This window comes from Aythya fuligula, chromosome 13 (assembly GCF_009819795.1).
Source record: "Aythya fuligula isolate bAytFul2 chromosome 13, bAytFul2.pri, whole genome shotgun sequence".
In the NCBI taxonomy this organism is placed as follows: domain Eukaryota; kingdom Metazoa; phylum Chordata; class Aves; order Anseriformes; family Anatidae; genus Aythya; species Aythya fuligula.
In genome coordinates, this window is record NC_045571.1 from 19671434 (window position 1) to 19732381 (window position 60948).

Genomic DNA, 60948 nt, shown 5'->3' on the forward strand with positions numbered 1-60948 from the left:
TCTGGGTCTAGCAGATGCCCAGGGAGGGCACTGTGCATCCCTGACAGACTAAAACCTCTCCCTTTTACCTCCTGGAGCACGGTTTTTGGGATGAATTTCTGTTGGAACAAAGAGCACCATATGGGCGCTGTTTTGTCTTCAAAGGGGCCTAAAGCATGTTTTTATTTGTGCTCATTTTCAGAGAGGGTCCAAAGCAGCCACCTGCTGCCAGAAACTAACCACAGACTAGATTTCTGTTTGCAAAAACAACGTGATCTTTCTGTTTCTAAGAAAGCACTACAAATCTGTTTCCAGTAAATCCTGGCCTTGATGGCTCCGTCCTCCTCCTCGCCTCCGCTACCTCCAAGCTGCTGTGAGAGCTGTGGGGTGCCACCTGTGACATAAGTCCAAGAAGATGGATTCATATTTCTAATACTTGGTGGCACTTCTATCTTGTTTACAGGCCTTCTGAGGTCTTTTATTCCTCTCATTCCATAAGTATATTTCCTTATCTAACCCTACAGCAAGTTGGCATTTGGATGTTTTAACTCCATCCTATTTTTGCTTGCTATAGGGCCAAATTCCAGTGCCACACACTGGGATATCCAGAAACTCCACACAGGATGCAATCACCCTTACTCTGTCGTCATGGAGTGCCTTCAAATAAAACACTCACAGGATGCGAGAGGCAAGTAAGCCCTCAGTTTAACAAGCAATAAGCTCCAAGCCCTTGCAATAAGGAGACGTTTCCTGCTCTGCAGGACACACTTGTGCCCGGGGGCTGCACAGTGAGGGGCTGCAGGCACAGGTCCACATGCAGGAGCTAATGCTTGTGCTGGATCCCAATGTAACGTTTCCGCTGGATCCACTGCAGCCTGACATTAGCAGAGGGACTTCTTCCATGTGGCTGGAGGGAGAACACTGGGCTCTTTATCCTCCACTCGTGGCAACGGAGGGTATGATCTGATTGCTAGGAAAAAAACGAGCAGGAAAAATGAAGGAAAGTACATCAGGCTTTAAAATGCCGTCAGAGTAAGCGATTTTGCTAGGAGTGCACTTGGAATAAAGTGATCACACCATTTTCTTACACATTTCTTAAAAACGGTGCAGAAAGCAAACCTAGGGGATGGGCAGCTCAGTGTGCCGCGCCCTGGCACACGGACCAGAAACTTTGGGAACTGAGCTTCAGTTCGCTGAAACCATTAATTTCGGCCCTGCGAGTGGCCACATGCACAAACAAATATTCCGAGTATTTGCAAACATTACTGGAGGGGGAAATGTGCCTGTTTCTTTCCTGTCAATGCAGCTTCTTACGCTTCAGAGGAAGCAAGGCTGCTCTTGGAGCAGAGCGAGGACCCGGTGTTAGTTTAATAAATATATTCCAGATGGATATTCACCAGATATGGGGGGGAGGGGGAGGGAAGGAGGTAGCAAAAATACCCTCTTTTGATCATTAATGAAAACTCTCCTTCCAGGAATGCTGTTGCATGTCCCTGCGAGGGATGCTGAAGACTAAACAGAGCTTGTTTTTGGTTTAGCCTGCTGGAATCTCTTTCATTTGTGCAGAGCACATCTCTGTGATGCTCCGCATGGGTTTTTGGCCTAAACACCTTTAACCTCAAGACGGCTCCACACAGCCGTCCAGATAAAGCCTTGTGAGATCAAGAGCAAAGGGCACTGAGTTTCGGGTTGGCTTTTGGTGCAAGGCAGCATATTTTGTCTAGCAGTGCTGTGTGTGCCACAAGCAGCTCGTTCTGCTTGCACTAACCAGCAGTTAGTGCAAAATGTGAGCACAGGACCTGGGTCTGCATGCCTGGCTCTGCCTGCACGGGGAGGAAGACCCCGCAGATCCACTTGGCATCTCCTGGCCAGGGCCAGATCCTGCCGTCATGCATGGAAATGTGCTGAAAGCCATCTTACGCTCTTGTCCCTGGGTTCAGGATAGGGAGTACAGGTGGTACGGCACGCAGACATGCTTGGGTTTCAGCAGATCACACCAGATGTGGCAGCAGCCCCTTGGAAATCCCAAAAAGTGTCTCCTCGGTTGGCAGGGGTCTCCTGAGGGGGTGGGCTGGGCCTGGCACCGTGCCTGGAGAGGGACCAGGATCAAATCTTGCTCCCTGCTCTCGTATTTAAGTCTCAACCAGTTTAATAGCATGCCTCATGCACGAATTGCACATATCCCAGGAGTCAACCTGGGTTCTATTTCCTTTCTGAGTAACTCTGAAATGAAACAGCCCTCGTTTTCTGACCTTTTCTCTCTCCACGTTACTCACAACAGGAAGCCTCTGGAATGGTGAGCATGTACTGCTTACGTGAGTGAGGGCTGAGAAATGTTACCATCATTCTTCAAGAAAAATGGAAATTGAAAGCTCCCCATAATCGGCCTTGAGTCTCTGCCTGCTGTCAGCAGCACCTCCTCCCACCACCTCCATGTCCTTCACCACCCCGACTTACTATGTCAGGGGTTCCCAGGCCTCCTGAGTAGGTTCACGTTCCTCCTCTCCCTTTGCTGTGTGCTCAGGTGGGACAGGCATCCCTGCAGCTCCTGGCTGTGTCAGCAGCATCCTTGCCTCTGTGGGACAGCTCGTGGTCCCCAGCTGCCTGGGCCAAGGAGAGCCACAAGCCTCTGAGCATCCCAGAGGGGTTGGCAGGGCAGAGCTGGTGCTGACAGGAGGACAGTGGGTCGCTTTTTAGAGCTGGCCCCGACCTGCCATGAAGAAGTGCTGCAATCCATGCATGGAGTCTGCCTGCACTCACCTGTGCTGTGCAGGATTGGAGGGGGCAGCAGCCCTGCGTTGAATTCAGGTGGTTTTCTGCTTCGGGTGCAGCATGATGACTCCTCTCAGGGTTAATCATATCCTGTGGTAGGAAAAACAGACCTCAGGGATGTGAACTAATAAAGCAGAGGCACTGCAGGATGGCTGCCAAGGCCCTGGGGGACTTCTGCACGTCCTGACGTCCTGGGGACTTTCATCTCCTAGCCTACCCGGAACCTCTTCAGGTCTGAATTGCACTGCTAATACCAAGCTGATCTAGCTGAGCTAGGGTTTGATGTCATTGCAATTAAAGCTAAAATGAAACTCTATGAGCTGGGAGTTTTCCAAGGTCCAGCAAATGCCCCAGGGTTTTTGGGGCATCTCTGTCCGTGGCAGAGGAGATTGTAGTGGGTCAGCGTTGGGCAGGGGAAGGAGCAGCAACAGAAATTGGCACTGATGGCTCAGCGATTGCACCCTTCCAAATCAAATTTCTAAGTACAGTAACTCTCCTGTGGTGGGAAGTCCTTCTGATGAAATAACCCCTGCTCCTTGCACGCTTTCAGTGTTACACTGAGCTGGCATGAATGTAAAGGCACAGAACCTCACCGCCTTCTGCAGCTCCCAGCAAGAGGTGCCTGGTCTTGTGGCCCCTGCCACAGCCAGACCTGCAGCATGTTATGTATTTTGGTTTTCTGCTGTGTATTGCTACTGGATGTTCCTCTAAAACAACGAGTGGTGCTGTAGAGACACATGCCGGTAACACTTCATGCTTGTGCAGGGCACATTTTGTTGGTGAAGTGACTCTTAGAGTGAGTTTTGAGAGTTAATGTCGTTGCAAGGGAAAAATCATAGAAATATAAGATATTAGGCATCAAGGCTGGGACAAGTTTCTCTATAATAGTGCTCCTGCACCAAAGCAGATGTCATGGAGCAAAATGTCGTAACTGTGACCACACCATGTGCGAGGAGCCACCTGGGTCTGGTGCACGTATCTCTCTTGCTTTGTCTAACTGCAGTACTCCTTGGGCTGCAAGCAGGAGAAGCTGCTCAGCCCCTCCTCCACATCACTCCCCCCCCCCCCCCAAAAAAAAAAAAAAAAAAAAAAAAACCAAGAACTGTGATAATAAAATGTTAAAGTTGAGAATTAATCAAGCACTCAGCCCAGAGAAGCCCAACGGCTGAAGTTTCAATCCCAAATTTAATTTGATTATGCAAGAGGCATGGAAATGCTTCATCCCCTGGTTTCCCTGGATAGCTGAGATCTGTGCAGGCTCTAATCCCAATTGCAAAGCTCGTGTCAGTACAAACCTTTTGGGCCACAGCCCCTGGGCTTGCTGGGAGAGGGAGGAGATTTGGGGCTGTTTGAGAAAATTTTAAATTGGGGGATTTGCTTGTTTCTTTTTAGTTTATGTTAAACTTTGGGAGCTCTTCTTTATTTCTGCATGTAAACTCTGCAGAACAGCGCTGCCTTTACAGTCCCTGCTTGCATAAACACAGCTTAGGTTCTGCCTGGATGAAGGGATCTATATTTAAATAATTGTGGCTTTTATGATTGTTTTTGCTGCAGAACTCTCTCTATAAATACCAGCCTGCTTATCCGAGGAGGGTGCTGAAAAGGCAGCTACACGGCACGTGAACAGTGGGCAGCAATGCCGAAAAGCTCCTTTCTCCTCCCAAAGACACACAAGGTTGGCACTCATTGTCACAGCAGAGGGGCTGGCTCCTGCCCACAGACCCCGTGCAGAATGAGAGCGCCGTATTTGTCCAAAATGCGTGCCCCATGCTTTTGTTTTTAGCCAGGTGGCCGGCACAGGTGCTGAGGACATGTTCAGGCTGGGGTAGGATTCGGGATTCTGATACAGGCGGCCTTCCTTGGGTGCCTGCCATACCAGGTTAGCCACAGGTACACATATTTCATTTTCGGAGGCTTCCGCTCAGCTCCATTTGAAATTATTAGGATAAACGCAAGCAAAGATTGAACTGGCAGGAGGTGCTGTGCTGACAGGAGGTGGCTCTGGGTGGGCTCTGAGCCCCCTTCCAGCCCAAGCCATTCTGTGACCCTACACAAGAAGGCCACTGGGCACTTGCTGCTGGTGCTGCGGTGGCTCAGGCAGTGCCATGATGCTGCCCCGGGCCCTGGCTGCGCTGCTCACTCGTGGGCCCGCTCCTCTGCCACAGCGGGTCTGGCACAGCTCCTGGCAGCTTATCAGCCCCTTTCTTACCACGCTAACAGAAAACCGTCCTCTGCTGCCACTGGGGTTTATCTCGCCCCCAATATCGCAAGAAAAGAGTAACCTCTAACGGGCCTGGGCCGGTCACTTCCCTGTCACAGGGAGTGACCGCTGTTCCCAGTGTGTGAAAGAGGACATGAGGCAGTGACACGCCAGGGCACCAGGCTGCTCCCAGCCCTGTCCATCCTCAATGACACCCTCACACTGCTCCTTAATAATCCCTTTATTTTGCCAAAGCATTGTTCAGGTGGCTCGTTTCAGGCAGGACACAAAGATTGAAATGTTTCTCCTGAATCCAGGGGAGCGGACCTGGGGGCCGAGCACACGGAGCACCACAGTGACTCCGTGCATGGCCGCAGCTTCGAGCTTTGCCTTCTCTCTTCTGCTTTTCCCATAGATGATGGGAAAACTCTCAGCTGGCATCTCAGTGACAAACCCACACTGGGCTGCAGGAGATAACCTCAGTTCTCAGCTGCTCGGGGCCTTGCTCGCAGCCTGCAGAGGCACGTGGGCAGCCCTTGCCAGAGCACCAAATGTACAGGGAACTAAGCAAAGCCAGCACTTCACGTTTCTGCAGAGAAGCTTTCATAAGGGATATAACAGCCCGCACCTCCAGCAGCTTCCATTACAAGGCACTCACAATAGCTGCAACGAGAAAGGCAGCTCAGATTTTTTCATAGCAAGAGAAGATGGGAAAGGTGGGAACAAGCCAATTTTTTTTTCTTCTTTCTCATGCACAAAAGGGTCCTTATTCATTTTAATAGCAGGTTCTCTCACACAGCAATCAGCTCTGCCAGCCAGACAAGGGGAGAAGGGCTCCTTCTGCAGCCACCTCCTGCGGATGACTGCCACATAGACCTTCCCTGAGGATGGGAAAGCAGATCCATGACAATCTCAAAATGGAGAGCATTAGCCCTGAACAAATAAGTAGATTGTAATAATGGATACAATATGGAGGGTTCCTCGAGGAGCCAATATTTGTATTCTTCACAGCTGCAACTTTTTCTGTTTTTTCTTTTTTTTTTTTTCCTTTTTAGCCTGAAGTGCTCCCAAATGCTTCGTGCCATGTGGCTGCTTCTTATTTGCATCAAAGACCTGATTCATTGCTGCTCTGCACTTTGATAGATTACGTCTGCTCCTGCAAAGCAGATATACAATGCTCGTCGGAGAGCATGGCGAGCCTCTCCTGCGATGGCACACAGTGTGAGCTGACACGCTGGGGACAGTGCTCCAGCTCCGAGGTGTCGGCTGAGTGCTGAGGCTGAACGTGGAGCCCCCAGCACCGAGCTGGGGCCCCCAGGCCTCGATCAAGCGAAAGAACAAAAAAAGGGAATGGAAACAATAATGAGGAATGGGGTTATTGTAGGAGAGAGCAAGTAAAAGAGGTTGCTTGGGGACAGTGAGGAAAATGCCAGATAGGAAAGCAATAGTGCTCTGAAGAAAGACAATGGAGAAAGGAGAACTAGAGTGAAACAATTGAAAGCCCATGTTAAAACGGAGCAGAAGGAGCTCTGATCACAGGCAAGCTGTTTTCACAGAGGTGCTGCAGCTTTGTTCATTTCCAGCTTCGTGCACATTTACGGCATGCAAATAAAACTCTTTTCCCCTGCACACATAATTAAGCTGAAACTTTGGTGTTAACATTATGCCACAAGGGAGACAGGCTTTTGCTCCCTAAAAGTGAAGGGAGGGGGTGATAGAAATGGGAGGCAGCCAGAAAATTAAGGGAACCTGAGCCACCTGATGGAACATAGGAAACTTGCACCAAATACGGGGCAGGAAACAAGAAAACAAAGCAAGCAAAGCAAGAGCATCACATTACACCTGACAGTAAAATATTGTCGGATTGCATCAGTTCTTTCTTCCTGGTGTTTCACCTGCAGCTTGTCTAGCTATGACATTTAGCACGAGTTTAAAAAGAGGCCAATATTTCAACAGTGAAGCCCTCAGCCTTTTGTCTGATGGAAAAAATCGATTCCAAATGTTGAGTTTTCAATACAGACTATAATTTTGTTACATTCAGATTTATTCTGCTTGCTTGCTTTCCTTTTTGTCTTTTTCCTCCTCTCTGTTCTTCCGAAATTGGCTCTGATGCAATCTTCTTGCTCTCCAAAGCCCCTTTGCAGCTGTGGTTCATGCAGCAGGAAATGAGCCTCTGCCCTGCCCGGCCCAGGGAGCAAACCTGCCCTTCCAAAATCCCACAAAACAGGACAAAAATGCGGGACCCTTGCTGTATTCAGCATCTTGCAAATTTTATCTTTATGTAAAGCAGCAGTAAAGCATGTTCCTGAGTTGTCTTAAAACATTTTCCAGTCTAGTTTATAAAAATTGGTGCTGAACTCATTTTGGCTTGCTCCTTTTCTCGCTAGCGCATGGACAAGCATCCTCCAGCTCTAACATGTTTAAATTATGGGTGTTTTGAGCATTTCTGAGGATCCAGCTACTCGGATTTCTTAGAAATATGACCACATTCATGTCGGGCCAGGCAAGCAGACCTGATTTAGCTTCACTGGCGCTGCTACCAGGTCAGCTGCAGAACTGCCTGCGTATTTACCCCGGGAGCAATGACTCCGGTCCAGCTCCCCGGGCCTGACTCTTCCCACCCCTGCAGCACCCTCTGCGTCTCCTGTGTGCCCGGTGCCACTGGGCTGCAAGGCTGGCACTGGCTCCCTCCCACGTGGAGAAGCTGGGTTTGCTCAGCTGGGTGCTTTTGTGCTGAAGCAAAAGGTAAAAGTGCCACGTTACGTTCACTTACCCCAGTATTTGCTTGGGCCTGCCTGTTGCCAATGCTTTGTTGCAGCACGGCGCTCTTCACTGTTTTTTGTTGTTTTGTTTTTTTTTTGGTTTGGCTCTTGGCTTGGGGGAAGAGTTATAAAATTAGGGGTAAACACAGCTAGTGTTTGGAATTAGACTGAATCGGGATATTTGATTCCTATCTGGGCCCTGGCTGAACAATCAGGGGAGGAACTAAGCAGAGAGAGCCTGCAGAAGGTGGGGAAGGTGCGGGTGAGGCTGGGCAGGTGTCCCACGTCCAGCTCCTCGCCTAGCGGTGCTGTGCAGCAGCAGCATCCCCAACCCGGGGACAAAGAAACAAGCAAGAGCTGCCTGGCTTCCCGTGAGGACAACACCTGTGGCAGGGCAGTGCTTGGGGCTGGCACCCCAAAGCTCGAGGTACCCTCAGCCAGGCTGCTCCGAGGCTCTGCAGGGCCAGCGGGGCCGGCTGCTCCGAGCCCGCTCACAAATGGTGTTTTTCCCTGGGTCCTCCTGGCTCCCTGAAGCAAATAGCAGGAGCGAATGTGTTAATTACAGGGGCCGAGTTCAGTGAGGAGTCAGAGCTGCTACTAAATATACGCAGCCAGCCATTCGGCTGAACACGGCCGGGCAGCCAGACGCGCCCGACTTTCACAAACAAACACCGTGCTGCACCTTCAGCCTCCAGGGACTCGGCCGGCTTTGAAGAGGCCCTTTCAGCTGCTTTCCCCCATCATTTCAAAAGCTGCCGGGGCACAATTAGTTGGCCACAGCTGACCAGCAGCCTGTGTCGAGCTTCAGAGGAGTCGTGCTGCCTTTCTGCACTCCCGGGCATCGCTGGCATTATTCACAGCCGTCCCCGCTCCCCAGGTCCCAGCAGCTAGAGAGGGTGGCGAGGGTGAGCGTGGCTTCTCCTCCTCACACGTGGAGAGGTCAGCAGCAGGGATGCAGCAAGGAGCCAGGGTTTAACTCGCTTCTCCTAGCAGGCCCTGCTGGGTTTCCAAGGAACTCGGTCAAATCTGAAGACTGGGACGAATGAAGATGCAGGGTGTAGCCTGGGGCCAGGACACACAGTGTTTACACACAGTCTGCTCCATATAATAAGTGAGAGAAAGAATCATAAAACAGATGTTCTGTGCAAAGTGCAAATTACCCAGGCGCTGAACTTCATTCCTTTCCACTTAAAACACCCATAAATGCATGGTATGTTTATTGTGGGTTGCAACGGGGTTTGCTTTTTGTTTTGCACCTTTATCTTTGACTTTGTAACAATAGCAATGTTGATATAAAAATAATATTCCAGGACTTCATGTGTGAGTTTTCTGGAGAACTTCTTTGCAAGATGTTTCTGGTCTGCAGCGGTGGGGAAGGCACCATGGGGGAGTTTCTATGTTCTGCTTGGAGAAAGAAGCACAAACAGCAAAACACAGAGTCCATCTGCATCACCTGCCAGATTTTTCTGCCAATTCAGCCTGGCCAGTCTGTACTGATAACAAGAACTGTCTTCTTTTTCACATGCGTCCTTTTCTTTCTATAAGGAGACCGCTGGTTCCAGCTCTACCACATCACAGCGCCCGCTGAAATAGCAAGAAATACAGCAAACGTAATTGGACCGAAAAAAAAAAAAATCCAAGCTTAATTTCTTCACTTAAAATTGCATTATTTGGTAATGATAGAGTGTACGTATCTACAGAGCATGGAGTGGAGTGCTGGAATAATTCAGAGCCTCTGATGGTATCTTCTATTTGCTTAGATAGCATCAGTTAATGTTAAATCACCTCTGCTGGTGATGACTTGCTTCTGGGGTTCTATGGCAAAGAAATGGCAAATTCTCTGGACGAGAGATGCCTGCACCTGTGCATGTAGAATAGGAGGCATGTTTCATATACCTGTAAGGGAAACTCCTGCTCCCAGTGCCCTACAGACTTTTCCCATTGTGCTTTTTTTCCCAAATATACAGCATGGAGTGCTGTTTTGCTCTTGATAGACCAGATCCTCAGCTGGAGAAAACACTCCTAATTGCATTGGGGTGGATGGAGCCGTGCCAACATACACTGGCTGAAAACCTGCTCCATTATATACTGTTTACTTTTGAGGATCTAAGCACACACGCTTCCAACAAAGTTCTGTTTGATAAAAGTTTGTTTGCCAGGTTGCCTTGCCTCGGTCCCTCCTGAAAGTGTACACAACAGTATTTTGTATATAATAAGAGAAAATGAAGTGAATGTGTTCCAAGACCTTGTTTGCAGGTCCTAACGAACTCAAGAGATGGGCGGCTTTGCTAGACACTAGCTAAAATAACCACAATCATAATTATTATTACCATGCAAGTATGGAAAAAAGAAGTTTTTATTACGGGCTGGAACTAGAAACCCAGAGCAGCTGCTAATCATCATGATAAGTGAGTTGTTGGCTTGGAGTTGGTGTTTTTTTGTGTGTGTGTATCCGGGTATTTACTGTACCCGACTGCAAGCAGAGTTTTTTGTTACCCAGGCCTCTTGGTAACCTCTCAACAGGCCCCCCAAGTCCCCCTGATGTGCAGTACAGAATACACTGTAATTGTAATTTTCCTCTCACCTCACTTTTCTCCCCTTTCTTGTTGAAGGCTTCCCTTTTCCATTTCTTTACTTTCTTCCTCCACTTTTTTTTTGTTTGTTTCTCTCTTTCTTAACTCACCTACAGCAGCTGAATTAGCAAAGAAAAAATAGATTACAGTTCCAAATTTTCTAATGGAAGAATGGGCATGTTTTTGGCACTGCTTCTTGCCATTGTTTTGTTAAGACCGACTCTCCTTAACTCTCCTTTTCCATCCCAGAGACTGCCCTTCCTTTATAAGCCCAGATTTCTTCCCATTTGTACTCTCTTCCCTCCCTCCTGACTCATTTCCACTTCCCATTCTGGCTGTTTCTTTTCTCTTTCCTTTTCCTTCCTCCAAATGTTTTCAGATCTTATATTCTGCTATTTTTAATTCCTTCTTCCCAGGCCCGGATCCACCCCAGACCCAGCAGCGTTAGCGTCTGTGCCTCTCTGCCTTCTTCTCTAGACGGAAAGGAGGCCTGGGCAATCATTTCCTCAAATTCCAGCTTTTTCTAATCCCCTAGTGACTCGAGATGAGCAGTGGTTGCCTTTGTGTGTGAAAGGTGGCGTCACCACTGTCCTTGTACAGTCCTTATGGCTCTCCAGGAATTTCCAGGAAAATATAGCTCAATCTCCCTCCCCTTGACTCGATCCATTCTGTCCTGTAATTTTTGACCCGTCTAACCATGGCCTTCTTTCCAGGCAGTTTGGTCACTCTACTACCCATGCCAAATATTTCTTCTGTACAGCTTTGCCATCTGGAACAGCCTGCATGCCTTCAGCCTCGCCGACTGGCCATATAGTTTCTAGTTTCAGCTGAAAAGAATTTTCCTTTACTGTCATCCCATAGCAATCTGAATGTCGGATGTAGGCAGCAAACATTCAGTCATTTATTTTCTGCGGTGTGGGAATAGTTCTCGTACTTGAAGCAATTTCAGTTTTAAAGGAGCCCTGGAGCTTGTGGAATGTGGGCAGTTTTTAGATCTTTCATCCTAAGTCTCACTAGCAACTGGCTACGGTTTCTGTATGCTTTTCCACCAGACATCCTATTTGCTGGAATTGCCAGTGAATACCTTGCTATTACAAAAAATATATTTAGAAGGGAAAATTAAGGGGGAAAAATGATTTTAATGAAAGGCAGGCAGGAAAGGAAAAGGATTTTTCTGAGTGCTAAAATACTGCATTATTACCTACAAAGGAATTCTTGTAATAACCAAAGCAGGGAGGTCCAATAGCCTTCAGTGCAAAGAATGCTCAGCATTCACCCCCAAAGACCTTCTTTATTCTGGATATCAGACACAGTGTGCTCGTGATGGGGAATCAGACCTCCGTATATCACACAACACCAGTAGTCGTAACTTCTAAGGTTTAGCTGGCAACGAATAAATACTGAGCCTGCAAATTCAAAATAGCCCTTGAATTACTGCCTCGAATTCAAACTTCCAAACCACATCCCGATGGGTCTTTTTCAGAGATCTCCCCAAAGTACAAATATTTCACTTCAGAAATGAAATCCCCGGGGCACTAGACACGCTTCGCTGCAGATTAGCTAGAGCCTGTGGAGTTATAAGATTCCTGAGATGGAGTGCTGAAGATTCCAGGAATTCTCTCAAAGGTGAAATGATTAACCAACCTTTCTTTTGTTCCCAGAGCACAACAATGCAGAAAGCAGGTCTGCATTCACTGACTCCTGTGCTAGACTTATCTTCTACCATATCTGAAGTGTTCACAAGCCTTAAATCTGAGCTGGAATTAAAGAATCTCTTTTCAGAATTATTAGTGAAATCAGAAGCTGAATTTTAGTGATGAAAGTAAGACATGAGTTAGAGCAGCAGCTTATTTTTCTGCTGAATCTTTTTTTCTGGAGATTTCAATCTATTTTATGGGCATAAAGAATTATTAATGTATCTTTGACAATAATAATAATTGAGATGTGCTGATCCACACTACTCCACAGGGCAAAAGCCTTGCTCCTTTTCTGTACCAGAATCAGGCCAGTGGTCACAGGTGAGCATTAAATGTTTTGGAAGCCGTAGAAAGAAGAAAATTCAAGGCATAGACCATGACAGAGCTTTTGCCAATGATCTCGTCAGGAGGAAAAGGCTGCCCCTCTTCTCCACCTGGAACTGGCCATCGACCCAGCTACCAAATGTTGCTTTTCAGATCAAAAAGGATAGCGCAATGAGCTGCTCAGATAAAGAAGCTCTTGTACATCTTCTGAGCTTAAATAAACAGGGGTGAGAGCACAGACTGCAATGAAAAGGTAGCGGGCTCCTTGCAAGAGCCATCTTTTAATGTGCCCGTGGTGTTACCGCACACCGTATCTACACTTTCAGTGCTGCACAGTGACAGCATTGGCCTCTCTTCTTCCCCAAACAAGTGTAAAGGAGCTTTGTTCAAAATGTTTAGTGGAGTTTTACTGAAAATCAAATGCAACAAAAGAGAAGGAAAGGGCTAACACTGCAGCAAGGGCCCAGCACAGGACACAACCTGACGATGATTTGACCTGTTCTTTGCTTGCTTTATTTGCAGAGAACATACTCACTATTTTAAGTAGAATTAATTGTGAAGTTATGCCGATTGTTTTGTGGCATTTATTTACCAATGTAAGTTATTAGTTATCTAGAAATTGAGCAGAAGCCGCCACCTCTGGCCTTCCTTAACACTGCTTGCTTATTTACAAGATGGATGGGAGTTTATTTTGGGCCTGTTCAGCACGGGCCATCCAGTATGTCACATTAACCACTTCCACTAGTCTCGAGAGAGAAATTCTCTGGCATAAAGGAACAATTTCTTCTATTCATTACAAAACTTCCTATACTCATTAAAAACGTATCTGAGATCCACCCAGGGGTAAGTACGTGGCAGCTCATTTTGAAAGGCCAGTTTTTTTGTATGTTATACAATTTGCATCACAGCCTTGAGCCTAACTTTTCTTCAACGCTGGCGTGACCGGCGATTTACTTGGGGGTCCTGTACGAACACGGCCAACAAATTTTATTTTGCACCCACACAGAAACTGGGTCCAGGCTGCATGCAAGCGTTCCTTGACCTGCGGTTCGGCTGTAAAATGCCAACGGGGATTTAAATGTTTCATGGTGCTGCTCGTCTACATGAGGGGTGTGAGGTGTGAAGCCCCATCCGTACCCCAACCCCATCCCCATCCTCATCCCATCCCTAACTCCATCCCCATCGCAACCCCAACCCCATCCCAGTCCTAACGTGATCCCAGTCCCAAACATGATCCCTACCCCATCCCTAATTCCATCCCCTTCCCATCCCTAACTCCATCCCCATCCCAACCCTAACCCCAACCTCATCCCAGTCCCAAACATGATCCCTATCCCATCCCCATCCCATCCCAGTCCCTAACCCCATCCCTATCCTGTCTCCATCCCCAACCCCATCCCCATCTCATCCCTAACTCCATCCCCATCACAACCCCAACCCCATCCCAGTCCCAAACATGATCCCTATCCCATCCCCATCCCCATCCCATCCCAGTCCCCAACCCCATCCCTATCCCATCTCCATCCCCACCCCCACCCAGTCTCCCGGGTCCCCCCCACTCCCCTCCCGTATCCCCCCACAGCCCCCAGGCCACCTGCACTCAACCTCCGCCCTCCCGCGCCACTTTGTGCGGCAGCGAGCGGCCGCGTCCCAGCCTTGTTTGGCGGCCCGTGGGTTGCCGCGCCCGCCCGCCCCGCTCCCTCTGCCGCTGCCGCTCCCGCCCCTGCCCTGTCCGGCCGGCCGGCGGCGCAGGCGCAGTGGCCGCATTCCATCATGGCGGAGCGCTCCGTTGGCGGGCGGCAGCGCCGCGCCTGAGGCGGGGGCAGCGGCGCCGCGCACGGTCAGTGCCGCCCCGGGGCTCGGCGGCTCCGAGCTGGGTTCTCCGGGACGGGACGGGACGGGATGAGACGGGACGGGGCAGGATGTAACGGGACGGGAGGGTGCAGAGCAGAGCGGTGGCGGTAGCTCCCCGCCCGGGGTGGTGGTGGCGGCGGCGGTGCGGGGGCAGCGTGAGGCAGGGGCTGGGCTGAGGGGGGCTGCGGGCGCTGCTCGCGGTGCCCCCGGGTGCAGTGGGCTCCCGGTGGGCTCCCGGTGGGCACCCGGTGGGCTCCCGGTGGGCTCCCGGCTCCTCTTTCTCCCCCTTCCCTCCTCCCTCAGCGCCCGCAGCCCCCCGCCCGCCCTCCCCGTGCGCCCCGCTCGCTGCCGGGGGGCTGAGGGGGCCGCGAGCCGCCCCCGTTCCCATTCCCGTTCCCTTTCCCCCCCCCATTCCCCATTCCCAGCCCCGCCGCCCCCCCCCCCCCCCGCCGTTCTCCCCGCTGCCTGCGAATGCCACGTCGCCTTCTGCCTCAGCTGCCTGTTCCCCTTCAGCGAGCCGGCTCCAGACGCCTCCCCCCTTGCTCCTGCCGGGTTGGGGCTGGGATGCTGGCACGGCTTTTGGGGTCCCCCGCTGCCCCCCGACCCTCCCTGGGGCACGGCGGAGCTGGGGGGACCCCGCTGAGGCCGCTCTCTGCTCGCCCCGTTTGGTGCCTGCTGTGCTGCGGCCCTCCACGGCCGCCTTCCTGCTGAGGATTGGGGGAAGCCGTAGGGTTTCGCAGCCCCCCAGCCCCTGCAGCCCCTCTGCTGTTGTCCACGCGCTGCAAAAACCCCGTTTGCCGAGCCCTGACGCCTCGCTGGCAGGTGGATCTGCGTCCTTCCCCAGCTATTCCCTCGCTTTTGCGCCTGGTGTTTGAACCTTGCTGCTCAGCCCTCGCGTTGGAGCGATGGGAGCTTTTCCGTAGGTGCTTCTGCAGCCCCCGCTACCGTAAGTTGCAGTTTCTGTTGATTCCTGGAATAATTTCTCTCTCATCTGTCCCGTGGCGGTGAGGTCTTCGGTGTTGTCTGTCATCCCGTGCTTCACCTGGTGCCGAATTGTGAGCATGGACACGGTGCAGCCAAGTTCTTGGATGGTGGGCTGTGCCTGCTGGCGTGCTGATGGCCACGCGCCTGTCGCCTGCGATTCCTGCTGCATCTTTAATGTATTTATCGCTACAAAACCTGGTCCGATAGGGAAAGACTATCTCGGTCACGGATGGAAAGACTGAGGCACAGGAATATTTATGGCCCAAGGTCACACAGGAAGTATGTGGTGAGGCAGGGAATTGAATCTAGATTTCCTGAGACTCAGATTAGTATTTTGACCAAGGAAGCATCCTCTCTGTGCTTTAAGCCAGTAAATTGTCCTTAGAGTTAATATCCCGCATGGAAGGGAGTACTCTGTGTCTTGCGCGGTATCTTTGTGAGCAAAAAGCAAAATCCAGGTGGCTTCCCACACTTGCATTCCTTTTTCCTGTTTTATGTAACTTGTATGTGAAAAAGGCTAAGGCGGTAGAATAGGAGAGAAGTTGACCTCTCAAGACTGTGCAATCGTGCATGCTGAAAACCAGCCAGCTATTACGCCGTCCTCTCCTTTAGGTCTTGGTACCTCACCGTGTTCCAAATCCCTGAAAGTCTTGGAATGCTGTTGTTGTCTGGGAATAATTTATTGTTAGCTAGAATCAAATCTCAGTCCGTACAGCTGAGTTGAAAGCAATCTGCCGTTCGTTGGATCAGAGCTTGTGATTTTTAACGCAGCAGTCCCTGAATAAACAGAGCTTGTGTTGACTGTCTTAGACGTCTCCTGGAGCAAGCTATTACAAGTCGTTCGTTCACTTGTAGGCTCGGTGCTGCTGAAAAACTTGGCCTTAACTGTAATTATTCCATTTCGTTGTCAGAGTGCTGCTTAATTTCAGCTTCTCAGGTTCCATATCTGCACAGATACATCCTAGGAGCTGTTTTCATTCCCGTTATGTAAGGATCACTTACTTTTGTTTGTAAAGTTCCCTAATTTCACTGGAGCATTTTAGTTGCCAACAGTTTTGAAGAATTGAATGCTAGAATGGTTTAAAACCGTAATTCCTGGCGTGCTCACCTTCAGAGAGAATAAAGATAACTTTGCCTACACAAATCTGTTTCCTGCCACAGCCCTTGATCACAAACTGCATCTTTCTTTGATGTTGTACAGAAACCAAATTTGCAACAAAGCTGAATATAAATGCTCTATATAACACTTTTAACGGTCTTTTGTTTGGGTGTTTTTCGGAGGCTAGCATTTGCATCATGTTGACAGTGTGGGCTGTCGCACCCATACCAGCGCTCTTTCATCTTTTAGATTTATTTTTAGAAAAGGTCTAGTGGGTCCTTAAAAAACAGGATTTGGTGTTTGCTGTGCAGACAGTACAAATTCTAGTGCTGTGCTCGCGAGAGCGCCTGCCCTTGGCACCCCCCAGAGTCTGGTACGCTGGGGCTGCGTGGGTATTTGCAGACCCATTTGTACACCCGCTGTTAAAAATGTTTTGGAATCCCTTTGGATGAACTTCATGCAAATTTAAATACGCGTTCAAGGTTGGAAGACTGAAGCCAGTGCTTTTATTTGATGACCTGCCATTTCGCCAGCTTTGAAGACTTCTTGTCAAACCATAGAAGTACACTTGTGGCTTTTAAGAAAACATACAGCTGGGAAGGCATTCCTGCGATATTTCACGACTTTGATGCGGAGAGTTGTAAGAATGCCTTCCCCAGTTATATATTGTCTTCTTTGCCTGTCATCATTTTATACGGACGGAGAAGAATTTTAAATTTACCTCTGAAAGCAGATGAGAAAACCCCACCGTTAGCCGTGCTGCAACGGTCAGGAGGCTGGAGGTAAAAAATAGTATTTCTCGCTTCTAACTTTGGTACGTCTCAAAATGATCCAGCCTGAACTATTGGTATTCAAAATTGTGGTTGCTCGCTGCTCCAGTTTCAAGGCTGGTGAATATCAGAGAAGTAACCTTTTCATTTTTTCACCTGTTTTTAGCAAGTTGTCATGAAGCTTACCAAGGTCAAGATGGTTAGTTTTCAGCTGTTATCTTTGCTGCAAGCCAGACCTTAACTGAAAAGTTTTGGATTCCTGAGTGAGGAGCACACACTGAACCCTTTATTGCATTCTTGAAGAGCTTATTGTAAAAGCAGCGATAATTTATTCTTTCAGTGGTGCTAACACAATCCTTTCTGTGTATTGACCAGCAAAGACAGACCACTGGCTCAGCGCCCTTAGCCCGTTTCAATCTTAATGTAAATCTGCTATTGTTCCGAGTATCCTGATTGATGTGCAAAAATGCCTCCGTTTGCACAGGATTCACTTTCCAGCACCGGGGCCTGATGCTTTCTATCTTTTTGTCCATGTCTCGTTAAAAGTAGTTCAGGAGGACATGCTGAGGCTGCGACTTGGGCAACATCTGTGGCTTCGTGACGGTATCACCTTTCTGGTGGGAGCAACAATGGATGTGCTGTGTTTGCAGGAGGGAGCTGCGGGAGCCGTGGCTGGCTCGGTGCAAAGTTAGCCAGCATAGTCTAAACTACCTCAACAAGCTCCAGGGGTGCTGATTTCTTACTGTGGTCCAGTAAAGCTGCAGGATGTACAGGCCTGTGCCATAGCTTTAGAAAAAAACATACCGTGAATCAACAAATATTTGTCAGACTTGTTAAGTCTGGAGACCCAAAGCAGTGCAATTCGTGTTCCTCAGTGTGCAAACGGTTTAGGAACTGGAGTTTGGTACTCAACCCAGCACCACAAGAGAGTTTACACCATTAAATGTAAAATCCTGAATGGCTTTGACTGCTGAAGCCATCCGTTACCTGCTCATGGTGGCACATCTGTAGTGGAACAGTTCCAGAATAAAGCCATGCTGCCCCGTAACAGTAAACTCTACCCATGTTTTCTGGATTGTACAATTAATCTGTTTTCAGTGTACCCTATCAGAGGGTAAATATGCTCCTGGTAATTTCAATTCGGACACCTTTGCATACTGTTTGGAAATTGATTCCCCACACACACACATTATTGTCATGTAGAGGAACAGAGCACTGAGCAGACAGCTCGGTAAATACACTCACTGGCCACAAAATGCACTTCATGCGGGAACCATCATCATCACGTTCAAGTTCCTTCTCACGGATTAGATCATAGCGTAAGCAGTGGAGTGTCTTTGGCCAATATGGCATTAAATGTATGTGCAATATGTTTACACAGTTGTCAGATTTTGCATTCTGTACACAGAAAGGCTGTGAAAGGTCTTTTGAGTCATTCACAGCAGAGTTTTCCTTGAGTTTTATTTGCAGAATATAGTGGAGTTGATCACTGGCTGTTCTCTGATAGCTTCTGCTCTTTTGTTCAATCTTAAGTTGTTTTCTGCATGGTTTTCTTTTCTCTCCCTAAGACTTTGTGCTTGCCAGTCACTAAAAAGAAAATTACTATTAACGTTTTTTCTTGTCTACAGAAAGAAGACTGAAGGACAGTACAGCACCTTGCTCATACTACAGCAGGCACTGACCGTGCACCATTCATCAGCAGGAGCAATTTCAAGTCAGGAGAGTGACAACGGTAATTAGACATCATTTATTATTCTCCCAGATTTTATGAGGCTTTTTTTTTTTTTTATGTAAGTCATTTTAAGGTGAAACAATGTACGAGTATTGGATGGACTTTTAGGCCTAGAGGCTTAGAACTCTTTTTTTTTTTCCTTCTTTGGTCCCCCCTCTTTTTTTTTTTTTTTTTTTTTTTTAATTACTGGCTAACATTATCAAAGAAAAAATGAGTTAGGGAAGGAAGAGCTGATAGAGTTCTTGAGGTAAGAAGAGACTCGTTATTTCCACATAAGCATTATTGATTTTATAATGTAGCAACCTTATCTTTATTTTGGCATTAATCTCACACTCCTTCCCCCAGATGGAATTTTTGTCTTAATGAGACTTGCATAATTGGCTTTTGTATAAAGAAAGTAAATTCTGTTTTTAGCAAAAGGCATTTCCTGTATAGAAAACAGTTCAGATGAATGGTTGCTTACTGATAAGTGACCAACTGGATGGCATTACTTAGATACATTGAGTTTAGTTGGAGCTCGTGAAGTTGAGCTCTTTGCTCATGGAATAGATCAAGTCCTGGAATTGATGTATTTTAAAAAAAAAAAAAAAAAAAAAAAAAGGCAGAAAACTGCCATCAGTATGATGTGCATGTTTTTTTCTTGAGACCAAGAACTCTACAACTTGCTTATTTTTTGAATGAAGGTTCCTGTGAATTATGTTGTGTCATACAAAACGGTAAGGCCCCTACTAAACCATGCCAGTTGCTGTCTTTACTTTTGGCTTTTTTTTTTTTCTTTTTTTAAAAGAAAAGTTTTAGAAACTGTTGGCTAAACAATGTATTTTACGTGGAAAGAGAATAAGCAGCTCCCGTACAAAATACTTATGGGTTGAAAAAATTCACCTTTTTAATGTAAAGACGCAAAGTAGTTTTTTAATTTTGTAAAGAATTTAAGTATGTCCTGAAGGCCATAATCCTAAAGGCCATGATCACGTTTTTCTAAAAGGAACTTCTGCTTATAATCCATGAAGTGCCTGTTGGAAGGGTGAAGGCCTGACCTTTAAGTCATGTATATGAATTCACGTATCACTATCTATTTGCAAATTAGAAGAGAGCATTTGTTACTGTTTGTCAGCATGGCTATCCATCCATACTGCACAACCATCACATAGTCATTAATTAGCCATATCCTTCAAAAAGCTTTTGATTGGGTTTGTGATGTTGGCTGCCATATAGCTTACAACAGGGTGAAATTGTATTTTTGTGTTGCATGAAATCAATGTAGAAGAGAGCGTGATAGCAAATGCATCATTAAATACAAAACACATCTTTGGCGAAAAGTTAAGTGCCTTGTGAGCAAATGGAATTTTTTCACAAGATGTGATAAAATAACATGGTTGCTTTTTTTCATATTACCTTATAGTCTTCTGGAGTTGAATGCGTATTTGGGGAGAAAACAGTCTAACCAGTGAAATACATGCTTCATCTCAATTTATAAGCGTTTTTCTCAGCTGTTTAAAATCTTCTGGTAAATATCTTCAACACTGATACATCTTCAATGGGGATCAGTTGCTCTCAGTTCTGCTTTGTGGGGTCTTAGTCTCCCAAATGAGGGGCAGTGTCCTGTGCCCTTAATATACAACTTCATTTAGGATGATCATACTACAGTTAGCTGCAGGAATAAAGGCAGCCTTTTAATACTTGCATAGATTTGCAAATATTTATATAAAAAAATCATATTTGATTGCACCTCCACACTTATTGCAGTTCAACTGATTTACCAATAAATCCAGGTACAGAAGCAGATGATTTTAATGTATTACCATGCAAGAGGTGAACTGTTAGATTATTTTATGCATGCTCCTGGCCTGTCATGAATGCTGGGTGAAGTGTTGCTTAAGACTGGTGTATGATCTCATACTCGTGTTTTGCCTTCATTTTCTCTGAGCTTAAAAAAATGCACATATTCTGTTACCATGAGACTGCTCAGATCTGGTAATTTAAGTAATTTATTGGTGTGTTTTTAGCCCTTGGTTTAAGTATAATCTGTTTTAACTAGGCTAATTCGATCTGCTGGGCAGCTAAAGCATTACATCCTGAACCTCTTCTCATGTTGTGCAAGTAGGTCTTCAGTTTGTCTATCAAAATAAGTTTTCCTTGCTTGAAGGTTGCATAATCTTAAAGCTGTAAAAATGCTTTGTTTTCACTGCATCATTGGTCTTGAAGACATATTTTGTAAGAGCTCTTACATGTAAAAAACTTGTTTGTAAGTTTGTTTGTATCAATCCATCGATAAGTTGCATCAGGAACATTTCTGATTCCCAGAAGCAGATTGAAGCAGAGCTAGTGGAAAACTACCCCGTGCTCTCCTTAGTGCCTACGGGAACCTGCTTGTGTTAGTCTCGTGAAGTCCTGATTTCAATTCTCTTGCATTAGACACCAGCTGACCGATCCGAGCAGTCTCATGGTAGAGAGCCTTTCCTGGAAATGGGGTTGTTGCTGTTGTTTTTAATAATCTGAATGATTGCTTCCTCTCAGTCGAGTTAAAAAAAGTTCAAGGTTTGGATTGTGTTTGTATCACGCCGGCCATAACAACTCTGTGTGTCTGCCATCCCATAGTGCTCTCTAGGTTAGTTCAGGAGGGGCATTACGTGGGTCAGGCACTGGAAGGGCCCGAGCTTTGGTGCTGTAACCACAGGAGGTTTCGTTGGCTCGGGACGCTGACTTCCCTGGCTGCATGCAGCACGGCGTGGCGTGTTTGATGTCTGGGAATCTGTTGTATGGGACCAAGTAGGTCAGCCGTGCTCAGGGTGCGCTTTGCTAGCTGGTCCTCCGCCAGCTCTCGTTTGCAGATTAAAGAAAAGCATTTAGATGTACCTGGGTATTTATTCCTTGCTGTGAGCTAGGGATTCCTCCCTGATCAGAGGAGGCTCAGGTGAGCAAGGTGCTGTGCGATATTTCTGTTCCTCTTGTGGCAGAGCTGTCTGTACGTACAGTAGCTATTGCTTTAGGTTTTTTCTGCTCTTTGAAACAACAGTTTTTCCCATGAAAATGAAGGAGATTGGTAAATATGTTTCTTTTGAAGGGGAGAAAGTTTCTGTAAAAAGGGATTCAACTTCATTTTCAACCTCAAGACCGAATCTGTCCCACGAGGAAGAATCGTGCCTGGTTATCCAGATACATAACCTGAATTTCAGAATCTCAGAGCATATGCAGCTCCTGTAGAAACTTGCATTTCCCATCTTGTAAATCTTGGCACCATTTTAAACATTTTGCTTCATCTGTTCAGTTCTGCAGTTACTTAAAGCTGTAAACACAGCTACCTGGGGGGGGACTGGTGGTTTCTCTGTGGCTCTTACTGCTTATCACCAAGGTGTGGAAGAGTTCCTCCTATTTTCAGGTACATAATAGGGCCTGTGCTTTTAAGAGCGTACTGTTGTCTTTCTACAGCTGTGTGTATTTTTTTTTTTTCAGAGAAGTGCCCTATTCATTTTCCAGCTGTTCTTTACCACTGGTAACATTATGACTGCACCACGAGTCCTGTAAGGATGCTGTCATTACTTCTGTTCTCTTTGTGGGGTTTTCTTTTCTCGTGTTTCTTTCTTTTTTAAATCAAATTTTCGTTTCAAAGACATGCTCTACTTCTTGTGCCTCTGATCAGAAGTTTTCCTGGCTCGTGCATCTGTTTTTCAGTGGACCATGATGTGTGCTGCTTCCCTACCTCTTCGGCCATTTAGTCAGACATTTGGGTGTAGCGTTTCAGTGGTGGGTTGCTAATGGGTAAACAAACTGGTTTGCATCAAGGCCCGAACAACCTGAACAATGTTTTGAAATTGAGGGGACACGGTGTCACATTTAGAAAATTATGTTATTACGTTGCAGCTATTCGAGGCTTTTTCACATAATCCTGCAAATGTCAGGCTTTGTTCGGCTTCAGGGCGTTAAAGCGCGCAGCTTGGCGTATGCCAGAGCATCTCATCTTCCCGGCCAGTGGAAAGAAGCAGTCAGGCTTGCTTCTGACTTGTTTGTTTCTTTAACTACACCAATACAGCTGAAAAATACCTGAATCCCGGTCCTTTCTGTAAGTTGAAATAAGAATGAAACGTTTTAAGGGCTCTGTCCTTGAGCGCTTCTGGGAGCAGGAGCGGGACCTTTCAGGAACTCCTGGCTTTCGTTTGACGGGGCTGGGCACTTCGGAAGCAGCACAAAAGTGCTTAGGATATGAGCCTGCTTTGCTGGCGATAAGATAGAAAATGTAAACTGGCTAAAACGGTAAAGGAAAAGACCTAAAAGCAGCGCAGTGTTTGCTGCATAGAAACTGTAAACACAAACTCGATAGGCCTCAAAAATCAATAATTGGGAAAATTATAGCGCGATCAATGAGCACACTGTTAAATTACAGTCAAATCAAGTCAAATCTAATGCACAGGGGGTGTTGGCAGGTACTTTCTCCTGGGGTGGCAGCTCCTAATGGTGGGGTTTGTGTGCTGGAGAGCAGCGCGGGGCTCTGCCCACGGACGGGGCTGAGGCCCTGTAGGGTGAGCGCTGCCCTTCAGGTGCTTTTGCCTCTTTTCCTTCGTGGAACAGAGAGCTCTGAAATCTTCAGGCATGACTACAAAGCAGTCTGTAAGTGCTAAGGGCAGCTGGTTGTATAGTTTTTATTAGAGGGTGGAGGGAAGCAATTTTTTTTATTGCTTTCCTGGCACTGTTGCATCAGGAACCTGATCCGGATTGTTAAGGGAGGATGAAAATTGATCCTGTCACTCGTGGCAGAGATCCCACGTGTCTTGGTCTGCTGTATCTGCTGGTTCTCTGGTTTTAGGGAGGGGTTTTTTTGGTGGCTGTGACACGAGGACTCCTCATCTCAATCTTAATATTCCTTCAGTGGTAATTCTGTGGGGCCTTCTTGCCAGTGGTCGCAGAAACCAGCCAGCTTTCTGCAGCTTTTAGGATGCTGCTTGCGGTCCTTCTGGCAACTGGACTTGTGTATTGATCCTCAGATGGCTTCAGAGGGCTGGAGGACTAGCCGGGCTGGTGCATGGTTTATAGTCACTTCTGTATTTTACCATGGAAACTATTAGCACTGCTTGGGAATAAGCATTTAAGGAACAGTGAAGCTTCCTGGAAAACACAGAAAACACAGGTCTCTGTAGAGTTACCTCTACATATCTGTGGCCTCTTCAGGTAGTCCCTGCCCTGCCTTTGAAAGCTTTCCAGCAGTGCAATTCTTGCAGTTGTCACTTTGGATGCGATCCTAAGCAGAAATGCTTCTTGGGTGAGGGCAGTGAAATGCTGAGGTTCGGGGATTCGCATCTCTTTCCACATGTAAAGCAAGTAGTTCCCCACCACGGCATCTGCAGCAGTTTAGGTGATGTCGCTGTCAACGTAGAAAAAGATTTGAAAAGGCTTTCTAGAAGAAAACATTCGATGCAGCGTGCTGAAACCACGTACTGTGGAGCTGGGTGGGTGTTTTGTTGGGGTTCTTACTGTTCTACAACAAAACAGCCTTACCTAGGGCGAAATTACATCGTTTTTTCCCTGCCTTGAGTATTTACAATGTTTGACTGAGCACGTCTGTAGGGTAAGTCATGAAGAGCGTTTTCAGTATCAAAGTTGTGGTGCCCTCCTGGACGGGAGCCAGACTTCACGCAGGATGGTGCAGACAAATTCACTGGGGTGTCGTTATAAATTATTTCCAACATTTTAATCAAAACGTATATTTAGTTGTGAACAGATGACTGTTCTGGAGCGATGGTGGTCTCTTCAGAGCTAAAATTGTAACTGAGCTTCTGTTAAGCCCGATTCTGTTAGGTCTCTCACTCCCTTAATCTTGCTGAAAGTAAACCGATCCACCTAGAACGTCTCATGTGTGGTCCTGTGGCAGAGGAGAACTATTTTGGGATCGGGATGATATCTTAAACACCTTGTTAGTACTGTTTATTTGAAAAACTTGGGTGGGAGAAGGTAGCTTGTATCGTTTTTTTTTTTTTTTCCTAAATGTTTCCTACCTCAAATTTGCATGGGGCATGCATTTCAGATCTGGAGGGGTGAGTTTTACAATTCATAAATCAGGTTTGATCTTTCTGACGAGGCTATTCCTTCGCCTGAGGTTGGGGACTTTGTTTGTTTGTGTATTTTGTTCTTTTTAACAACCTTTGGAGATCGTGGATGCAAACTTTTAACTGACAGGTTGGAGAGTATTTAAAACCTCCAGAACTCTCCGTTTGCAAGAATTGGCAGTGTGAGGCATGGAAGCAGCTCAGCATTTGCTTTGTATCAGAGGGCATGACCACAGATCTGGTTCTATACAATGATATTTTCCAAATGTAAAAGTAACAAAGTACGTTGCTTGGAAAGAGGATTTTTCCCCTACTTAGAGAAAATAATATACGTGATGTAACACAGTATAATAAATAGATATAAAACAATAATAATTATATTAATACAGAGAAGTATAATTAAGGGTTTGGGGTTTGATACAGTAGTGTTTTAAATAAATAGCAATATAATAGTAGTTGACTTCCTGCAGTAACACAAACTTTTGCTCAGACCAGGAGGTTGCATAAGGCAGCGAACCTAGAAATCAGGAAGTCTGAGCTAAATTTCTTGCTGACCGTCAGACTTCCTCTTTGGTCTCGGCTACATTGTTCTACTTCAGGCCTACTGTATTAAACAAAAAAAAGCTCCATTTAATTAATAAGGTCCTTGAAATAGGAAACTTTCTCATATTAAATCCACCACTTGCTATGATAAAAATTCAGTCTTTGTGATACCTTATGTGTGGGCTTAGAAGCTTTCCTACTGTTTATTAAATCTGTTCAGTTTCTTCTCTGGGAAGTGGAATGAAGCTGACCCATTTCTTCCCACAGTGTTCTCTTTCTGCATTTCGTGTACATCAGTGTATGTACGAGGCCTTTCTGGAAAGAAATTTTTAAAATACTAGGATAACATTTTAACATGAAATAATGGGATTTCTAAAACTTGATAAGCATATAACACTGCTACACATTTGCACAATAAACCTCATTCTGTGAGGGTGATTTAAGGATATAATGCCAATAAAAATATTTTTCGATATGTGAAGTTTTTCTTTTGTGCAATGTTATAAAAAACAATAAATACCCAACCTTTTCTTCGTTTTTATGAACCCTGTACATAATAACTGCAAGTTCATTGTTACTGCTTAAAAAAAAAAAGCCTGTAAAGTTGTAGATGTGCTGTTGGTGTTTCCTGGTATCTGCTCCAAAATTTGTGCTGAGATGGAAGTGGTGCCTTTGCAGAGGAAAATGTTTCCACTTGCTGTTCCAGTTGGGAAGTTTTCTGTTGCATCGTTCAGATGGAGGTGATGCTGGGAGCTGAAGGTGGCACCTCATTCCGAGCTGCGCGATGACAAATGGCTAAACGAGCTTTTGTAATTTTTGCAAAATTTCCTAATACGCAGTAAGCATTATTTCTATTGGGTTTAGTAAGCTTTTGTTAATCGCCACCCCTGTATACATAACTTTTGTTATTAGCTACCCCACTGTACTGACATTGCACGTTTCTTTCCCGTTCTGATGGCAACTATTTGAGATTTCATTTTCGAAATGTCTCGTGAAAATCCCTGATGTTTCCCAGGCTTAAGGTACGAATCTCACCTCCTAAAGCCCAGCTAGCTACCTGTGCTTTGGCTGTGTGGCGAGCACGAGTTATTTTTATGTAAATAAGGGCCCTGCTTTATCACAGAGGCGGTGACTTCAGATGGGAGTAGGCAGGAATCAATGAACGCTGAGTTCAGCGCGGATCCTCAGCAGCTGGACGGGCTCCAGGATGACTGCAGCACTGGTGGAGAAGAATTTGGGCTGGAGAAAAGGGAAGGCCGATGTTTCAGTCCTGCAGAGCCTCTGCGTTTTTACTATGTCAGGAAGTGAGGTCAGGCACAGCCGCTGTATACTGTAATTGTTTTCTGGAAGGCTAGTCATTAAGATTTTCTGTTTTTCTTAGAAGCCTTTGTAGTGCGAGGCTGTCAGTGGAAAATACTGCGTTTTTTTTTAATATGGTTAACATGATTAACCATATTACATTAACGGTGTTGGATTACTCAGAGCTTCTCAGAGTTTACTTCTAAAATACGAGCTGGTTTTATTTGGTTTAAAAAGCCTTAATATCCTACTTTGTCATACCCAGATATAGCAAAACATTACTTTTAAAGTCTGTTAGCAATAAGTAATGTGAAATGCACCTTTCAAGACTTTCATATGAGCTAATTTTCCTGGAAGTCTGATAAAATTTGTAGGTATTAGAACAAAGTAACATTTGTTTTAGGATCACAGAATGGCAGAGAGTTGGAAGGGACCTCAAAGCCCACCCAGTGCCACCCCCTGCCACAGGCAAAACACCTCCCAAGAGCCCAGAGGGCCACCACTTGTCACCAGCTTCCACCTTGACACAGAGCCATCATCTGCAACTCTGGCTGCGAGATCCAGCAAAAATCCAATTAATACGGAAACAAATGTGAGTCCTCAGTGTAACAAACTGATTACACTTAGTTAACTTTGTGTCAATGAGCACTACAGGTTATAGAAGCAAATTCAATTTATATATTGACATAATCATTTATATGACATAATCATTTTTTCACTTATTTGTATTCCAAACTGAGACATCAGAATGAATTCAGGCAAGATGCTGAATGTACACCCTGCTGTATGTTAAATTTTAATCTATATTCTATTAGCTTTGTAAAATTAAAATATTTCAGCATTTTAAATGTATTTTTCTTGAGCTACCTCTCTTGGAGGGGTGTTTCTGAGCTGGTTAGTCCTGCTGCTGCTTTTTAATGACTGTTGTGCTGTATGGGCTTTAATCCATCCTCCAGGCCAAACAAGGGTGGGGAATGACCTTTAGCTGATGCATGCTAGAAACCACTGTAAGTAAATGAAGCAGGCAAGAAGTACCCTTACAAAACATAACCTTTCTAAAAATTAATCTGTTTAGCTCCATGCTGACTCAAAAAACATCCAGGGCAGGGTGACAGAGCTCCAGAAGATACATCTCCAAATTCTGCTCTTGATTCTTACATAACCATTCCCTATCAGTGTATTCTTTGAAATGTGGAAAATGACAAAATTTGTCTAGTCCCTGATACCTCCAGAAGGGATTTTTGTTTTTTAATCCATAACTTTAGATTTTGCCTGTTAGCACTGACTGCAGTTTTAGTGCAGATGCTTCTGTGTTTTCTTCTCGCTGCCCACGTGGATAGCTGGTAGTGATGATAGACTTAAAATGTCTCAGGGCCAAGAACAGACCCTGGAAAATAGCTGTCTGAGCCTTTCTTACCAAGGTAGAAGTGACCAGCCCTGAGAGGCGGCCTGAGGTGGTTTTGGGTTCAGCTCTACCTGCAGGCGGCTCTTCCTTCTTCGGGCCACCCACAGCTCACCAGCTGCGTTTGGCTGCCCGAGCTGACTTGTCTTGGGTTCTGGGTAAAACCAAGAGTTCAGAGAATGCCTGGGGGCAGGGGCAGAGCTTGAGGGGAACTGTGAGTCTTCATTTGGTAACGCTTTGACCGGGGGAGTTGTGGCTGGAGATCAGTTCTTGGTTCTCAGCTCTGCCGTTGTGCCCACGCGCTGCTTGTCCTCCACCTGCACCGCTTGCCCTCCTGAGCATTACTGACCCTGCTGCTGCTTTTCTGTTAAGGCTCAGGGGGCTGAGCTAGTCACTGAATATCCCGAGTTGGAAGGGTCCAACGAGGACCATTGAGTCCAACTCCTGGCTCCACGCAGCACCACCCAAAAATCAGCCCCTGTGTTTGAGGGCGTTGGCCAAACACTTCTTGAGCTCCAGCAGGCTCAGCGCTGTGCCCACTGCCCTGGGCAGCCTGTCCCAGTGCCCGACCACCCTCTGGGTGCAGACCCTTTCCCTCACCCCCAGCCTGACCCTCCCCTGTCCCAGCTCCGTGCTGTCCCCTCGGGTCCTGTCACTGTCCCCAGAGCTCAGCGCCTGCCCCTCCGCTCCCTGTGAGGGAGCTGCAGGCCGCCATGAGGCCTCCCCTCGGCCTGCTCTGCTCGGGACTGAGCAAACCCAGGGATTTCAGCTGGTCCTCATACATCGTCCCCTCCAGACCCTTCACCAGCTTCACAGCCCTCCTTTGGACGCTCCCTTCCTAGACAGCAGGGCCGGATGCCTTGCTCCTAGGCTAGCAGTAGCGGAGGTGCGGGTAACGGCTTTTCAAGATACATTTCTACTTCTTTGGGTTGTTTTTCAGAAAATTGTGCTGTGTAATAACTTCTCAGGGATTCTCTTTTACCAAATACCACCTGCTTCCTTGAATGAAGTGGAGACATGGGAGGTGAACCTGTTGATACCATGCTTGGGTGTGCTTTGTTTCCATCGAAAAGTTTGGGCTGTCAAACATGCAGGGGTTGAGTCCTGTTCCTTCTAAACAGCAGAAGCGGTACCTTTGAGAGCAGCCCTGTGTTTTGCTGCTCCTTTATCAGTATTCTCAATGTAATGAAGCTGTGCTCTTAAAGAAGAAAAGAAAACGAAACAAGAAAAAAAAACGAGGTACTTTGCAAATAAAAAATGATAATAAAAAGCGGTGTGCAGCGGGCTGTGCCTCTTTGCTGTTCGGGTGCTGTCACTTGCAGCCATCTGAGCCCAGCTGTAAAGTGTTGGCTTTCTGAGTCAGCTGAAACTGCCCAGGGGTTACTGAAATGGTTTCATTTACGCTAGCACTTCCATTTTCTCTTAACATATGGAGATTACTACTTGCCGTGAAATAGCATTCAGTGTTTTTGGAGCCTGTCGGTAACCCTATGAGAACACTTGTTTGAAAGACTTCAAGAGGAAGTTCTTGGTGTGAAACATCCCAAGGTAGAGCATGAAGCAAGCAGGAGGGGTGTGTGTGTGTGTGTGGAGGTGAAATGTGCCTGCTACCTGTGCAGTCCGGGATGCTGAAAGGCACCTGGGTGTTGGACGGCGCACGCAGAGAAGTGCACCCAGCCAGGTGGGAGACACGGGCAGGAGCAGCGGGGTTATTTAGAGCTGCAGGTGGCACTGGGGCTCCTTTCAGAACACGTCTTCCTACAGCTGGTTGTTTTGGTTAGCTGAACAGCTGAATGCAGGTTTAGTTGCTTTTTGATGAAGGGTTTTCCCCTTTATATTAAGTGCTAATTTCTGTCGTCTTTGAGGTTTTTAAATGAAGGAAATGGATACTGTGCGCACACGCGCATGTATTTTATATATCTAACATAAAATAAAACAACGTATTTTCAGTCTGCTTGTGTATACTGAATTCCTATTATGGAAGCAATTTCTCTTAAGGCTTAACTATAAACCTCTAAAAATAGAAGAGCTGTAGAAGAAGAAACTACTGCCATAATTTTAGCATACTGACTGGCAGCGTTACTGTACAGATATTTTTAAGTGAAATAGTTGCATACAGTCAGATGAGCTTGTTTCCTTGGCAGTGGTAATTCAAAATCTGGCAAATAAGGCAGAAGATTATTCTGTTCAGGAAGTAAATAACACGCTAAGGTAGTTAGGTATATTTAGGACAAACCTGATACAAATTTAAACCTTGGAAGTCACGTCTAGCCCTTGCACCTGGCTCTTTGGTCCCTTGAAATTGTGTTACTGGAGCAGCCCCGAAAGCAGTTGGTATGCAGAATTCAGCTAGTTTCCTTGGCAGTGGTGGGTATTTTATTATGTGGCTGTGCGATTGTATCAGTTATTTTGAGATGCTCTTGCAAACAAGCAGCAGTGTGGTTTTGCTATTGCATGCTTCCAGCCTCTTTACCTTGCAATGCTAATGCAGGGGAAATCTTGCAGTGCCACCTTTGTCACAGATCCTTTCTGGATAACATGAGTTAACACCAGCAGAAATTATGAAAGTCCAGCTGTATTTTTCCCACTGTTGCTAGTCTGCTGAAGATACAGACCACAAATACAGAATTAATCAGCTTTGTGGCTTTTTTTTTTTTTTTCCAAATACTTTCATTTCCATACTGGCTATAGAGAACTGAACAAGGACGTAGCAGTAGTATCTAGAATGGCTTGGTTCGTGCACAGGTGGGATGGTGTTTTTCCGTTTTGTTCATATGTTTTGCTTTTTAATTCAATTGGACTATCCTAAATGCATTTTGGTCTTCTGTCTGGGTTATGGGAGGTAATGGGGAGGAAGAAAGAAATGTCAGCATTTCCTGTAGTCTGTTATCTTGTGCTTTTTATGGACGCTGAATTACCTATACACCAAAAATTCATTAACATTTGCATTATATTTTGCCTTATTGCAATTATGGTTTATTCACTAGAAGCCCAAAACTGTGCAGCACTTTTCCATTTGCATTTCTCCATGACTTAAAGACTTTTGTACAAAGTACTCTAGTCTCTCTTGTATTACCTTAAGCTTTGCTTTCACCGTGTCAGAATTCTGTATTAATGACATGTTGCAACGTTGGAGAAACTGCAGGTTTTCTCATCAGCACAGGGACTGAAACGTATGTGTAGTATGTGAATTATGTGGCCTAAACCTTGAGTTGTAACCAGTTCAGAAATTGTAACTCCAAATTTTAAGAATAATGTGCTCCGTAAGTGTAAGCTATGCTGCTGTATAGTTGTGTCACCTATGTGCTGATTTCATCGCTTGTGGCAGTGCTGAACGAGCTGTGCATGATATGTATTTAAAGAATTTGTTTTTAGAAGAAAGATACGCATTGCTTAAACACAGTATTTGAAAAGGACAATTATTCGGGAGAGGGGGAAGGTTTAAATCTAATATTGGCACTGTCTTTTGTTTCAGCAGGTGGTTAACGTGAGCGATTGTCAATGAATGGTTTTCAGACATGATGGCCGACCAGCCGCCTCCACTGGAAGCTACGCCCATACTGAACGAAGTGCCGCTTCTACCTCATATGGTTAATGGGGACAGCATACAGCAGGCAAGTAAATCTGTTGCATTTCCATACAGCTCATGTCATATTGTGCCTGCGGTGTTGGTAGGGAGGCTGACATTCAAGCACACTGTAGAAAACTGATGCTTGAAAGAAGAAGAGGCAAAATTAAGCAACTGTGGTACGAATTTACAAAGTAGCCCCCTCCCTGCAAGTGTTCAAGGCCATGTTGGGATGGGACCTTGAGCAACCTGATCTAGTGGGAGGTGCCCCTACCCACACAGGGGGTTGGAACTGGATGGTCTTTAAGGTCCCGAACCATTCTAGGATTCTGTGAAAAACATGTGGTGCTCAGCACTGATGTTGGCAGTAAACTCGAAGTGCTAACTATGCAGAGGAAGAAAACCATTCAATGCTACTGCAGTGGAAGTATGAAAAGATTGTGAATTGAAAGGAATGTTTTATACACATGGAAGTGCTTTAAAATTAAACTAAAAAATAAAAAGAATAAAAGGAAAATCTATTATCTGGATTTCATATTTAATAAAACTAAGGCTGTGAAGGCTTCTTAAAGCTCAGGTAAAGTTATAAATATTAGAAAGTGGCTGCAGTGCTCTAAACAGAGAAGTCTGTTGCAGGGAAATGTAGAGGAGAGGAAAGAAGACCTCTGGTTTCCTGATACTAAGAACCTTCATTAATAATTACAGTGCAGTGGTGAAACCTGAGTATACTTTGCTGAAACTTTAGAATTTTATTGGACACAAGCCTTCAGAAGTACCTGCTATGAGTAGAAATACAGGCAAATTGAAAGCAAAATTATTTGACTGAAGTACAAGCTTGTTCAAGTTATTAGTAAACTTGAAGTGAATTTACTGCTTGGAGATAAAAGTTAATTGCCTTGTCCTACAAGTGCCGCGTTGTCTTCCCCTTTTTTGGAGGTTGATTTTCAGTGTGTGTTCAGAAATATTACAGACATCCTGATGTTTTAACACTGGATCTTGATTTAAGAAGCATCTTTCCCCAGCTCCAGCAGCTACAAACATTGTAGGAGAGAAGAGGGGGGGTTTTGTTTGTTTGTTTAAATAGCTGACTGTCTATTTGTTGGCAGGAACAACAAAAGAAAACATAAATTTGAAGGCTTTATTTAGCTGGAGTTAAACAATCAACTTGTTGAAGCAGGGGATAAAATTGTCCATTGCTTTATTCTGATCAATATATAACTTTAAGTATCTGGCAGTAATGACTGTGTCTTGAAATAAGCACAGCTATAAAATATCTAAACTAGTTCTGAAGTTCTAGCATTAGCAACGTGAAATTTTAGACACTGACCAGCTGTGAGATTATTCAGTAGCTGATGTTTCATGTTGCACAAGGAAAATAGATCAAGTAGGACTGATTGGAGACCGGCTCCATAGCTGTTTTTGTACAGCATGTCTTTGTGTAGATCAGTGTGTACAATACTAGTGTGCAGTGGATGACCCAAAAGGTGACCCTCGGTGAAGTCTTGAGAACCTAGTGGAGGCCGTTTGCAATTGGGTGCAGTTTAAAAAAATAAAATTAAAATTTGGGGATGCACAGGAAAAGGGTATTTGAAGAGTAGACTTGAAAACCGAGAGCCTCCAAGACTTACAATTGAGTTGCTTTGAAAGTAATGAGTAAGTCTGTCAACTGAACATAGGTGCATCTGTCTTCAGGGGTGGGAATGCCATTTCATTGAGTGTGCCAGCGTGTCTCATTCTAGCACATCTGCATATAAACAGCTACATCATATTGCCACCCTTCTGTCACTTAACAAACAGGCCTGATGCTCATTTGCTGCATTTTCTTGTGGAGGAGAGACTGCTGAGCCACAAACTCGCTTTCAAGTAGAGTATTAATTTATTAATGCAGATTTTTAATTATTTGTTGCCAGAGCCACAGAGGGCAGGCTAATTACAAAGTATTGCACAGTGTTTTTCTCTTCAGAAATAAAATTTGTGCCATTCCACAAGACACTGCAGTCAGATGCTGCATCCAATTCATCAGTTTCGTTTCACATGAAGTGCAAGTAACTTGGAAATTTTCTGGAAGGATTTCTTGTTCTGAAAGAAAACTTCAGCAGTGGAAGTGAAAAATAGCTAAAAGCAAAACCCTGACCAGTGCTTTGAAAGAGCTCTCAAACTGTGTTGATCCCATTAGTTCTGAAATGGGTATGTGGGACACCTGAGGGTGTTGACATTACTGGGACTGCTGGCACTAGTCTGGCCTCCAGCTTGGCTTAGGCCGGCTATCGAAACACTCGAGCTTCCTGGAAATTTTCCTTGATGGAAGGTAGATGGAACTGCTTTTGCTTCATTAATTAGAGTGAGTCATTCCTCCAAGACACTGCCCCCGTGCATTCCTGAAATTCCAGTCTCGGAGCTGCTCTGCAGTCCTGTGATTACACCACTTGTGATTCTTTTCACTGAGTTCAGCTAATAGCTTCCTGAACTGCAGTTCGCTGAACTTCTTCCCAAGCTCTGACCTGTGCAGAGGCTCTGAATTTCTAAAAGGATTCCTTTCCTGCCTCTGAATTTTCCTGTCTGTGGAGATGAGACTAGCTGTGAGCTTTAATATCTGCCTGGGGAGTCCTGTCCCCTGCTAGTATGTCCTTCCCCAGCAGCTGTACTTTAACGCAGACCTTGTTTTTTCTTCTTCTTTGTGCTCTGGCAAATTCCCAGCCCCTTATTGCCAGTTTTGTTTCCTTAAAAAAAAAATAAAAGTAACATTGCATCTCTTTCTTTACTTCTAGAATTTTAGTAAAGTTTCGTATTTGCTAATACACTGAAATGACAGATCTGCTTACGTTTCAGTGTTTCAATTATGGCTTTTTAAAAAATATCACCTTCTTCTGTCCTCCTTGTGGAGCCATAATAAATATAACTGGCTGGCTAAATGACTGTTTCAGGGGTGTCCTACTTTTGTCCAGAAGCAAGCTACCTACCCAGAGTAGAATTATTTCTCATACTGTGAACTCACCGGCGTGGGGTTGGTGTTCTTTGGTGTTCTAAAATACATTTCCAAATGTCTTTAATTTCAGTTTTTAGATCGAATGTCTTTGTGCTCACCATCACCAGGGTGGAATTTGGACTGTAACTTTGCTGTTCTTACATGGCCACCCCCCCGTTGTACTAAAGAATTAGACCTGCGATTTAGTAGAATCTCACTGTAAAGTTCTTGTAGTGAAGTTCTCAATGTTAGGGTAAAACTGAAGCATGGTTGCCAAAATGTTATAATTCTGTGCTAGTGCTAGAATGAGGCGATAGTTTGCCCTGTGCAGCACAAGTGAATTGGTAATCTGGACTGCCAGAGGAATCATTCTGGCAGCTGTCCGCCCTGATTTGGGTGACAGTGAATATGCTCTTGTTCAAATTGACTCAGTGACCCTCACTGGGAGCGTGTCATTAGCTACAGGATCACACAGATATGAGAAAACACATCTGATCTTTCAGGAGCTGTAGAGCAGAGGTGGTCGGCATGATCTGCTTTACCACCTCATTCCCTCTTCCTTCACTCCCAAAGGACCTTATGCTTCTGTTAAATTAGCTGATAACATGAGGAAATATGTTGTCAAAATGCCTACCAATATGCCATCAATGAGAAAATGTGGCTGCTTTTTGCACAAAGCAGCTTTTTCTTTTTCTGTAGTCTTGATTTTTGCCAGTTTAGGTCTGGAACTGAAGGCAAAACTCAGAAAGCCAAGTGAAGAACAGGTCATTTATTGATTCAAAAAGAAGGATATACAGCAGTGTGGAAAACAGAGAAAATAAATACTTGATTATTTCAGGTGTATCAATGGAAGCACTGCAGGTAGTAATTTATATCAAAGTGGGAGGAAATTTCATTCTTCCTCAGTTTGCCTTTTAATCTCTTAAGGCTGCCAGAACCTCTTTCATTCTAATCAAACGTGTAGGTATAAATAAAATGGTTGTATTTTTCCTCTAATTAATCTCTAAAATTAAAAAAAAAAAGATGAATAAACAAAAAAACAGCTACTCTGTATTTTGCTTTTTGCAGGTTATTCTTGTGCAGGTAAACCCGGGTGAAACATTTACAATTACAACTGAAGATGGACACATTCAGTGTATTCAAGGTAAAGGAAACACTGCAGTACCCAATACAAATATTCTTACTCTCTGCAAATGTCTTAAAATTGCTACTAGAATTTTTCTGTAATGTCAGATGTGTTTTTATGTGTTCCATGATGTAATAAATCAGATTTTTTCAGTTTGTACTTAAGCAAAAATAAGACAGCACTGAGAAATTGCCAGGCTTCCTTGCATCTCTGCAGACCTTGCTAATAACTCTTAAAAGGTTGGCATTTCAACAGCTCTTTTAATGATTGAATATCTACAGGATATAGATAAGATCCTGTAATGATCCTTCTTAGGCTCTTAACACATGAATTTGTGAGATTTAATCCAGACTTCTCTAAACAAATGTAATACGTGCCGTGTGATCTCACTTTGAGGTCAGGTAGCAGCATTAGCAGTTTGTTAACATTGAGGGAAGCATCACTACCGCCTGTGTGTGGCCTCAAAGTGCTTTTTAGCTGCTGGGTAAGTGACACGACCGCAAATCTGAGGCTGGTTCAAAATCTCTCCTATAAGTCAACTTGAATTTATCAGTACTTCCATTTTAGGGATACTTTTCACCATTTCAAATCATATTATATAAAACATGTCCATTCTGCTTTGATCAAATCCCAGAGATGAGTAAAACCTTTCAGCTTGAAGTGAAAAATAACGTATCTTTATGTTAAAAAAAGTAAAAAATTGTCAAATAGCTGTCAGTGTTACTGTAGCAATTGTGTTACAATATGAGAACTGAAATTGATCTTTGCTCATGGTTGCACAGTTACAGAATTACTGTTGGCTGTACAAGCATGGTGGTTGGGATATGTCCAATCTGTGCTTTTTGTAAAAATGATTGCACAGCCACACTTACACTGAAATGATGGATGCTTCCAGAAAGTTAGTAAATCCTACTTAATTGCACATTCAAAACAGGCATTAAGTTATCCTTGGTGAGACACATTGTATTATTTTTCTTGATGAAAATTTGGTGCAGATTTTTTTTTTTTCCTTAATGCTCAGTCTTGTTATTTAAGTCTCTCTCCTGAATGGTTTTTCACTGGGTTGTTGAAGCCTTGCCTCTAAACCTGTCTGTCTGAAGGAAGTTCCATATCTGTGGAGCTGGGTCTAGTTGCTGGCTTTTGAGACACCATCCACAGCTTTCGAAAGCAGGTGTCTCGCGCCTGTAAAAGCCTTGTTTGTTTAAAAGTGGCACTTTATTACTTCTCAGGTCCAGCACATGTTCCTATGATGTCACCAAATGGTTCTATGCCGCCTATTTTTGTGCCTCCCGGTTACGTATCTCAGGTAAATGTTAATTTATTCTCATATTTAAGTATGTTTGTGGGTGTGGCTTCTTAACAATAAAGCTATTGATTATTTTATCTATAACAGCTGGTAAAAGCAGCTCTCATTTTTTCCATTGAACTTATCAAATATTTAACTTCGTTGTACGCGCTCTCACCTTGATCTAGTTTTCTTTCTTTTATTAGTATTTCAGTTACTAGGCCATAAAGGTTACTTCCAGTAAGGCAGTAGGTGGCCCTGAATTGGCTGGCTGTTGAGTTCCATTAGCAGGATGCACATCCTGATTTGCCTTCAGCCCTGTTCTCAGGGTGAAAGTAAGTGCTTAGGGCACGAGAGCAATGCCTGTGAATTGTAGCATGCTAAGTACCAGGGGACTGGTGAGTACAGATCGTGCTTGGCTGTGCTAGAAGCAGCCTGGTGAGAACATAGCTGGTGGCAGCAGCTGAACTTGTCTTGTTCCTGCTATGGATATGAGACGTGGCTTTCTCAGACTGAGGTTATACGGATCACATACCAGTACCATTCTCTCTGTCATCCCTCAGGTCTTTTTGTTTTTGTGTTTTTTGTTGTTTTTTTTTTTTTCCAGAGTGCATAAGTTATTTCTTTTTCATATCTTCTGATAATTTAGATTTTTCTATTCAAATATAACTCCTATTTATTGAAGTTTCCCCTTCCTCTACCAGTGCTGATCTCCCCAACAATCAGTAAAATCTCTGCCATTACAGCAGACCCGTGAACAGGAGTGTTAATGCTACTGACATGTGCCTGTGGAAACAGCAGGACTCTGGGCTTCTCTCCTAGCTTTACTTTTCCATTCTCACTGGTTTTCCACTCTTCTGCACTGTTAAGTCGAGGCAAATCAGAGCGGTGTGTGGTGTTTGAACTATTATCAGGCATATTTGAAGTTCAGTTTAATTGACTTTTAAATTATTAATTTTTTAAAGGAAAGTAATTAAAAACATCTTTCTTTTTCGTTTTCTTTTTTTTTTTTTTTTTCCAACAGGATAGAACAGGTTTCTTGATTTCTAGTAATGTTCCAAATGTACAGTTTCCAAGCAGGCTTGAGAGCCTTGTTAACCCCTTGTTCTTGTGTTCCCCAGGCCCTTGTCTTTCTGCAGACAGCTGCCTCAGCAGTTTGTGCTTCTGCTGTTATAAATAGGCATTTTCATGCAGACCTTGAAGAAAGATCCCCCCAGATAATTTATGCTTCAGTACAAAATTGGGTCTTCAGTGCAAACAGTCTGCAGAGCACTGGCAAATGCTGAAGTGTACAAACTGAAAAATACATTTGTTCTGTGTTAGCTGTCACGTGAAAATAAGGTTTTGTTGTTTTGTTGTTGTTTTTTTCTTTCTGTTGTTTTAATTCCCTTGGTCACTATGACAGTGATAGACAAGTTTGAAGCCAGGTTTAATCAGTTATTTGTGACATGCTTCTCAGCAGATGAGACTTCAACTTTCTGTTCCAGAAACTGAAGAAACCCAGAAGTAGTAATTTTGGTTTCTCCCAAAGTGAGGTGAAGAGATTCAGTAGTGGATAACGGCGACATAGCAGGTTCAGACTGTAAAATCCTGTACAAGCCTTAGTACAGTAACACATCCCTTCTGCCAGAAAGTGGGCCTAATGAGCTCGCTTGTTTACTATATACGCAGAGCAGAGTTAATATAACTGTCAAAATTTGCTCTGAGCTTTGGCTTACATACATTAAAGCGTGTGTTATAGTATTATGCACAGTAATATGCTTGAAATGGTGTATTTAGTTCTGTTGATAAACCAAAAAGCCCCCCACGTTGCTCCAAGAACAAATTGTATTCAGTGTAGCAGAAACTTGGTCTTCAGTGACTTCTTACAATGTTTTTTTTTCCTCTTTCGAGTCTGTTAAGAATTGCGAGCAATACAGCTGGCTCTGAGGTCATATTACAGCTGAACTTTGTCAGGGCAGTTTGTGAGTGGCCGCATTCTGTTTCCTTTACGAAGAATACTTTCTGGTTAGTTTGCTCTATCTTCTGCTGAGGAGCTTTTCAAAATGTACTTTTGGCATAAGCAATATTTCAACATCCGTAATGCCTTCTTTGCCAACTAGGAAATGCTGGAGTGATTTCTTATAGCCAAACTAAACATACTTTAAGAGAGGATCTTGAAGGAACTAAAAGGATAAAACATATGGTCTGCTTTCATAAAAATGCTTTCATTAAATGCCTGAAAATGTAAGTTTTGTTGTGTTTTTTTTTTTTAGTAACAGATATCTGTGTAAATAACTTGAGATCTTCTAGGAGCAGATTCGATTTTGTATGATTTATTTTACAGATTTCATAAGAAAAAAAATAGTTTTGCATCTCAGTTTTGCTTGCCAGCCTGCATCTGGACTGGCCCTTCTTGCCACAGGTCCCTGCTTGCATCTGCAGGCAGCAATTTGGGCTATGTGGTCCCTCGCTGTATTAATACTAAAACATCGTAAGGCCTTTCCTAATAGCATCTGTGATTTGTATTTTTAAGTGCAACTCGGAGGAGAAGGCAGATGTAGAGGGAAGGAAGCACAAAGCTGCAGACTAATTCTGAAACCAATTAAGAAAAATGCCTCGATTAATTTTGGATTGTCAGTTTGCCGTTAAGATTGAATATTTTTCTATTATTGACTTTTTTTTTTTTCCAAATTACATTGTTGATACCTGATTAATTTTTCTGTGCAAGGGAGAATAGACCAGAACGTGCTCAGTTTGTTGCCTGCCTTTAACAGGAGTTAATCCAATCTTGTTGCTTCTGAGTCAGACTTCCTCGTTCGTTAGTGTGAATGTTGTGCCAGTGCACTTCTGTATGGGGACGGAAGCAAACTGAAATACAGCCAGGTCATCTCTCTGATGGACAAAGGCCTTTGACCCCATCAGAAGTGTAGCTGCTAAAAACTTGGTCCCTCAGATAGCAAAAATGGGTAGTAACCACAGAATCCGAACGTGTTCACCTCTGGGTGACAACAAAGCAGCACAGATGGAAACAGCTCTGAATGACAGCTGAAGAAAGGACCCTGTAAACTTCACCCTCTGGTTGTCTTTTCCAGATGTCTTTTAGATGAGGCTAAACTGGGCAGCATAGCTTTACTTCAATGTCATCATTGTTTGATATTTCTTTCTGTGAATCCTGTTCTGGTGTTAGTGCTTGACTTTGTCTTCTAAAACCTGAGCTCTGTCTGAATCCCTTCCTCAGCTTAAGATTTAGAGGGGAATTACTGTATAAAATTCAATGTATTTCAAGTTTACTGTAGGAAAAGGAATACACTGAGATAGCTGTTAATATATTTAACTCTGGCTGAATTAGACTCTGAAAGGAGCCTATGTGTTGCCAGCTTAGGACGTGCTCAGAAGTGTGTGTGTGTGCATACACAGGGCAGCTCTTCCATGCGTTAGACCATTAGCAGCTTTTTATCCTAGAGTTCAGACACGCAGACAGGTTCCTTGTCTGAATTCTCTTCGCCTGTGGCAAACATGAAATATTTTGACATTTGAGTTGGGTTTGATCGCAGTGCAAGACAGCAGAGCTGACTTGTACTACTTTGTACTTGCCACAGGCTAGGAACATGCATGCAGACATGGACCACAAATGGGTGACGTGCAGCAACTTGTACGTGTGATAGTGCTGGCAGGCTGCATCTGGTGTAAAGCAGGTCTTCTGGCTGCAACTGCAAGGAGAATAGGAATTGCACCCTGATCGATTCACATTACTTGTTCAAAGGAATGTATACGTTATTCAAATCTCACTTAGCACTTTGATGTGTGAGGCTCAGCTTCTTAAAACTGACTGCCTTCAACTTCAGTTTCTTCCAGTGATACATGCTGGGTATATAAAAAAAACCACGGGGGTTCGTTTCTGCTTGTATGTCCTCGACTGTCAGATGGCAGGTGCAAACCTGGGCATGGAGATTCTTGATTAAATGCACAAGATTTACAAGGTTGTTTCTGCACTGAGATTTCATTTCTTACATTGCTTGACAGGTGGTGGAAGAAAATGGAGTTCGTAAAGTGGTGGTGTTGCCACACTCGGCTGAATTCCATCCTTCCATGCATCCTCCTCCTCCTCCTCCCCACGTGCCACATTACATGCACCATCACCATGCTCTGCTTCCCCACCCACCTCACCCGGTGTACCCTCCGGTTCCTGGCACAGGAGAGCTGCCGCCACAGTTCATCCACCAGCATCCACCACCGCATGTTTTTCAAGAACAAGGTGAGAGTGCAGGTGATGTTTAAATACATGAGAAGTGATTTCACTTTTTTTTTTTTCTGGATTGAGGCACCAAGTTCTGTTGGTAGCTCCTTCACACATTTCCCATAATTTTGGTGCTAGTTATTAGCCTCCCTGAACCTTAGGCACCTCTTGAGGTGCCTTAAGGTACTCTTGTTTATAAAGGGTCTTGGAGAGGCACTCTGCAGGTATCATTGTATAAAGTTTAAACTTTCTGCTGTTCTGTTTAAGGATTGAATGCAAAAGGGATAGCTTAGAAATGTTACGATACTCTAGATATTTTTAAATGTCCCCCTTTGTCCAAATTTGACTGAAAAGAAAATAAAAAGCAATAACATACATAGACCAAATATCATAGTCATCTCATAGGAGAATGAAATGCAAGTTCACACTGTATCTAAAAATTGAATGAAGCAATATTTCACTGGAGGACTGGGATCACTGCTGACTTGAAACAGGCTATAAGCCTGATTATATAAACAAGCATTTAACATAGAAAGAAATTAGGCTGGGGAAGATCATTCTCTCTCTGTCAAGCTCAAATTGTTAATTAACCTGTTTCAGCTAATGTCTAGGGTAAAATAGTAGCACCTAAGCTACGTTTTAAAATGTTAGTTTGGGTCCTAAACTTGCTTATGCTTTTTTGAAAGTATGAATATAGGGCTGCATCAGGGGAAGAAAGGCAACTCTGAGGCCTAATCTCGAGCAACTAACAAAAGATAGTTGTCTGAAGAATTGAATTGGAAACAACAAGAAAAAAAAAATCTAAACTCAGTTTGTGATCAAAAATATTAAGAAAGAATAGATTCAATAATTTGAATCTGGGTTAAACAGACGAAATGGAAATTTGCCTGCAGATATTTTTGTGTGTTTTATTGTAGCATTTAATGAACATGACATTTCAAGACAAGAATTAAACTTCCAGCTGCTATTCTTCTCCTCCTACCTGATCTTTATACTCATATGCTAATTTGAGTGCAGTCCAGAAACTCTTTATTAGTGAAGTTCCTTCAGTCTAGTGAAGCTGTGCCACTCAGCAGTGTAAAATGTGCATGTTTCTCATCAGCTGCTCTGCTGCCCAAAGCCATCTGAGCATCAGCTGGGGCTCGGTGCAGCTGTGAGCCATGCAGCTCCATGTGTCGTCAGACTTACAAAAGCAAGCCCGGTCAAGTTGCGTGTTTTTTCAGGTTCCAGTTGTGCTGTAGTTATTCTTCTGATTTTAGAGCCTTTCTCTGTTGTCAAATGAGTTGTACAGAACAATGAAATAAGTTCTCCTTTGCTTTGTAGAACCTCGTTCTCATGGAAGGACAAACTTCATTCAGCGAGATGAAAGGAGTCTCAAAATGCAAGAACACCTGAAGAAAAGACTAAAAGACAGACAAGCTAGTGGTCACACTAACAATAAACTTAACAGTCCTCCATCTTCACCACATAAAGTTAATAATTCTTCCAATGCAGCAATTCAGAATGGAAATGGAAAGGGACAGCCAGGGACAGGAGGACCACTAAAGCAGAAGCAGATAGGAAAAACAAAGGGCAGTCCAGATGCAGAGATGGGAGGTAAGTTGTATTGAAAGGGCTTAAAAATAAATTAATAAATAAAAAATACTAGATTATTTTGTAACAGAAGATGTGATAAGTTTACTGTAAAATGATTTCTGCAAAAATTGAATTTGTAAGGTTTTTTCTCTACTTGGGATTAGAAAAAGCCTGATATACTTTTTGTTATGTTTGGATTTTTTTCCTCAAGACATTAAAGTAATGTCAAGTTTTATCATTTGAGGTTTATCAAATAAGGTATTTAAGAAGATTTACTTCTAAACTTCTTAGGGCTCTGTCTTTTCTGACCTGGAACTCTGATCGGTATTCCAAGTGAGAATGAACTGTTGGTACTTACATACCTTACCGTGACCTTTGGTGTTGCTCTTTGTCATAACATTTTGGATAACGAGCTACTTAAGCCTTGGAGAAATATGAAGGTTTGAGCAACTGTCTTCCCTGGTTGCTGTTTGAGCAGTTGTAATTTTAGTTCATTGTTTTTGCTGATATAAATGTTTGAGCTTTTTAATAACTTATGGCTTTTGATTTGCATACAGTAAAATACTTTGTGTAAATGTCTTTCATTTTGGTTTGAAACTTTTTCTCCGATATACAAATGGTTTCTTATCATGATTCTGTAAATAATTTGTGCACCTCTTAGTGCTGTGTGTGTCTTAAAGTAAATGGTCTTTTTAGGCTGTAAGGTATAGTTCTCATCTCTGTCACTATTGTATTTAACTCTTCAGTTGTAGACATAAAGCAAATATCTGACTTTGTCAGGGGAAGTAAATAGAGGTGAAAGCTTTTATCCAGCTTGTTTCAGGGACTAAAGACATTCTTGATTAAAGATTTGTCTCAATACAAACTTGCTTTGAAAAAAATCCCAAGTTGTTCAACATGGACAACTTAAAGATAGGATTCAGTTTGTAGGTGTCAACCTTTTGATACCTGTGGGTATTTCTAATACAGTTTTGATCAGGCTTCTTCCAAATTATACCCAAAGCAAGTGGTTTACAATGGAAGTTCAGGGAACAGCACATACAATAGCAAGATAAGATCTTATTGTCATTTTTAAACACCTTTCGTTTTTAGAGGAATGTGTTTGTGTTATCAAAGAAAATCCACTAATGCTCAGATTAGGAAAATATACCCTTTGTGCAGGATGTACTAAAAGGGTTTTTGTAACACTGTTAGTTTTGGATAGTTCATGTTTCTAACCATCCTGCAGCCAAAACAAACAGAGGAAACTAACTCTTTGCACAATAAGTACTATTGTTAAGCTCTTAATGAAGCGAACTCCATCTTGTGGTGGCATTTTTGTAACAGACTGTTTTTTACTCTTGAGGTTTTCTCTAATCTGTTTTGTATTTGAAATTTCAGAATCTGACACAGAATCCAAGAAATACGATACTCACTTAAGCATTGGCAAGCCAGTAGTAAGTATTATCCTTTAACACCATTATTTTTGTGGATATATTTTCTATTAAACAAGATGCATCTTTCTCATTGATCACATGTTCTTTTCTTTAATGGTTTATTTTTTTAATAGAAACAATGTATTTTCGTTGTAAGAGTTTGTATCTGGGAAAGGGCAACCATCATATAGAAACCTACTTTTTCTCATCTTTCTGAAACAGTTTGGCTCGTTTTCCCAGTCTGTAAGCCAAGGCAGTATCTACTGTTGATGTTGTTGTGTGTGTATATAAGGACTTTAGTACCTGGCAAGCAAAGGGCCCGCTGAACTAATGGAAGCCTATTTGCTCTTTGAACCATTCTTCATTCAGCATAGATGATTTCAGATACTGGGAATACAGTTTACAAAAACAGCTCATCTTTTTATGTTATGTTTAGAAATTGGAGCAAATATTTGAGTGTTTACAGACTATTTAGGACATTGGAATCTGATGACAGACATTGAAATGTCTAAAGGCTGAAGTAGCACCAATTTTTGATCTCAAGCATGTTTAATGAAACTCTTCTTTGCATTATCTATGTGTTGAGCATGGGTTATTATTTTTTTATTTTATTTTATTTTTTTCTAGCCTTTCAGGCATTCTTACGGTCATATTTTTCACTGCTGCCTCTGACATCTGTACTTAATGCCATCAGAAGGCTATGTTGATTTTTGTTAGAGAAACTTGCTTAGACCAAATCTTGTTATCATCCAGATTAGTGCTTACGTGTTAAGGTCGATTAATGGAGTTGTAATAGAGTTAGAAAGTTACGTCATCTGACTGTGCCTAAAGGTACATCTGGTGCCAGTGTTGAAGACTCCAGATCTGAAAATTTGCTCCAAATGAATGATGCAAACAGTGCAAGTGAAATAACAGATTTTCTCTTCGTACACTGAGACAACGTAACGTGCCTATAAGTAAGGTTATACAGTCTCTGAAAGGAAATCCTTTAGTTTGATAATTGAAATGAAAACAGAATAATGTAAACTCAAATAATTACTCAGTGTTTCCATTACGAAGGTAAAGAATTCCTCCAGTGAGGAACTTCATGGGCAAGCTAGCAACACCATGTTATTAACTAATTGACCTTTTATTACAGAAAGCAAACTTACTTGCATTATTTATGCTTTTAATAGGTTTCTGATATACAAGCAAGATCAGCCGTTCTGTCCTGGAATCTCCCAGTTAGTTCACAGAATGGAGAGAGCCATAGTCATAGTCCAGCAGCATTTACATTTGAAGTAGCAATATCCAACAGTGGTAAAAATGGAAAATTTAAATCTGTCTATGTGTAAGTTTAGTTTCTTCATTTAAGCACAATACCGATGTTTAAAAACATTAACCAATCAGCAATCTCTTTATCAGGAGCTGTTTGTTGACTTGCAGACCTACATACTTCACGTGAAATAAATTTTAAGTAATGTCAGTATGAGTTACGTGGACAATGGAAAACTTGAAAATTAAATGTGTGCTAGATGGTTTTGCTTTTCAATAAGCTTTTATCCAATAATGTATAAGGAAGAGCTGTAACTTTTTTTTTCTCCCTTTCCATAGTGGGGAAGAATTAACAATTACACTTCCTGATCTCAGACCAGCAACTGATTACCATGTCAGGTATGTTGTTGGAATACTTAATGTTGTTTTTCAGATGTTAATTACGAAATCATTCTAGCTTCATGAAAAGGATGTGGTCACAGACCACATTTGAGGAATATTAAGCATAGAATAACAGAGCTGCGGACATTACTGTTGCTATCTAATTCCTTCTTTTCTTCTAACTCCATTGAAGTGTCGCCTCACTTTCTTCAGTTTTCTTCCCTACTGTCTTCTCTCTCTTCTTGTTTCTCCGAAATATAAACATCAAGTTATCCTCTGTGGCATCTTTTCTAGAATGACAAGTTTGCACTTAGTGAAAGAGATTGATGTGGGCTGAAGGCAGTAGCAGATAAAATAACTTAAACTTCAGTGTGGATTTGGAAGTTTGATGTGTCAGCTTGATTTGTAAAGTTGCTTCTCTGAACCGCAAGCTTCCGTAGCCCTGCAAGAAGAGCTGAAACTAGTTGAAATAGGGAGACAGTAGATGCTGTGTTACAAGGGAACAAGATGTTCTCTTGGAAATGAAGCAGAGCTCCATGTGCACAGCGTAGGGTACTGGAAGATGGACAATTTTTCACCTTTCTGAAAAATAAGGCAATCCATTGCTCTTGAAAAACAAACATAAGTGAGTAAAACTGTCCCAGAGATCCTGTCCCATTTGAACAATTACACTGAAATGTTGTGGTAAGTGTAGTCCACATTCGATCTCAAGGTTTTTCAGTGAAAAGGTTCATTTCAAGTCAGGTATTCTGTTACCATTTGGTAACGCTTGCTGTAGTTTTCATCATGCCTCCCATGAGTATTTCATCACTAAAATATCTCCACTGTGATAGAGTAAAATGCAGTCCGCCCTCTCACTGTGATGATTAGAAAAGAACACTTGTGTGAATGATCTTGGTCATGTTTCTTGGAGACCAGGGGCCTACAAACATCTAAATAGACTTGTTTTTTGTCAACAGACACGCAGATTGGCACATTGTTTCTGTCAAAATATGAACAATAGAAAGGATTCCTCACTAATTATTAGTTCAAAATAATTGTAAATTAAGGATATTGATCTAGAAGGCTCCGTGTGGTGAGTGTCCACATGCAAGCTCCATCACGCTGTTGTCAGTACACACCCGTGTCCCTGGTGAGCGTGGTATGGTCAATAGAATTTCTGATGGGGACATCAGTTCCTGGAACCTAGAATAAGATCATAAACTCAGACTTGGCTTTTTCAGTCTTGACTGAAAAGGCATGATACTGTTGTCTTTAGGAATCAGCGTCTTTGGGTACTTTTTTCCAAGAGCGTGGGCATTCTGGTTTTGCTGCTGTAACCACAATTTGCAATTAAGTAAATTTCTCAAGCTGCCAACTTCTCCTTAAATTTTCAGTTGCTAACGCAATAACGTAATTAATTGTCCTCTGTTCAGAGTTTCAGCAACCAGCAGTTCGATCAAAGAATCCGTTTCAGAATTAGTGAGCTTCACTACAGAAAGTTGTGAGCCGGATTGTCCAGCTGCCCCGAAGCTAATTAACAGAACCAAAAACAGCCTGAGTTTGCAGTGGAAGGTAAGTAGACTAATGTAGTCATATATGGCATGTTTACATTAGCTCTGTCAGTAGCTTGGGTATATTAGGTGTTGGCTTTTAAGTTGCTTGGTTAAGACTGAAGGCTGAAATCATGATCACTTGTAGCAGGTCTCTCTAAGTATGAACAGTTGTTTAACAGGAAAGTTTTATTCTTAAATGGCAACATAAGAAAGAATGGAGAATCGACGTTTTGCGCGGAGTTCATAGATAGATGTGACTTAAAAGAATTTGGGAATTACAATGTTAGTTACTCGAACTAACTTGTAGTGAATATCTTTGTCTAGTTTGTACATTTACTTTTGAATCTAATTTTTGAATATATACATTATAATCTGTGAAGATTTGGTATCTTTGGTATCTGTTTTTTATTGACATTTCATGTTTTTCTTATGACTATGCTTATACCTGGAACTAATGGTTTATAAATGAATAACATCAGTTAAATTATTTGTATCTATTCTGAGGAAGGATAGAGTTCCCATTTGTGTGCCATAGAAAACAGAAATGTTGCTTGTCTGAATGCTTACGTTGCTCAAACAGCCAGTTGGCAAACACACAGCATGAGGATGCAAAGAAAAACTTTAAGACTGTTTTCATTGTTCAGAAAATGAAACTGCTTGTGGGTTCATATTATAAACTATCAAAATTAATAAAGTTAGTGTAACAGTTCAGAGGGCCACCAGGAACAAGGAATTGAAATAGCTGCTAGTGCTTACCCTGACTAACACACTTCACTGAATACATGTGTCTATGCCCACAATAGAGCTCCAGGTTATCAGAAGTATCTTTGTGGAAAAAGAGGGCTATTCTGTATGCCTACTGCAGATTCCTTTCAGCTGTACACTAAACAGTTATGTTTTAAAAGGTGGTTGGAATATATATATTCAATTCTTAAAATGCTTTGTTTTAGCATGCAATATATATGTGTGAAGTTCCATCATTTGATTTTAACTTTTTTCATTGTTTCTTTATTTTCAGTCCTCAAATGACAATGGTTCCAAAATAACTAATTTTCTTTTAGAATGGGATGAGGTAAGCCCTTTTCTAGTGGAAAAAAAAAGTCATAATGACATCTTTAGGCCAATTATACCTAAAAATACTTTCTGCTTAGGTACATCTACTATTTTGGTGCAACTGCCGAGACAGTTTTAAAGTCACTAGCCAATTAAAAAGCTTAAATCAAATTACCAGTATTGCAGCAATTCAAGTAGATAATCCTTTTAGATCCTCTGAGAGGATAGTGCAAAGCTTCCTCATTTGGTTCTTGTCATTCAGAGTATTAATTCCTATGCTTTCTTTAAATGGCTGAGTGTTTTTGGCTTGTATCTTCAAATTTTCACTCAAATTTTGAACTTATTACATAAACGTAATTCTGAAGTGATTAAAAAAATCAAAAGTGTGTTTTGTTTTCAATTGCAGTTTTATTTATGACCATTTTGTCACAACTCCAGCACTAAAAAATCATCACATCTCAATCAACATGTTGTCTTATTATCTGGAATACTCAGGATTGCTATCAGTAATACTCAGTATGACCCTGGTGACATTATTTTTTTACATTCTTAAGGCTTCCTTTTTTTTTTTGTTGTTGTTACTAAATTTGTGAAACAAAATTTAGGAAAAGTTAGAGGTGAAGAAACTGACCTTAGCAGAGAGCATACAGTCCCAGTGCAAAAAGTTGCTCAGGTTGTTCTCACTTTTTTAAAGGGGAAGAATGGACCCTTCAAAGAATGCTACTACGGGCATCTGAAGCAGTATAAACTTACCAAACTCTCTCCTTCTACAAAATACTCACTTAGACTAGCTGCTAAAAACGATATTGGAATGAGGTAATGAACGCAATTTATAATATCATTCATTTTCTCTGCAGCTACATCTGCCGTCATTAACTTTCTAAAAAATACTTTTCCAGTGGGTTTAGTGAGACAGTGACATACTACACAGCAGGAATTGTCCCGCCACCCCCAGCGCCCCCAGTGCTCGTTGAAGCAGGAGTGACCTGGCTGTCATTGAAGTGGAGCCCACCTAATGGGGTGTCTTCAGATGACTCTCTCACTTACAGTTTAGACATGGAGGAAGAAGGTTCTGTAAGTGCTGTTTTTTATGGCATGGGTAAAAGCTTGATATGCAGTAGTGCATAAATAACAATTTAACCCTGTATGTTACTTCTCAGTAAAATGATGCAAAATAGTGCAACAGTTGGCAAGTACTGTATGTATTTATCAAAGAAAGATGAAGTTCCAGCTAAAAAAAGAAGTCTAAAAGTCTTTATTTTGTTTTCTCATGGAAAATTAGTGTCTGCATTTGTTCTTTTTTTTTTTTTTTTCCTCCTTTACAGGGTTATGGTTTCCAACCACAGTATAATGGAGATGAACTCTCATGCACTTTAAGAAATCTTAGGAGGAGTACATCCTATAAGTTTAGGGTTTGTACTATATTTTATTTCTAATTTAATTTTGACGGCATTTCAGGGGGGTTAGCACTTCTGTGTAGCTAAGACACTTTCTGTGGAGACTGGAGAAATTAACCTGCAATTCTCGTGTGTTTGGTTTTGTTTGCATGGAAGAATTTTGCAAATCAGCTAGCTGTGTATTACCTGTCATTAAATCAATTGCTTATATGTTCTCTTCATTCCTGAAACAGCTCTTTGCCTACAACAGTGAAGGAAAAAGTAGTCCTAGTGAGGTAGTAGAACACAGCACCAATCCTGACAAACCTGGCCCGCCAAGTAAACCAACTGTAAAGGGAAAGATCCATTCGCACAGTGTGAAAGTTGCATGGGGTAGGTTACCTTTCATTAGTGCTGTATTTGAGTGCTTCTCATACATTTGTGTATGCAACACGGATCAAAAAACAGAGGCAAACTCAGGCTAATTACTTGTCTCTGTAGAGAATGTTATTGCAGAAGGAATACATAGCATTAAAAAAATGCACCTTGCTCTGGTTTGGGGGCTGTAGCCAGCAGTATTCATTTTAGATATGCTTTAATAGCACCAAATTTACCATGATGCTTACATAATTTTTACATACTCTTAAAAGTTTGCCTCTGAAATTAGCAGTATTTTCTTAGTTGCACTTCTTCCTCACATAATCACAATTAATAATAGAAAAACTATTGTTCTGTAAAATGTATTTTGAGTGTGTGTTCACAGTTTTTTATTGCGTTTTCTACTTGAATGAATTCTGTAACAGATGAAAATGTTCTCTGAAAATAGTTGATAGCAAATTAATGCATTGTCTTTAAAGCTTCAATAATTTATTGCAAGATACTGTTTTCTTTCAGAGCCACCCAAAGATAATGGAGGATCAGACATTTCTAAATACTTTTTGGAAATCTCAGAAGCATTAATTGGTAAGCCATTCTCATTAAGTACTAATTCAGCTTGTGATTCACTACTCCTTGCTCTAGTAATTACTGTTCTTTTTTCATGTCTGTTTTTGTTGTACATGTTCTTTGTGTAACTGATACTTCAGATTGGATTCTGTGCCTTGATTATCTTCATACAAAATTGTGTGAAAATTTTCAAGGTTGATTTTTGCAAAAACTTTGAAGTATAAAGTATTTTCTTTTTACCCCAGGGAGTAAGTGGGATACCATATACAGTGGTTCCCAGAGAGAGCACACATGTGATCATCTCAAGCCTGGTACTTCATACAGATTGAGAGTTTATTGTGTCAGTAAAGGTGGCGAAAGCCAGGTGAGAAAAAGGAGAATAAATTTGGATCTGAAAGTCATTTCATTCTGTTTAGTGAAATATTTTGTGTTTTCATGCTACAACCATGTGTATTACTGCTAGGCTTCTGATGTTATGACTGTTACAACATCGGCTGTTCCTCCTGGACCGTGTCATGCTCCGTGCCTGGCAGGCAAAGCTAAGCCCAAGGAAATCACTTTACAGTGGGGTAAGCTCCAGCAAAATATTTTTCTCATTTTTAAACATCAGAACAAAAATTAAAAATCTGTAGAACTCTTTAAAACGTTTTCTTATATGTTTAAGTATTTTCATATAAAAATAATGTAAGTCATATAGCCCAGGTTACTAGTTTAATTTAAAACAAAAAAACAAAACAAACAAAAAAAAAAAAAACAAAGCATGCTAACCAGCTAAGATTTGGTGATACATATATGTGTAACAATATGGAGACAGTTAAACAGAAATAAAGGTCTTGAGGAAAGCTTGATGACTGACTGCCTTGTTACTGATGTGTTATGGGCAATTTGAGAATCACCCCTCTTTTTTGTTTGTTTGTTTTTTTTTTAATTTTTATCTTAGTGAAGGTAATAAACAGTAAAGAAGATACATTGTTTTTTGAAGGCAATGTTTGAAAAATATACGGAAGAACCTGATAAAGGCTATCTTAAAATTATATAACAGTATCAGGGAGGGAGGGAGGGGGAGCATTGTGAAATGTTTCTGCTCAGATATGATGAATGCCTGCACTGGGATTCTGTGATTTTTAGAATTCATCTGGCTTGACATGCAGCTTGAGAAGGCTAATTAGAAACAAGCTAAAGAAAAAAGTGGTTTGTGAAATGAATAGAAAAAATCCCTTCTTATTTCGTAGGCCCGCCGTCTGTCGATGGAGGTTCCGACATAACAGAATACATTGTAGAGATGGCAAACTCGGAACAAGATGAGCGCAGACAAGTGTATCAGGGTCCAGCATCGGAATACGCAGTGAACAACCTGCTTCCTGGGAGAACATACTGCTTCTGGATACGAGCAGCAAACAAAGTTGGGGTAAGCGCTCTGCTCATGAGAGCAGATATTTTTATGCAAGGGATAGTGGTGGTACTATCACGTTAGGAGCCTGATCGTATTTTGTGGCTTGTTAGATTTTCATTGAAGGAGCAGGATTTTTCATGTGGATTCACTGAGGTGGGGCTGAAGGAAGGACAGTTTTATAGTTTCACAGTTAGTGTCGACTTTTACAGATTGGTGGTGTGGGAATAGTCTTGTGTAGAGAGGTGGGGTCAAACAGTGCCACGTTTGAACAAGGTTAGGTTAGGACAAATGGTGGTTGCATAAAAGTCTTTCTGAAGCATTACCATTGCTTGTGGAAGCAGAATCCTGACTACAGGGGAAGGAGGAGTTACAAGACTATAGGAGAGTGTGAGTTAGTGGGAGGATCACAGATATCCTGTAGGCATGGGGCCAATTTACAGAGTAAACTCCCTGGAAGGAATTTCAAATGGCGCTATGAAACTGAGCACTGAAATCTTCTATTTGCTTCCCTATCAAGTTAAAAATAATTTGTTTTCTTTGGCTTGTGCACTTGCACATCAGTTTTGCTTTACTATTATTGCTATATTCATGCAGTTGTATTTTTATTTTTTTTCAGTTCGGTCCTCATTCGGACAAAGCAGAAATCTCTACTGCTCCCGGGCCTCCTGATCAATGCTGCAAACCTGTAATAACTTGTAAAAATGCAACTTCTGTTATAGTTTCATGGGAGGTAAGTTTTAATGTTTTTCAGTAATACACAAATTAATATTTGGCTTTTAGAATAATAGTAATGTGTAATATACAGAAATGGAAGAAATGGCAAAGGTATGGGTGTAATATTTTAAACATTTCTCTAGAGAGCCATACGTTGTTCGTGCAGATTTTGTCTGCTACCAGTTTCCATTTTAAACTGAATAAATGGGAGTGCCATTTAAATTCTCCTCACGGTATGGCAACTAGTGTTTTGCTGTTAATACTTGGAAGCATTTTAAGAAGTCGACCTTTAAGTCATTTTTTTGAATATTGCTGAAAGTTTGAGTTTAAATTTCCAGTGTGGTTGTAAGAAATCATGCAGTATGCTACAGCAGTAGCAGCTTCAAGCGTATGGGTACGTTGTACTGGCATTGTTTTAATGGTAGCAAAGAGCCCGAGTATCATATCTGAGAATTAAGTTTGTTCTCTAAAAAGAACTCAATTTTTCAATCCCAGTGCTTCTGTTTTGATGTCTTTGTGTGATGTAATGAAAGATCTTGCATGTTGAACACGTATGTATGTGCAATAGTGAAGATAATTTGTCACTTAAACCTTTAGAGTCCCGCATGCAATGGTGCAGAAATCAGTGAATACAGACTGGACTGGGGTCAGATGGAAGGAGCAATGCATGTCATTTACACTGGCCCTTGCCAGAGCTATGAAGTGAAGGGTCTCACACCTGCAACCACATATTACTGCAGAGTACAGGTATGAAAAGCCTTTTATTATGTGTTACTGAACAAATGAGGAAGCGCACATAGTTTGCAGGAAAAAATCAGCTAGAGATGACAACTACATGCTGTCACTTGCTAAGACAATATTGCTTTAAAAAATCACTCTCCCTTTCCCTTCTCCCCAAGTCCCTCCTAACTGCATGTATCTAAAAATGAGGTTTAGGTCAAGTGTTTTATTAAATAGCAAACATTTTGCTATGTTTGTGTGTTGCCTGGGAAATTTCCCATGCTCTTCCAAGTTCCTTTTAATGACATGCAAAAGAAAGCATGACAGATATGACTGATTAGAAAAAAAGTGGATTCAGTAAACAACACATAGTCTATCTTTCAGGCTGTAAATATCTCTGGAGTTGGGTTGTTTGGTGAGACTGGTGTGGTGACAACCCCTGCATCAGTGCCTGCAGCAGTGTCAGTACTGCATTTACTTGAGGAAGATCAAATGGAAATTTCTCTTCCTTTATCAACGTGCCTTGCAATTCAATGGGAAGAACCGTGTTGTCATGGGTCAGAGATCACTGGATATAATATAGAATATGGGGAGAAGCAGCTTGTAACTGTTGGAAGAAATACAAGCCATGTTCTTGAGAATCTGCTGCCTGATACTCTGTACAGGTAATAATAATCATTTTATTCAGAAACCACGTTTGTAGAACCTACAGTCACTAGCTTTGAAGGTAGTGTTTTTAAACTTTATAGCAATTTCATTCAGCTTACAGAATATTTGCTTGATTCACTCTACAACTCTGAAAAAAATAAAATTGCCAAGTCTTTCTTCTAAATTTTCTGGGTTTATGACTTTTTATTCAGAAGCAGTGCATACAGTGATGTGGTCAGTATCTCAAAATGTTTGGTTTGACTAAAGTTTAGTTCAGATTATGGATCTTCGGTGTCACCAGGAGGCAAACGGTACAAGTAAATGGGAGCTTAGAGCGCCTGGGCACTTGCTCGCTGCGCAGAATAAACCTGAACAATTCTGAGAAACACTGAAGTTTCATTGTGTCGAAAACAATGTAATTATTTTGACCTGTTTTGAAATAGATAATTTGTAAAGTTAATTTCTGACTGCATTTTAATTGCTTTATTGTTTGTAGTCATATTCTTTACAAACTTTAACTCTTGCCTCATCAGTATTTTTCGTGGCCTCAGTAAATTAACCATATCGCTTTTCTCCCATTTCTAGAATTAGAATACAGGCCATAAACAGCTTTGGAGTTGGTCCTTTCAGTCATTCCATTAAAGCCAAAACGAAACCACTACCTCCTGACCCTCCTCATCTTGAATGTGTGGTCTTCAGCTACCAGAGCCTTAAACTGAAATGGGGTGAAGGTCCCAGCAGAGCTTTAATTACCAACCCGACACAATTCAACTTGCAGATGGAGGACAGGTTTGGCAGGTAAAATAATCAGAACACTAAGAATGCTACAGCTGCATTAAAACTTCGTGTCAAGTTTTTTAAGACCATTTTAAGTATTCTCACCTCTGTCTGCACCAGTAAGTTATTTGGGCATCCCGAAGTTTGCCACTTTGTGTGCATTTTTGTATCCTGTCTTTCAACCAGAAGTGCTGTTAATCACTGTTAGCTAGTATTTACTTGTAAATAGTAATTTTAGTATAGTATTTCCACTACTTTTGTACTAAAGTTAGATAGAAAAATATTCACCAAGCTAACTTACGATATTGATGCACAAATTTGTGGTTACTGAGTAACTCTAATTCGTATATATTGTTTTGTTTTGTTTTCCAGGTTTGTTACTGTTTATAGCGGTCCTTGTCATACCTACAAGGTGCAGAGACTCAGTGAATCCACTACGTACTATTTTAAAATCCAGGCATATAATGATGCCGGAGAGGGAGAGTTTTCTGAAGTTTACGCTTTCACTACAACTAAGTCTCCACCCGCATCTCTTAAAGGTGAGCTTACACTGCTCTAGAAACCTCTGCAAGCTGTTTTTTTAGTAGGTAGAATGCTAAAACCCGACTCTTTTCCCAGTGAGACCTCTCCGTGGCCATTGTGGGACTGAACAGAAGCCGGCTATCTTACATAGAGATTTTCTACATTGGTAGAGACCTTTATTCTCTTTTTCTAAAATAACAAGAAATCACTTTTTTTCTAGCACCCAAAGCAAATCAGCTGGAAGAAAACACTTATGAAATCACATGGGAACCTTTACAGCCGATGAAAGGAGATTCCATTGTTTACATCCTTCAGCTTGCTGCTGGGAGAGAGTTTGATCAGGTACCTTTTATTTAACAAAATGAACTTGAGGCGTTTTACTTAAGGAAAAAAAACTCCTCTAAGGATTGTTTTGGGTTTTTTTCTTAACCAAATGTAAATAAGTTATTCCCAAGTACATTGCAGATACAGTCTCCTTTGTTTAGCTCACTTTGGAGATCTGTTCAAAGGAGCACTTTTGCCTCTCTTCATGTTGTTGTGCATTTTTAATCACCCCCACAGGGGAATGTCACTACAGACTGTATGTTCAGGCAAATACGGGTGGGCAGTCTTTTGAGAGTGTTGTTCTTAAGACTAGCTTAGTTTACACAATTCTGCGCTTTCTTCAACTTGTCCTTTTCATTAGCAGGCAAATTGCTGCTGCTTCTGCTCTTTCTTTGAAGTAGAAGCACTTAACTGGAAATAATCTATAAGGCACAGATCATAATGGTTCAGGTCTGTTTTGGCCCTTTGGCTTGTGCTGTGGAAGAAAATGACTACAAAGGCAGGTTTGAGAGTCACTGGGAGAATTGCTTGGGGGGTTACCACTGTTATTATCCAATCTTCTCAGTGCTTCCTGTGGTTCTTTTGATCCTTAAACCATACAGTCTGTGGCATCACTGTCTTTGTTAGTAGTGGACATCACTTGCCCCACATTTGCAGGGGAATTATACAGACCCGTGGTTCTGCAGAACTATATAGATTTTTTTTTTCTAAGTTTTGAAATCCAGGTCCATCAGTGTGGAGCACTGTAAGCAGCTTTGGATTATTCACTAGAAAATGGATCATAAATTCATAAGAAATAAAAGCTGAGATTTCATTAAGTTGGCTTGAGGAGAATGACTTCAGGCCACGTCCAGTGCTGCCTGTGCTCGTAAAGCAGAATGGGAAGTATAACTTCATGTTTGTTGATGAATCCCAATTAAAGTGCTTTCTTTTTCTTCTTCTTCTGCCTAGGTATACAAGGGACCAGAGACTTCCTTCCGTCTCACAAGCCTGCAGACAAACTGTGAATATCGGATCAGAGTCTGCGCTGGCCGTCAGTCCCAAGACTCTACTGGATCCCAAGAACTGTATGGACCTTACAGTCCCAGTACAGTATTCTCATCTCAGAAACAGGAGCTGGTTCCGCAGTGTGCTGATTTGACAACAGAGCTGGCAGAGAGTAAGAAGACGTTGCGTGAAGAGCGCTTCATTGCTATCGTTCTTCTCTGTGGGTTTGCAGTGGTTGCTATTTTATTTGCTGTTGTTATTCAGTACTTTGTAATCAAGTAAATGAGAGTCTATTCAGTACTCAGCTTTTTGTACAGAAGCTATTTCGGGTATTTATGGTTAGTTCTAATTAAAATCCTAGGTGGGAATGTATCGATACGTGCATTTCCACTTTTGCTGCTGGCTAACAGTGAGGCTGGGTTGGCAGATCCTTTCCAAATACTGAACACAGATTTCTTGTAGAAAGGGTAATCCTGGGTCCTCTGTAATCAGGGTTAGCTGTTAATAAAACAGCAAAAACTGCCTTATCGTGCACACGGGTGTGTGTGCACATTCTTCCTCTCTCCGAATTCAAGCGGGGCCTTTGGCCAGTTAGAGAGAGAAGGCGTTCCTAGAGCAAGTCCTTTTCAAGTACAACTAGACCAGTGGTAGCCGATCAGCAATGTTTAATCAGGTATCGTTGTAGTTTGGTATACATGAGATACAGCAGCACAAATGCTTAAGCTTAGAGCAGTACTGTATTGCAAGACATTACTAGAGCATACCACATTTAATATACTGTAGAAGGAAAGCAGAATATTGACTTTGACTTAGCGATATTACTACTTTACAGTTATTTTAATATTTTGGATTCAGTAATAATCATTTCAAGCGTTATAGTAGAGGGTGCCAGCATTTTTAGAATTTTAATCAAAATGCTCGACAAAATGTTAGCAGGATGTAATGTACATGCTGCAATTGCATTCGTATGTAACGTTGCAGAAAAGGCCCCTTTTGTATTGTACATTTCTGAATGAAATGCTTTCTGCTGTTGGTGAGCAGTTGTTGGCCCAATCCACATTTCACTCTCAGTGCCTGAGAGAAAAGTAATTTCCTGTGCTTCTGATTAAATCTTTGCAGTGTTTTCAGAAAAGCACAGGTATTGTCTTTAAGGAGAAAGAGTGCATTTATGATAAATGTTACACTATTTGGCTCAAACTGAGCAAATGTTTTTGTACTATTATTAACCTAAAAATGAAAGTTCAAACTGCTTTTGGATGCCCTTCTATCTTGATCTGAATTATCAAATTGTACATGAAAGAACTCTTTTTAGATAACATTTATACAATGTTTTAAATGACTTGCTATCCCAGTGGTAGCAGCTTCACATTCCATTGTTTTCTAGATGGGAATGTTCAGCCTGCTATGAACTTTTCTGAAACGCGTCCTGTTTGTCTGGGGGGGATTTTTTCGTGGACACTGTGCACTACATATGACTGTTCTTGTTAAATCTGCTTACGAGTATCTAAAGGCGAGCCCGACGGCTCTCTTCTTTTTATCAAAGATTTTGAAAGCTGGAACTCGCAAGTTTAGAAAAAGTTTCAGAATGGGTCTTCCTGATAGCATTGAGAGATGCCCTACAAAGGCAGATTCAGCGTTATTTTGCAAAGACTACACTATATACATCAGAGCGATGCACCTGTATGTGGAATGTTGGATGTGCTAGTGCTACAGGCTAAGTATTTCCCGTAATTAATCACTTTAAGGGTCTTTCTCCTATGGCAGTTGATGAATAATGTTGCGTTATAGTTTGAGGCATTGTGTTGTATTTCAGATGTGGAAAACCTAAATTATGACATAGTATCGCTTAATACTCTTAAAAGTAGATTTATGGTGCAATCTGAAATTAATCTTTTCAAAATGTACTCTTCATTTTGTACTCTATTTATTTTGATTAAAAGTCCTGGAAAATGTATGTTTGAATGTATTGTTCTACTTGTAGCAGAACTTTAAGTTAATCATTTATTATATCATAGAAATCTCTCCCTCCACTGTTCGAAAGAGATTTATACAGATATTAGTGTCTTTAGTTCGCAGAAGGGTTTACAATCTGTCTTTCTCTTCATAGTCTACTTTTAGCAAATACGACTGCCTTCAGCAAATCTCTATTGCCAAAGGGTTACTTCTTTAACTCTTAGAACGAAGTTTGTAGGGATTTATTTGGCAATACTTTTTCTGGTGATTTTAAAAGATAAATTAGAATCGCAAAGTAAATACTAACAAGTCACGACTCCTAAAAGGTAAAATAAAGTTCCTCTGCAATTGCCACAAAATACTCGTGTTTCCAGGAAGTGTACTGGGCAGCCTGCCGTAATACCGATGTCACGTCAGCTATTATCCATTCCAGAACGATATACCCTAGTGGCATTAATGTATTAGGTATCTTCATTTTTCTTGTATTGTAATTTTGAGGTATCTCAAACTTATGTTAAAGCTGCCATGCATTGTATTACTAAATTGTAACTATCAAATAGATAATATATTTAATACAGCCAATAAATAATACAAATGTATTCAAATTTGACTACCGGGTTGCGTGTTTTTGTGGATTTTGACTTTATTCAGTCATTCGTACAGCCTGTAATTTAAGCTGAAGAAACATGTTTAGCGTGGTTACTGAGCATCACGAAGAGCTGTCTTTAAAACAATCATTCTGGATGAAAAGTTGTTTGAAGTGCACAACTGAAACCTGTCTGGTTGCCTGCATTTCGTCTGTGGGTGAGGAAGGTGCGCCAGGCAGGTGTCCCAGAGGGTTTTGGTGCCTTGAAAATCAGGGAAAGATGCACACCTTTACCCCTTACCACCTGTGCCCCCAGTCTGCTCCAGAAACAATTTCTGATGAGGCTCTGCAAGGTAGGTTTTTAGCACAATGCTGTCCTCTCATTTCTAAGAGATGTCTGGGCACCAAACTGCCGTTTCTTGAGCCCTTTTTTGTGAGGTCAGGCAGGGCTTGGGACAGCCCCTGGTGATCTAGGCTCTGTGTTTGCCTGCTTTACAAACAAGGGAGAAGGCGAATGTCTTCTATCCGCTGCTTCCTGCCCTTGCAGCCTCCCAAATCTCCTAAAATATTACAAACATTTCTCAGAAAATGTGTGGGGAGAAGCCCAAAGGATAGCCTTATACATGTTGCAGTCACCATGTCCAGCATCTACCTGAATTCTAACCCCCAACACAGGTGGCAGAACGCTTTGGTTGCCAGAGTTAAGCCAGCATGGGTTCTGCCGGAGCTCCCTGCCATGCAGCACAAATTCTGAGGACGTCAGCTGGAGCTGTTTGACTTCTTGTGGCTGCTTCCCGTGCTGCCCACCATGCTGTGATCCATCTTCCTCCGACTCCACACCGACTGCTGCGCGAAATATGCACCCTTTGCACTGCTTTTCTCCTTAACCTGCAAGAAGGTGCCTGCGTTTACCAGGTGGGTTCAAACTCTTCTTTGATAGGGGAAATATAATCGGCCCTTTTGGGCCAGTTCCACAACTTGCTGTGGGTACTTAGGGCCCTTCCCACTTGAGCTCTGCCTCAGCAGATGCCCCAGAGTGAGAAACTACTGACTGCTGTGATGAGCTTGTTGAGTCAGGATGGGAAAGCCTTTATTTGAGCACAACGAGACAATCTGACATTTAGCCCTAATTTACTTTCCACTTCAGAAGATCAGAGATTACGAGCTGGAAGCACCAGTGCGGGGGAGGCAAGGGGAAATGGGGCCAGTGCTAGAGAAAACAAGGGAAGACTCCAGGAAGCTGGAGGTTATCTGCTTGTGGCAGGAGAGCAGCGATGCTCAGCATTGGCGACGCTGCAGTCGGTGCTTGGTTTGACAGCAGGATGTGTCCCGCCACGCTCCTCGGAAATTCCTCCGTGGCTCAGGAACTTGGCTGCTGGATGAAGCGAGTGGGGTACCCGGTACAAAATAAGCCTCTTCTCTTCCCTCCTCCTTGGACTTCTGCTCTTTGCAGTTTTTCTTGTCTGAAGATCTGTTCAAAAGCCAGCATATTGCGGAGCCAAATACTGTGGGATTTGAGCTTAAAAGGTCAGTGCTGAACACAGTCACTGCATTATGTTGACAGAGCTTTGGGTTTAATGTTAGCAGAATTTCTGCTGC

General features: G+C 42.5%; 1 protein-coding gene across 4 annotated transcripts; it reads left to right on the forward strand.

The window, feature by feature from the left end:
• The first annotated feature begins 14078 nt into the window (after positions 1 to 14078).
• LOC116494630 (fibronectin type-III domain-containing protein 3a-like) lies at positions 14079 to 59373 on the forward strand. Of its 4 annotated transcripts, none has more exons than XM_032196595.1 (27): positions 14079 to 14147; positions 18643 to 18746; positions 31504 to 31642; positions 35630 to 35705; positions 36917 to 36993; positions 40978 to 41209; positions 42515 to 42787; positions 44147 to 44202; positions 45357 to 45511; positions 45775 to 45834; positions 47232 to 47370; positions 48370 to 48423; positions 49099 to 49220; positions 49304 to 49478; positions 49730 to 49816; positions 50035 to 50173; positions 50675 to 50743; positions 50971 to 51089; positions 51189 to 51294; positions 51958 to 52133; positions 52735 to 52848; positions 53430 to 53579; positions 53937 to 54217; positions 54786 to 54998; positions 55350 to 55516; positions 55720 to 55841; positions 56775 to 59373. In XM_032196595.1, exons 3-27 carry the CDS (start codon positions 31547 to 31549, stop codon positions 57090 to 57092), a joined length of 3576 nt encoding a protein of 1191 aa, XP_032052486.1. In that variant the 5' UTR covers positions 14079 to 14147; positions 18643 to 18746; positions 31504 to 31546; the 3' UTR covers positions 57093 to 59373. The 4 variants fall into 4 exon arrangements, with proteins under 4 accessions (XP_032052486.1, XP_032052487.1, XP_032052488.1 ...); XM_032196596.1 differs by having other exon boundaries at positions 31507 to 31642; XM_032196597.1 differs by lacking the exon at positions 14079 to 14147 and adding an exon at positions 14924 to 15107.
• Positions 59374 to 60948: the final 1575 nt, after the last annotated feature.

Bases quoted from the DNA above. Each gene is read 5' to 3' on its own strand.
- LOC116494630 (XM_032196595.1), top strand. From the start codon at position 31,547: ATGATGGCCGACCAGCCGCCTCCACTGGAAGCTACGCCCATACTGAAC. The intron at 42,788-44,146 runs GTAAGTTGTATT...TTGAAATTTCAG, and splicing joins TCCAGATGCAGAGATGGGAG to AATCTGACACAGAATCCAAG. The intron at 47,371-48,369 runs GTAAGTAGACTA...CTTTATTTTCAG, and splicing joins GCCTGAGTTTGCAGTGGAAG to TCCTCAAATGACAATGGTTC.